Source organism: Bos taurus, chromosome 5 (assembly GCF_002263795.3).
Source record: "Bos taurus isolate L1 Dominette 01449 registration number 42190680 breed Hereford chromosome 5, ARS-UCD2.0, whole genome shotgun sequence".
Taxonomy (NCBI): Eukaryota; Metazoa; Chordata; class Mammalia; order Artiodactyla; family Bovidae; genus Bos; species Bos taurus.
Window position 1 is genome coordinate 75,391,547 of NC_037332.1, and position 60,948 is coordinate 75,452,494.

A 60,948-nucleotide genomic window follows, 5' to 3' on the forward strand; every position below is an offset into this window, starting at 1 on the left:
TTTATTATGGAGGTTCCTCCCTGTGGGTGGTGTTGGATGAGTGGCTTGTCAAGGTTTCCTGGTTAGGGAAGCTTGCATCTGTGTTCTGGTGGATGGAGCTGAATTTCTTCTCTCTGGAGTGCAATGAAGTGTCCAGTGATGAGTTTTTAGGTGTCTATGGGTTTGGTGTGACTTTGGGCAGCCTGTATATTAAAACTCAGGGCTATGTTCCTGTGTTGCTGAAGAATTTGCATGGTATGTCTAGCTCTGGAACTTGTTGCCTCTTGGGTGGAGCTTGGTTTCAGTGTAGGTATGGAGGCTTTTGGATGAGCGCCTATCGATTAGTATTCCCTGGAGTCAGGAGTTTTCTGGTGTTCTCAGGTCTTGGATTTAAGCCTCCTGCCTCAGGTTTTCAGTCTTATTCTTAGAATAGCCTCAAGACTTCTCCATCCATACAGCACCAATGATAAAACATCTAGGTTAATGGAGGAAAGATTCTCACAGTGAGGGAACCCAGAGAGGTTCACACAGTTACATAGAGAAGAGAAGGGGGATGAGAGAGATAGAGGTGACCAGGAGGAGAAGAAGGGGAATCAAAGGGAGAGAGACCAATCTAGCCAGTAATCAGTTCCCTAAGTGTTCTCCACAGCCTGGAATACTCAAAGAGATTCACAGATTTGGGTAGAGAAGAGAGTGGGGAGGGAGGAGATAGAGGTGACCTAGGGGAGAAAAAGGAGAGTCAAAAGGGGGAGAGGGCAATCAAGCCGGTAATCACACTCCTAAGTAAAAATGGGTACTGAAGATTGGATTCTTAAAGGTACAAAATTTATAACAAATACCAAAAAGCAAAGATTAAAAATCTAGAGTAGACGTTAGACTCTCAAAAATATAATATTAAAAAAATAAAACAGAATCACAAAAATTATAAAAAATATATATGAAGTTTGCTTTAAAAATAGGGTCTTTTTTTGGCAAGGTAATAGTAGGTTATAAAAATGAAAATTAAAGGAGTAATAAAGGATTTAAAATTAAAAAAAATTTTAAATGATAATAGTAAAAATATATGTAGGAATTTCTCTGGAGCTGTGTGGGCAGTGTGTGGTCAGTTCAGTTTCAGATAGTTCCTTGTTCCAGCTTATACTTGTCAAGGCCTATAGGCCCCTTCCAATGTAGTCGGTGCTAACTACAGGGTTTTAATCTGTTGCACCTGTCACTTCAAAAGCAGTTCCCTCTATTTATTTTGGCTTTTTCTGTTTCCAAGTCTCTTTAGTGTCTAATTTCTGTCCTGACACAAGGGGGTGAAGGTGGTCACTTATTTATGCTCACTTGTTCAATCGTGCTGTGGGGAGGGAGGAACACTGCAAACAAATATCACTGGCGTGTGTGGGGAGTGCTCGCAGTGTCTGGGCCACACTGGGTTTGTCCCCACTCACGGCATGTATGCTTTCCCAGTCTACACTGCTCAGGCTCCAGGTTGCTCTGCAGGGGGACTGTCTAAAGCGGGCCCTGGGTTGCATGCACTTCCCAGGTCTAAGCCGCTCAGGTTCAGGTTCTCGGGTACTCCACAAAGGTGCAGACTCGGTTGGGCCTGCGTTTTGTGCCTTTGCCAGGTCCGAGCAGCTCAGGTGACCTGGTGCTTGGCGAGCGCACACTCCCCAGGTGGGGCGGCGAGTCTTATCACCTACCCACCCCCTCCCCACCCGGTCCCAGCTGCTCAGCTTCCTGGGTGCGCAGCGGGAGCGCCATCTCAGGTGTGCCATGTGTCTCCTCTGGGTAGCTCATCTCTGCCTGCGACCCTCCTGGTGGATGTCAACCATCCAGGATCCCAGGAAAACTTGGTTAGCAACTGGGAGCCTGCTCGCAGTTTGGTAGAGGATGCCGTCTCTGGGGTTGAGATTGCCCCTTTCCGGCTCTGGCTGTAGCTCGCCTGCCTCTCTGCCTCTGGTGGGGGATGGGCCAGTCCACAGCTGGCTAGCTCTCCTCTGGTGTTTGCTCAGTCCTTTGTTCTGTGAGTGGGCTGGCAGTGCCTTAGGTTAGAGCTTTTCTCGTGAAAGTTCTCTCTCTCTCTCTCTCTTTTTTTTCCTCTCTCTCTCTCTGGCTATCCCACAGTTGGGGTTGCTATCTCACTTTAGCTCCCTCAGATTGTCCTCAGGGCATTCAGGCCCAGTCCTTACCCTAAGCAATGTAACCCTCCCTGTTCAGCCCCCGCTTGCTGGTGGCCGGTGAGAGGATTTCCTGGTGTTTGGAAACTTCTCCTCTTTCACAACTCCCTCCCCGTGACAGGTCTCCATCCTTAACTCTTTTGTCTCTCTTTTTATCTTTTATATTTTGTCCTACCTCCTTTTGAAGTCAATGGGCTGCCTTTCTGGGTGCCTGGTGTCCTCTGCTAGCATTCAGAAGTTGTTTTGTGGAATTTGCTCAGCATTCAAATGATCTTTTGATGAATTTGTGGCGGAGAAAGTGGTCTCCCCGTGCTATTCCTCCACCATCTTAGGACTGCCCCCCTCAGTAGTCTTAAAGTCTTCCTTGTCTGTTTCATTTGGCTGAGTACGATTTGCTTTAACAACAGAAGCCACAGTGGTGGGACTGTCCCTCAGAACCTGAAACCCAGGATTATGGGTTATGGAGAGATTTCTAATGTCATAGAAGCTACTGGTAGGGCCTTGAATTTATTGTACTGTTTGATTTCTTGAGTTGGCACTATCACTGCACTGTGGGAGTGAATTATTCTACTCAGTCAGATAGTCCTTTGAAACACTGTTGAATCTGACTTGCCAATACTTTATCAATGATTTTGTGTCTGCATTTAAAAGTCTGGTAAATCTATAGATCTCTTTTTGTGCTAGCTTTATCAAATTTGGGGAACATGGAGAAAAAAAAGATAAGTAAAAATAGCATTGCTTTCACATTTAGATTGAGGATAAAAAAAGCTATCAAATATCAAGTATTTTTAAATTGTTACAGTAAAAAAGAAAGGACTCTCTTAATGATGCAATCATCTGTTGAAGCTTCGTACTTTCTAAATATTGTGCTGCTTCAAGAAATTTGCTAAGCTTGCTGTTGAATCATTTATGTATACTGACATAATTTTTGAACTATCATCAATTTTCATGAATTATATAATTTAGCCTGAGCAATGTTTCAGAAGCCTTTGAAACAACTGAATTATTCAAAGAGTCTTAATATGAGCAATAAAAAGTAAATGAATATGCTCATGAGCACCAGAGGAATTTAGTTTTTTCTGGGAGGTGAGTTTGAGTTCAGATAAAGCAGGTAAAGCAATTAATTAAGCATTGGTTTTCAGGCTTTTTATTCCATTGGTAATTCTAGCTGCAAGCCTGTTCCTGATTAGCAGCTGGTCAAACGGCCACTCTAAAAAGGACCTTCATCTTCTTGATCTCAGGTTTTCTTTCTCAAAAGGGGCTTATGTGTTTTCTTCCCACAGTTTAGGAATGTGACAGCTGCACTGAACCTAATTGGGAAGTTTTCCTTCCATCTTTGCCTTTCCTCTGGGATCATGAAAATAACACAGGGATAATCTGTTGCTTAAAAGTAACTTGTCTTAAAAGAACTTAAACACTAAATGAATTTAAGCATTTGAAAGAACTTGTTAAACTGTCTGGACTCAATACACTTATAAGTGGTTAATTATTATATATGCTTTTCCTTTTGTTTCTAGTATTATTCTGTTTTTCAGTATTTTACAATACTTTTGAGGAGACTTGTTGGTTTCTAAAAAATACTCTTTCTACATGACAGCTGACATTCATCTCCCAAGGATCTATGTCAAAAGAAAAGCTCCCCCTGCCCAGTCCCGACCCTGTCAAGAGCTGTGTCTGTCTCCTGGGGCATAATATTAATTTGATATGCTTCTTGACATATTATTTTTTTAAATTTTATTGAAGTATGGTTGATTTACAATGCCAGGTTTAATTTCTGCTGTACAATGAAGTAACTCAGTTATACACATATATATGTGTGTGTATATATATATATTCTTTTCCATTATGTTTTATCACAGAATGAGCATAGTTCCCTGTGCTATATAGTAGGATCTGCTTGTTTGTCCATCCTATAGATAATAGTTTTCATCTGCTAATCCCAAATTCTCAGTTCTTCCTTTCCCCCAACCTTTTCCCCCTTGGCAATGTGACATAGTATTAAACTGAGCATCAGATTAAAACCTACATCAGAAATATACTCATGTTTTTTCTCCCTCATTAGCATTTCTACTTGTTTTTGAATTGGTTTTGGTGTGTGATATTTTACCAGATAATCGGGCATTTCAACTAGACCTTCCAAATTATGGGCACAAAGTTGCACATAATGTTTCCTTGTACTTGTCAATTTTCTCTATTTTTATGACAATATCTACTGTTCTCATTTGTATATTACACACTTTTTGCCCTCTCTTTTAAAATTAGGCCTAGGCCTGGGCAGCATTAAGTCTTCTGAAACACTCAGAATAAAATTATTGATATCATCTACATAAAAGATATAAGATCATAAATGTCTTTAGTGCCAAAAGTTTTCTAACCTGGAAGCAGAAAAAAGGCCTCGTATAACTTTTTCAGTATTAGCATTTCATCTCTGGTGGGTCATTATCAGGTTCCTTCAGGAAAATTCTTCACATGGAAGCTAAGTTTCTGTGATACCAAAGCATCAGGACTTTCTTCTTTTGGTGGGAAGAAAGAGGGGAATTACTCTTACCTCTTCATTCCCCCTCCTTCTCTCCTTTTTTTCTATCTTTCCTTCCCACTTTCCTTCCTTCCTTCCTTCTTTCTTTCCTTTCTCCTTGTTAACTGTTGCCTCCTCTTCTTCAGGAGGCTGTGCCAAGGGCTTCATGTCCCTCCAAGTAAAGCTTGCTTATCTCTAACAAGAAGGAATTACCCTACATCTACAAGTTCTTCATTCTAAGTAGCCATCTCAAAATTAAGTTTAAAAATAATTCAGATTTGTGGTTGGAATTGTACCTGCTTGCTGGCTATATATGCATGTACTTCTCTTAAAAATTAGAGAAAAGTGAGCAAGTGTATCATTATTCCAAGTGAGATAAAAGGAACATGTGATTGAACATCACACAGGTCCTGGTGGTAACTTCTCCATCTGGCTGTTGCAGGGAGTCTCTTGGCCATGGGCAAACCCCACTGGTGTCACTGCTGTCAAAAAGAGAACTGAAAAAATCAAACTCTAAGACAGCCCCAGAGATTGAAGACCCCTACCTTCAAGCAAAGGACTGGGAACAGTGCCAGGGTGCCTGGCTTACAACACCAAGTATTCTCTCACAGTCTCTGGCTCAGACCAAATGTGGCTCAGCTGGATTGCCCAGCTCACGGTCTCTGGCAAGGACACAGGCAAAGTGTCAGCTGGGGCCACAGTCATCTCAAGGTTCAACTGAGCCAGGATTTGCTGCCAAGTTCACTCAGTGATAACTGAGAGGATTGTACCTTGTGTATTCTAGGACTAGGAGTCTCAGTTCCTTTCTGACTACGGACCAGAGCCTGACACAGTCTTGTATCACACGGGCTGTTCCGTCAGGCAGTTTGCAACATGGCAGGTGAAGGGCTTAATTGCTCTGCGGCCTATGGGATCTTCCCAGACCAAGGATCAAACGCATGTCTCCTGCATTGGCAGGTGGATTCTTTACTACTGAGCCACCAGGGAAACCCTTGAGAGAGTATTTTTACTGGCATCTTCCCATTTGATGATGTATTTCAAACCAAAGATGTCTTGGGGGAATTTCTTAAAAGAAATTTCTATCAGTCAAGTGCTGGAACATAGATAAAACTGACTTAAGTTTGTGGGTCATTGATGCTTCAGGATACACTTAGTAGTTCAACAAATAATAAACTAAAGTGTACAGTTATAAAAACTAGAGAGAGACAGAGAAACTGAATAGCACCAGCACAATACTCATTTTTGCAACTGGCCATGTGGACGGAACTGGTGTTAATAACTTTTCCTTCCATCACTCATTCTGGTTTCCTTGCTCCCAACCAGCACTTCCATACTCCTGGTTCTTTACCTGTCAGAGCAACTCACATTATCCTTGAAGGTGGTTCTGCCTCATTTAGATCGCTGTAGTTCTGTTCTTATTTTTACCATTGGGCATACAATGTTATGGAGAAGGAAATAGCAACCCACTCCAGTAGTTTTGCCTGGGAAATCCCATGGACAGAGGAGCCTGGTGGGCTACAGTCTATGGAGTTGCAAAGAGTAGGTCACAACCTAGCAACTGAGCATGTAATGTTAAGAGGCATCACACAAAGGCCTGGATCCTTTCCATGGTGTAATACCAATCTTCTCCCTTGAGCATCACAACCAGTGACTCCAACAGGACCATGGCTCACTTCTTGCCTGTTGGTTTAGTGATGTGATAAGCCTCAAGTGGCCAGGTGTGGCCTCAGCTTCTGGGACAGCAGAACCTTTGTCTGATGTTCCCTGTTAGAATCATTTCTCCCTCAGTAACCTAGATTTCTAAACCAGCAAAGCCCAGTATTGCAGAGACAGGAACACAGTTTTTGCAAATGGGCCATTAGGAAAGTCTAGTCCCAGTTCTGGCCCTTGTTCCTGGACCAGTATCTTCAAAAAGTCTGAAGACTTCCCTGGCAGTCCAGTGGTTAAGCTTCCATGCTCCCACTGCAAGAAGAACTAAGATCCCACAAGCCCTGTGGAGTAGCCAGAAAAAAAAATCTAGGTCCTCCCCTTTCCCTGATGCTCAGTCCCTTTGGAGAAAGCTAGAAGAAATATTTTGGAGAAGGCAATGGCACCCACTCCAGTTCTCTTGCCTGGAAAATCCCATGGATGGAGGAGCCTGGTAGGCTGCAGTCCATGGGGTCGCTAAGAGTCGGACACGACTGAACAACTTCACTTTCACTTTTCACTTTCATGCATTGGAGAAGGAAATGGCAACCGCTCCAGTGTTCTTGCCTGGAGAATCCCAGGGTCGGGGGAGACTGGTGGGCTGCCATCTATGGGGTCGCACAGAGTTGGACATGACTAAAGCGACTTAGCAGCAGCAGCAGCAGAAGAAACATTTACCATATACATGTTGGGCAGTGTGGTCCTTCCTTGAAGGGACCCACCCTTCCCTTCATTCAAGGGGCTCTGTTCTATGAACCGGCCCAATTCTAGGAATTGAATGAGGGGGCAAAGCTCCTTAGCGTGGTGACTCAAACCACATCCCTGTCCATTAGGAGTTTTTTCATTTGTACAGATTAAAACTTTCTTAGGCTGCCCAACTACATCACTCCTAAGTACACCATGACCAATTAACTTCTGCTAAAGCCCTCTCGGGTTATACTATCCTTTCATTATTTCAGCTCTGTTTCCCAAGGTACTAACCACATCCACCTTACAACTACTTCCTCTTAGTCTCCACAACCCCTGGACTCCATGAAGCCCCTGAATTCAGGGAACCCATTGCAAAGGTAACATCTCCCACATCGTTCCTGGTCTGCGAAACACAACCAGAGACTTTGAAGGAGGTTGCACTCCTCTCACCACTGAAGCAGGGACTAATGTACTTCCAAAGGTCTCTATGAGCATGTGGTTTGCTTGATAGAAAGTGATGGACAGTGGGACTTCCCTGGTGGTCCAGTGGCTAAGACTCTACGCTTCCAACTTGGGCAGGGGGCCCAAGTTGGATCCCTGGTTAGGGAACTAGATCCCACATGCCAAAACTAAGAGTTTGCATGCCACAACTAAAGATTCCTCATGCTGCAATGAAGATGGAAGATTCTCTGTGTACCACAACTAAGACCTGGGGCAGCCAAATAAATAAGTAAAATTTTTAAGGAAAGAGAGAAAGATAGAAAGTGATGCAAAAAGACTAAAGAGAAGGGTGATGCTAATAGTCTTTCCTGTTAGCTCAACTGGTAAAGAACCTGCCTGCAATGCAGGAGGATCCCAGTTCAATTCCTGGGTCAGGAAGATGCCCTGGAGAAGGGATAGGCTACCTACTCCTGTATTCTTGGGCTTCCCCGGTGGCTCAGCTGGTAAAGAATCCACTTGCAATGCGGGAGACCTGGGTTTGATCCCTGGGTTGGGAAGATCCCCTGGAGGAGGGAACGGCTACCCACTCCAATATTCTGGCCTGGAGAATTCCATGGATTGTATAGTCCATGGGGTCCCAAAGGATCAGACACAGCTAAGCAACTTCCACTTTCACTCTTTCACACAACAGTCCTTCAGTGAAGCATCTGGTTTCTCCTATCTTCCAACAGTAAATCACACCTTCCCTTAGTGACTCCTGCAGAGATTTCAGGGAGATCACACCTGAAAGGTCCAGCTAGCTTGATCAGTTGCCAAGTGCTTGCACATTATCACAAGTTATGTCCTGCTATGAGCTTTCCTAACAACGATGTATTCTGAGCAGACGCTCTGCATGTTCATTAGATATTTTTGTCTTGTGCTGCTGAACATCTGCATTGCGCTGCAGCTCCGTGTCCCTGGATGACTGATGGGAAAGAGGCTTCCCCATCTCCAGTAGGCTTTGCCACATCTCATCAGCCCAAAGTATTTCCCCCAGTTTTATTGAGGCATGGTTGGTGAATAAAAAGTGTATGTGTTTACATGGTACTGTATGATTTCTTCACACAACATGATTTAATATACTTTTGCAGTGTGAAATGAACATCACAATCAAGTTAATTAATACATCCATCAGCTCACGTGGTAACCGTGTTTGAGACCTACTCTCTTAGCAAATTTCAAGCCAACAATAAATATGAGACAGTACAGTCACTATGTTGTAATTTACATCCCCAGAACCTATTCATCTTATAACTGAAATTTTGTACCTTTTGACTAGCATCTCCCCATTTGTCCCACCCCTAGTTCCTGGCAAACACTATTCTACTCTCTGTTTCTCTGAGTCCTGTTTTTTAGATTCCACATATAAGTGAGATGATACAACATCTGTCTTTCTGTGTCTGGCTTACTTGACTTAGCATAATGTCCTCCAGGTTCAACCATGTTATCACAAATGGCAGAATTTCTTTCTTTTTTATAGCTGAATAATATTCCACTATGTATATATACTACATTTTCTTTATCCATTCATCCATGAGAAGATCCCCTGGAGGAGGGAATGGCTACCCCCTGCAGTATTCTGGCCTGGAGAATTCCATGGACTGTATAGTCCGTGGGGTCCCACTGATGAACACTTGGGTTGTTTCTGTATCTTGGCCATTGTGAATAGAGCTACTGTGAACACGAAAGGGCAACTCTCTCTTCAAGATGCTGCTTTCATTTCCTTTGAATACATACCCAGAAGTAGACTCGCTAGATCATATGGTAGCTCTACTTTTAATTTTTGTGAGGAACCACCATACTATTTTCCATAGTGATTGCACCAATTTACATTCTCACCAACAGTGTGGTCTTCCCTGGTGGTCCAGATGGTAAAGAATCTGCTTGCAATTCAGGAGACTGGGTTCAATCCCTGGGTCAGGAAGAGCCCCTGGAGGAGGGTGTGGCAACCCACTCCAGTATTCTTGCCTGGAGAATCCCATGGACAGAGAAGGCTAGTGGGCTACAGTCCAGAGAGTCACAAAGAGTCATGACTGAAGCGACCTAGCACACACACATTCACAGAAGAAAAGGTGCTGAAGTAAAGAAAATGTCTTGGAGGAGGGGACACACTGCCACCTTCTGTTCAGTTCAGTTCAGTCGCTCAGTCGTGTCCGACTTTCTGCTACAGGCTTTTAAAAAGTGCCAAGCTATGGATGAGTGGCTCAGATGGTAAAGAATGTGCCTGCAATGTGGGAGACTCAGGTTCGATCCCTGGGTTGGGAAGATCCCCTGGAGAAGGGAAAGGCTACCCACCCCAGTATTCTTGCCTGGAGAATTCCACAGACAGAGGAGCCTGGTGGGCTACAGCCCACGGGATCTCGGAGTCAGATAATGACTGAGCAACTAACACTATCACTATCCTGTGTGATTATGACAAAATGTGTTGCATTTGTAATCTGAAAATTGTAAGAAACAAAAAAAGAAAAATATTAAAAGTAAATGAGAAAAAATGCTGCTGCTGCTAAGTCACTTGAGTCGTGTCCGACTCTGTGCGACCCCATAGACGGCAGCCCACCAGGCTCCCCCGACCCTGGGATTCTCCAGGCAAGAACACTGGATCTGGTTGCCATTTCCTTCTCCAATGCATGAAAGTGAAAAGTGAAAGTGAAGTCGCTCAGTCGTTTCCGACTCTTAGCTACCCCATGGACTGCAGCCTACCAGGCTCCTCCGTCCATGGGATTTTACCAAGGCAAGAGTACCAGAGTGGGTTGCCATTGCCTTCTCCGGAGAAAAAATGAATTGGATAAAAATATAGGCACAGAAGAATGGAATGGGTAAACCTTGAACATCTGTTGCTTTGAGAAATCTCCAAGCTTTCGGAAAACGGTAGATGCACCTACATTCTCTGCCGGCCCGGCCCTTCTTTCCTTTCCAGCCAGAGATGAGGCTTGACTCAGCTTGGTGCTGCCACCTAGAGGTCATTATCAGACATGACTCCAAATACAATCGGTAGAGACAGCCCCTTCTGCGGCAGTATGCAGTTTTCATTCTAACAAGGCTGACGGCGGAGCTTTGTGGGAACTTCCAGTGTGAAGACAAGAAGGCAGAAAAGAGTGAGACAGAATGAGACAGACAACACATGTGTGTGCATCTGTTCAAAAGTATTAAGCATTTCAAAAGCATGGCAATAGATCATTTAACTAAGTGGGGACCCCTCTGACTGTAATGCCCTGTGTGACGACATAGGTTGCACAACGAAGAAGTTGTCCTGGTTTGCACGCTTGAGTCTGGATGTGTGCATGTTTTCGATGCTTTTCTACAACTTTCATATGTGTATGTGTGTACAAACACACGTATCTGTGTGCAGGCATCTGTGAATGCACATTTGTTCAGGTAACTGTGTATGCCCATGATGGTGTGTGTGTGTGAGAGAGACAAGGCAGGTTTCTGTATTCCAGGACGTGGGAGCCTCAGGTCTGTGACTTGGGCTGTTGGGGAATGGTAAATGGGCTGGTTGGCTTCCTGGGTAACACTCGCAACGGGTGCACCTGGACCTGCCCACCGAAAACTGCAGAACTCTCGGAGGATAACTCCTTACAAACCCCCACATTAAAAGACTTGATCAGATTCTAGTCCAGCTTCTAGCAACTTAAGGCTGTGCCCCTCGGATGACACCAAGCCTCCCACTGAAAGGCCTGCCTGAGAAAACATAGCTGCTGGGAGAATTTACCATCTGTTGCAGCCAACACCCAACCATAGGTCTCTGCCCTCCCTTCCTTAGAGTGTTTGCCAGAAAGAGCTTACATGACAAGTCCCTCCTCTATGCTTTTGAAATGTTTGTGTTTCTCCTCCAACCCAGAAGTAGCTTCCTCAAGGACCTGGATGAAAGACATCCTTTTGAAACACAAAGACTGGGGAGGTCAATCCCATCTCCCAGACTCTGGGAGGGTAGAACCTCAGCCTCCACGACTGCCAGCCTCCAGCACCTGGCCTCATCACATTGATTTGACCCAAACCTCAGGCTCTGTTTACCTTTGACATCACACTGCCGCCATCTTCACTGTCCAGGGCACCCAGCCACAGGACAGAGGATGCTCTCTGGCTTTGGGAACAGAGCTCACCAAAGGCTCCAGGGACCAGGGACATGGGGCCCCTGGAGAGCCCCACACCCTGCCCCCACCCTTCAGTGGGGTAACTCTGAGGCCCAGGGTCCAGACGCTTCCCAGACTTCCTTGGGGAATCAAGTTCTTTCCAGTTGTCCACATGGTAATTTACTTCATAATGTACATTTTATTTCTCTCTCATTTCCTGAGTAAACCGTTCACAGGATCCCTGCTCCAGGGTCTGCTTCTGAGGACCCCAAACTCAGGCTGCCCTCCAAGGCTCGTACCCCCAGGGACTGCTCTAGAAGTGTTTTTGTTTTCTGAACTTCTCTTTGCTCAGTCAGCTGACCAGGGCCCAGGCAGCCTGGCAATGGGTCATGTGTTTATCTGTCTCCTGCAGGCCGAGCTGCGCTCAGACGCCAAGGAGGGGGGCCCCTGGCTCTTATTTCTCACCCTCCATCTCCCCTCTCAGCTTTTCTGCTTCCCAACTGAGTTTTTACCTTTTTTCCTCTTTCTTTGCTTGTTTGCTTTTTAATGATTTCTGGGGAGCAAGACCATGTGGAAGATAAAATGACTGCATAGCATTTATCAAGCACCTACCCTGGACCAGGACTGCTACTGACCACTACATTTAGGGAGCCGTTGACCACCCTCTGTCCATCAAGCTGCCTGAGGAGATTTGTTCTCTGACTTTCCTTTCATATGAGGACCCCAGGATTCAGAGCAGCCTTAAGGAGCCCGTCCAGGGGTTCACAGATGTTTGTTGGCTGAGTCAGGCATCCCAAGGGAGAATCCTGAGACCCAAGTCCCAGCTCTGCCTGCCAGCGTGAGCTGGGTTAGCAAAGATAAGGAGGTCACCAAGAGCTCATCACTTCACTTGATTCCTTGTGCCTCATTTTCCCCATCTGTTAATTAAGGGAATGCAAGGGTTTTCTAAAGTCCCTCCAGCCTTTGCTTTCATGCTTCTCTTTAGGGATGGAGTACGTGGTCTGCTGACCTCAGGCCACAGTCCAAGACTCCCTGCATGCCTGGTTGCCTGTAAACAATTTACCCAGGTTAATTTTCCTTGTTGACATTATCTGGCTCTCACTCAGATCAAATACTCGAAAGCTTGCCTCCTCCTTCACTCAGCTTTTAAAAGATCACTGGCATTCCACTATCAGAAAGAATTAAAAAAAAAAAAAAAAGAATTTAAGGATCAGCCAACATGAAAATCCCTGTGTGAACTTCCTCCTCTGGACTCAGATACAAACATTCGAGAAGCCTCGCCCCATGCCTACACTAATTCCTGAGGAAACCACTGTTTACATTTCTTCAGAGCAATGTAACCTGTGGTTAAGGGCAAGGACTCCAGAGTTAGACCCTCAGAATTCAAATCCCAGCTCCACCACTTACCGACTGCGTGGACCTCTCTGTGCCACCATTTCCAGATCTGTAGAATGGGACCGTTAAAGGAAACGGCTCTGAAGGAGCGTTGTGACTGAGTTGATATATGTAAAGCTCTCAGTGCTATTTTCTAAATGGACTCTGCCTGGGTTTCTAGTCCCTTAAATCCAAGGACACAGAGGCTCTCCACAGTGACTCACCTTTCCTGTGGCGGACCCTTTCGAGGAAGCTGAGGAGTGGGTCTCACCCTGGGCAACAGGGTAAACAGGTAAATAGAATGAAAGGGAAAGCAAGAGCCTAGGGAATATCTCTTAAGGATCATAGGTTAAGATCTGTGACTGAAAACTGTTGCTTGCCTACCAGCAAACAAAGAATGTTGCATCTGTCAACCACTATAGCCACTCAAATGGTGAGCCCTGAGGGGACTCAGGATGAGAAAGCACAGGATACCGGCCCTAGATATCAAAGGTGTATATCAAAGGAGTGATTTCAGTGAGCCCAGACTCTGGTATCTTCCCATACAAAGAAAAGCTAAATTCCTTAACTTGAGATACCTGGTTTTCTTTAATTAATGGTAATTTTTGATGTTCCAGCTACCTTTAGTCTTTGTTAGAAAACCCCTCTATAGCCAGGACCCCCCACTTACTTCTGGGGAGCAGTTCCTCTGTCTCCTGGGGTTGAAGTTCTCAGAAAATCCACCTAATATAGCACAACTCTCAACTTTTAGGTTGTTTCCCCTCTCCTCCCCGCCCCCCGCCCCCGCTCCACCCCCAACCCTGTGGCGACTCTTCATTGCAGTTTCTCATGGCAAAGGCTTCTCTTTTTGTGGAGCACGGGATTAGTTGCTCCAGAGCATGTGAGACCTTTCCAGATCAGGAATCGAACCAGACTGGGATATTCCTAGACCTTGCACTGCATGGTGGCTTTTCAACCACTGGGCCACCAGGGAAGCCCTTGTGATTCTTATTATAATTGCAAGGCCCACTTCAGCAATAACCATCAGGAAACACTGAGAAAATAAAGGCTTATTATTTACAGGACCTGGAAATTACACAGTACAGTGGGGCCGGAGAGCAAGGTCCTGGGGAGGAAGAGAGAGAGAACAAACTGGGTCTCTACTTTTACTGGGGTCAAAGGTGGGGGGCTAAGGTTCTGAGTGTTCATTCTTGTCAAACTACAGATTGGCACTTGCCATCCACCTCTACTAGGATTATTAAATCAGTTGCTGCTGCAGCTGCTGACTTTCAATGCCCTCGGAAAGGAGTTCAGGGCAGAGGACAGAAATGAGGCACTCTGAGCTTTGGGAAAACTGGCAGAACAGGTCTTCTGAAGACAGCAGGAGCCAATTTATGAGCCTGATTCTTGTACCTCCTCATGGAGATGTCTTGGTGACATGTATTCTCCTCGTGACTAGCAGTTCTGTACTGTACTGTGCTTAGTCCCTCAGTTGTGTCTGACTCTCTGTGACCGTATGGGCTGTAGCCCACCAGGCTCCTCTGTCCACAGGGATTCTCCAGGCAAGAATATCGGAGTGAGTTGCCATCTCCTATTCCAGGGGATCTTCCCAACCCAGGAATCGAACCAGGGTCTCCTACATTGCAGGCAGGTGTTTTTTTTTTGTTTTTTTTTTTTTTGAATTTCTGCAACATTTTTAATCTGTAAACTGAACTTTTTATCATGCACAAAAGTCTGTGACATAGGCTTTCTTAGATTAGACCCAGTTTGGCCAACTGAAAATGGAAAATCAGGATTGTTTTTTGTACAGGAAAATTTTCAATAAACCCAAGGAATGTTTTTCACAAGACACAGGCTGGACCGTAAGTTTTGCATCCAAGAGGCTAGGCTGTTGATTTGACTTAATCTTCTCGCACCAAGATTTGCAAAGGAAAGATAAAAGTCAACCAAGACAGTACATTTCAATTTGTTTCGATTGTTTATTAACCAGATTACAATAATAATCCTGGTAGATACCTTAGTTCATCCTTCTAATAAGCCTGTTGATCTGGTCTTCCCTATTGCCAGCATCTCCACCTTCTACAAAATGGGTGGTCTTTTTCTTCATTCCACCTCATGGAGAAGACAATTTAAAGGGCCACAGGAAGTTGTTTGCTTCTTTGAAACGTTTTCCAACGGTATAGATCTCGTGAATCAGATCCTCCATGCAGATGATTCCATATTTCCCAAGAGATCGAGCAATCAATGCGTTGTCTGTCAGGGCAATTCGCTTTTTGTTGATTTTGCCGTAACCACGCTTGTAAATCAATTCATTTACAGACTTCAGATTTGGGTACCCCCATGCAATGTATGGCTCCACAATTCTCAGCATGTTAATTGACGCCTTGTTGAGCTTCACAAAGGTGCCGTTGAAGATCTGCCGGAGGCGAAGGAGCTGCAGCACCTTTCGGACCTTTGGGCTCACACCATTGATACCTCTGATCCTGATGACAAACGCCAATTTGGGTTCCGCGGGTACATAGAAGTTACCGGCTTTTCGTGCCATCCTAGCCATTCGAATTTCAGTTCTGTACATCTGCCTGTATTCCTTGTGGTAATGCTTAGCTTTTTCATAGATAAGCTTCCTCCTTGCCTTTCGAAGCATCTTTTGGGCAAACTTCTTTCTCAGTCGCTTGATCTTAAGCTCTGCGAAATTCTTCCGCTTTTTCTTAAGGGTTTCTGGCACAGCAGGAACCTTCTTTTTCTTCTCTTCTGCACCCTCCATGGTTCCAGCCGGGAAAGAGCGCAGGCAGGTTCTTTACCAGCTGAGCTACCATGACTAGCAGCAACCTTCTGTAAAAAAATGTGTGCTTGATTGCCTGTATTCCCCCTTTACCAAAATCACATATATACTGACCTTCCCTTACCTCTTTGGAGCAGTTTCTCAGAGCTATCTGAGATGCTATCTCCTGGGCTATAGTCCTTATTTTGCCCCAAATAAAACTTAGCTCACAACTCTCATATTGTGCTTTTTTTTTTTTTTTAAGTTGACACTGTTTATTGGTGAATTTAAAACATAAGCAGGGAAATTTAAAGTGTGAGAACAAGTGACCCAAATAGTCAGTGATTGAAATCAACCAAGATCTCTAAAACTGAGGAGACTCAGTGGAGGGGTAGGGGTGTGGGGTGGGGGGTGGCATGGCTCTTTTCTTAGTCCTGTGGCTGCTCAATGTGCTTCTTTGTGATCTCCATCTTTCAAGTGGATGCCTCTGTGATGAAAGCTTAAATCAGGCCCTTGCATTGCCAAGAAGAAAAAAGCAAACGTCAGGGCTTACCCTCTACACTCCTTAGCATTCTGCTCATCTCTGTCTTCCATTATTTTTTTAAATATTTATTTAATTTTATTTGGCTATGTCAGGTCTTGTTACAGCATGCAGAATCTTTGTTGCATTATGCAGGATCTTTCATTGCAGTGCACAGGCTCTCAGTTGCACAGGCATGGTTGCTCCATGGCATGTGGGGTCTTATTTCCCTGACGAGGATCAAACTCACATCCCCAGCACTGCAAGGGAGAGTCTTAACCACCTGACATCAAGGAATTCCCTCTGTCCTCTGTTATTATCACCCTGTAGCCTGGGAACCCTCTGAACATAAGGACAACTCATCTCTGTCTCTTCCATTGTGCCAAATACCCAGTACATACTACGTTCTTGGTAAATGCAAGTCCACCAAAAGAGACTAGGAATGGGGGAGATCCAGGCCTGCCTTCTGGCCACTACCTGGAGCAAGTCACCCTCTAGCTTGTAGTCCAGGGAAGCCAGCAGCACAAGAATGGGAGAAGAGGCTGGGTTATCCCTCACATGGCCTAATTCACACAGGATCACCATGAAACTCACCCTCTTGTCCTAAGGACAGGCTTGTGCCTTCTCTTATTACTTAAAAACTTCCCAGATGAGATGCCTGCAGGCTCGGCCAGAGGGAGGAAGCCAGGCCCTTTGGCCTTGATACGGAGCATCCTGGTTGACACATGAGTCCATCCACCACCACTCTCCCCCTGCCAAAAAAAATCAAGGCTCTTCTCCCCCAGATGATTCCCCAAGCTTCTGAACCTGCAATTTTAATAAAATCAGTTTTATTGTCACAGCTCTTGGTGGCTTTCTGAGTGCTAGGCACAATGGAAAACAGTGAAGACTAGGCAATAATTTGCAGTGGCACAATGAATCTTTGCATATTCCAGGTCCTAGGAAATCTTGCACAAAAAGAAAATTAAATCAGCATCATCCATTTGACAATGGGACAATTCTTTACATCATACCTATTAATATGTCCCAGTGTTTCTTGAAACACAGTTGGGAAACCTAGGCCTGAAAGAAAAGAATAAGCATTTATTACATGCCTGAAAGAGGGCTATGTGCTATGCCTGATCCTGGACATGCATTTTCTCAGACAGTCCTGAGACTGGTGTTATTTCCCCTGAGATAAAGGAAAATGAGTCTCTGATAAGCAAGGTGATCTTCTCAGGGACTAGAGCCCAGCTAGAGAGTCATTTATGGCTGCAGAGTCTCTTGTTGCCTCTTGGATTTCCCCTGGACTTACTGTGTGCATGCATGCATGCATGCTCTCCCTTCAGTCGTGTCTGACTCTTTGTGACCCCACGGACTGTAGTCTGCCAGGCTCCTCTGTCCATGGGATTCTCCAGGCAAGAATACTGGAGTGGGTTGCCATTCCCTTCTCCAGGGGATTTTCCTGACCCAGGGATCAAACCTAGGTCTCCTGCAGCTCCTGCATTGCACACAGATTCTTTACTGCTGAGCCACGGGGGAAGCTGGGACTTATTACAGCTGCTGCTAGCTCCCATTTACCACAGAGACAATGATTCCTGGAGGGAGAAGGCAGAAAGCCTCTTCCAGCCACTCTGGACTGTCACTGACAGTTTGGATTTGCAAAGCTGACCATGTGTACTGTTCACTTTCAGATTAAACAGGAGTTCACTCAATTGGGCCTTAGCTTCCACAGCGATAAAATGGAGCTATGAATGAAGAGCTGGAAATACATGGTTAGAAAGGTGTAATTAAGTGGTCTCTGGGTCCCCTCCTTAGCACATACACGCTGGATTTCTAAGGTCTAAGTACTTTCCTGTAATTTAGAGACACTACCAACAGGGAGTGAGCTGGACTAGGATAACAGCCAGGTAGAGCAGGTCGCCTGAGTCCCAGGATAGAGCATTGGAAGTTGCTTTTGTAGGTTTCTCCCTCAGGTGGTACTTGAATATCACAGAAAATATGAAGACAGATATGAATCACTTTGAGTAAATGAAGTCCTGCAAGAATGGAAGGATGAATAACTTTTCCATTCTATGCACTAATGCGACTTAAGACCTGGTCCCTGTACCTCCTAGAAACTTAAGAATCACCATGTCTACCATCTAATGGGCTTCCCTCATAGCTCAGTCAGTAAAGAATCTGCCTGCAATGCAGGACACCCGGGTTCAATCCCTGAATCAGGGAGATCCCCTGGAGAAGGTAACGGCAATCCACACCAGTATTCTTGTCTGGAGAATCCCATGGACAAAGGAGCCTGGCAGGCTACAGTCCATGGGGTCGCAAGGTTGGACACAGCTTAGCGACTAAACCACCACCACCACCTAATGACCTCAGAAACACAATGAACAAGGAATGCTGTTGGAAACAGCACCAGTGAAATTAAGGTCTCATTTAAGTTTTAAAAGCTGTGCATGTTTTATTTTGCCCAGATTGCAGCTTCTCTCTCTCTCCAGAATATTCAATGTTTAATTAAAAAGGGCTTCTCTTAATGTCCGGAGATAAAATCTTTAACTGAAGCAAAGGCATAAAATGTCTTTGTTCATTTGTTCATTTTGTTCAAATTGAAATTGCTTGTTTAACTTAAAATCACCTTCCCCACATTCTCTTACTCAGGCTCTTCCTGAGCATCTGAGCTCTCTCAGAGGGCATCTTGCCAGCTCTCGCCAGCAGTTACAGGAAACAAAGCAGTTACAGAAACAAAACAAATGTAATGTGAATCTGAATTTCTGCAGTATCCTTTCAATCCACCTTCCATACTGTGAAGGTGGAAAATTGCTCAACTCTGACGAGCAATGAAGCTGTTGGGTGTGTGCTTTTTGAAGGTTACATAAATGGCACATTTCATACTGTAAGGCTCATTCTGCAGACTGTCATTTCCACCCACTATGATATATCACGAGATCTTTCCATGCTGGTGTATGTAGATGTGGTTCAGCCCTTTCCACTGTCATAAATTACCCGCCTTGTCCATTCTCTGCCTAACAGATCTGTGTGTTGTCTTGCTGTTACAAACAATGCTGCAATGAATAACTTTGCATGAGGTTCCTTGTGTGCATTTTTCAGAGTCTCTCTAAGCTGTGCAGAAATTGAAGTGCTAGGTTGTAAAATTTAATTTCAACCTTGCTAAATTCTTCCTTGCTGTTCTGGATTCATGATTCATGGAGTGTATGTGACTTCTCATTTCTCTCCTCACCTATACTTGCATTTTAATGTTTGCCAACTCTATGAATTTATTGTTTTAATTTGCATAATGGTCTAATTATTGGAGGTATTGAGCATCTTTTCAACTTGGCTATGTGGTTGCTTCTGTCATTATCAGCCCTTTGTGTTCCAGCCAGACTCTAAGCTCCTGGAGGGAGGATTGGATCTCACATCCAAAACCCTCACAAGGCACAGTCCCATCTAAGTATATATTCTCTTTCTGTGAACCTTTCCCCCTTGACCTTTGTGCCCCACCTTGGAGTCCTACCCTCCAAGATTAACAAATAAGCAGCTCCCCAAATAAGCATGCTAGGTTTGTGCTCACACAATATCTTCAGTCTGGAATGCTGTAACTCTTCCAGGCCATCTGAACCTACCTACTCATGTCCCAAGGTTCACCTCAAGATCTTCCTCTTCTATGAGGTCATCTATGAGCCCCCAGCCCTCTCTCCCACCCCAGGTTCATCTCTGTGCTTCCATTGGCCCCATATGACCTTCTCATGGCATGTGTAAAACTTATGAGCGTCTTTGATTGATTCGTCTCTCCACCAAACTCTGGACTCCTTGAGGACAGGCGCCATGTTTTATTCATCTCTGAACTTCTGGTTTATTGTTCAGTACCGGACAGAGGGTAGATGCATAGTATGTGTTTGTCAGATGGATGGATGAGCCTCAAGGCCAGCTCCTTCCACATCAATTCTCTGCAGACTGTGATGTCCTTAAGGACGGAACTGTATTAATTCATACCATTGTGCCCTACGGTGGCTAACAGAGCCAAGTGATTATGGCCCTCAGTATCTATGATTGCCTGGTAGATCAAAAAACAACTTTGGACAGAATTTCCTGAATTTTCCACCCCAGCTTCCTGCTGGAGAATTTCCTTGGTCTCTCCAAGCCTCAGTTTCCTCATCTTCATAAAGAGGATGATAATAGCATTGAGGATGGCATAAGGATGAAATAAGGCTGTGTGTATGTAAAGCACCTGGCACACAACCACAAACATCTGGCATATTATAATTTCTACATCAGAACAGAATGGGGTCTACTTTAGCTACAATTCTCTAGATGGCTCATTTTTTTTTTTTTTTTCAGTTGCCATATGTAATGAGCAGATAGTTCAGTTCAGTTCAGTTCAGTTCAGTCGCTCAGTCCTGTCTGACTCTTTGCAACTCCATGGACTGCAACACTCCAGGCTTCTCTGTCCATCACCAATTCCTGGAGCTTGCTCAAACTCATGGCCACCAAATCAGTGATGCCATCCAACTATCTCATCCTCTGTCGTCCCCTTCTCCTCCTGATTTCAATGCTTCCCAGCACCAGGGTTTTTTCCATTGCGTCAGTTCTTCACATCAGGTGGCCAAAGTCATAGCTCAATCAGTAAAGAATCTGCCTACAATTCAAGAGGCACGAGTTCAATTCCTGGGTTGGGAAGATCCCTTGGATAAGGAAATGGCAACCCACTCTAGTATTCTTGCCTGGAGAATCCCAAGGACGAAGGAGCCTAGCAGGCCACAGTCCACGGGCTCGTAAGAGTCGGACATGACTTAGCAACTAAACCACCACCAGACTTAATTGATAAAACAGTGGCAGGCTCTGAGAAGACAGAGCAGATAGTAGCTACTCAATAGCTACTATTGAATCCAGATGTTCAAGCTGGATTTAGAAAAGGCAGAGGAACCAGAGATCAAATTGCCAACATCTGTTGGATCATCGAAAAAGCAAGAGAGTTCCAGAAAAACATCTACATCTGCTTTATTGACTACACCAAAGCCTTTGACTATGTGGATCACAACAAACTGTGGAAAATTTTTCAAGAGATGGGAATCCCAGATCACCTGACCTGCCTCCTGAAAAATCTGTATGCAGGTCAAGAAGCAACAGTTAGAACTGGACATGGAATAACAGATTGGTTCCAAATCAGGAAAGGAGTATGTCAAGGCTGTATACTGTCACCTTGCTTATTTAACTTCTATGCAGAGTACATCACACAAAATGCCAGGCTGAATGAAGTACAAGCTGGAATCAAGATTGCCAGGAGAAATATCAATAACCTCAGATATGCAGATGACACCACCGTTATGGCAGAAAACGAAGAATTAAAAAGCCTCATGATAAAAGTGAAGAGGAGAGTGGAAAAATTGGCTTAAAACTCAACATTCAGAAAACTAAGATCATGGCATCTGGTCCCATAACTTCATGGCAAATAGATGGGGAAACAATGGAAACAGTGAGAGACTTTATATTTTGGGGCTCCAAAATCACTGCAGATGGTGACTGCAGCCTTGAAATTAAAAGACACTTGCTCCTTAGAAGTAAAGTTATGACCAACCTAGACAGCATATTAAAAAGCAGAGACATTACTTTGTGAATAAAGGTCCATCTGGCCAAAGCTATGATTTTTCCAGTAGTCACGTATGGGTGTGAGAGTTGGACTATAAAGAAACCTGAACACAGAAGAATTGATGCTTTTGAACTGTGGTGTTGGAGAAGACTTTTGAGAGTCCCTTGGACTGCAAGGAGATCCAACCAGTCCATCCTGAAGGAAATCAGTCCTGAACATTCATTGGAAGGACTGATGCTGAAGCTGAAACTCCAGTACTTTGGCCACCTGATGTGAAGAACTGACTCCTTGGAAAAAACCCTGATGCTGGGAAAGATTGAAAGTGGGAGGAGAAGGGGACAACAGAGGATGAGATGGTTGGATGGCATCACCGATTCGATGGACATGAGTTTGAGCAAGCTCCTGGAGTTGTTGAAGGACAGGGAAGCCTGGTGTGCTGTAGTCCATGGGGTCACAAAGAGTCGGACATGAGTGAGTGACTGAACTGCTCTGAACTGAAAGATGAAATCTAGTTTTTCTCACAGAAGAACAGTGTCTTGCAGAAATTAGGTACCTAATATTAGAAAGCTGAGCTGAACTCAATGTTTTACACAGTAAGGTACCCAGTAAATATTAAATCAAGCCAAATTCACTTCCCTGTACTACATCCAATCCTACCTTAAAGATGTCATTCCTTTTTGTGGAAAAAGGGGCCCGCTCCCTTTTTCTGCCAGAGATACACTTTTGATTTTTCCAGAGGATGATGGTCACTGTGGTAGACAGTTATTGTGGTGAGTCTCCAGTGAACTGTTTCTGCTGATAGGAATGCTCTTGTTTAGCCACCTCCCACTAGAAGTTTGACTTGACCGTATTTGTCTCTGATCACAGGGACATTAACAAGCCAGTGTTAAGACATGATAAGTTCTAACACATTGAGTCTTGTCTCCTTGAGAGACTACTTGGAACACAGTCACCATGCCAGGGAGAAGCCCAAACTGCCGCAAGGAGAGGCGGAGCTCCAACAAAGAAAAAGTGATGCCCAACCAGCCTCCAGCTGAGACACAGGGTATGTGAGAGAAGCAGCCATTTTCACAGCAGATGCCCCATGGAGCAGAAATGAGCCATACCTTCTAACCCTGCTCAAAGTGCACAATCTAAGTAAATAAATGATTGTGGTCATTTTAAGCTCCTAGGTTTAGGGTTGGTTTAGTGCGAATCAGTGATCTGGGCGTTGGGGAATGCTATGTCTTGGAGACCCACCAGGTTAATAAGCTTCGGGATCAGATGGCAAGCATGACTGTCTAACCTGGAACCCCTTCTCTGGGGATTCTTCCTTGGTGCCCCAATTCTGAGGTCCCTCCTCTCTTGTTATCAGGGGCCCTTATTGGTTCAAGATAAGTTTGACTTAGACAGTGAGAAGATGCCCAGGTGCACATTATAAGAAGTTCAGAGGGAGTAGGCGGTGGGTATTGGTTGGGGGCGGGGGGGACTTCTGGCCAGGAGGATGGCGTTCCATGAGGTCATGGGGGACCAGATTGTGCTGCAGTGTCTGCAGTTCCTTTAGTCATAGGGTATCTGCCAAAAGCTGTCTGCTCTGCACGTTTCTCTCACCACAAGAGGAGCAAGGAAGGCTCCCAAGCTTTCCAAGTAGAGAAAAGAATTTCCCAGAATGCTCCACACACCCACACCTTTTCTTGCATCTCATTGGCCCAAGTTGAATCACATGCCCCTTTCTGAACCAATCACTTTGTGTGTAGAAGGAAGGGTTAGAATTTCTGAAGACCAATCAAAATTACCCCTGGATTGGAGGAGGCGTGGCCAGTTCCTCTGAAGTCCATTGGATCTTGGGGAAGGAACCGATGTTTGTAAATAATTGGGGTTGTGCTATGGAGGCCGTGCAGTAAGATCCAGCAGGGGTCCCCTATAGGAGCCCTTCGCCCCGGGCGAGGCACCCCGGGCTTGAGCAGAGTTCCATTCTGCTCTCACATCCTTTCCTGGAATTATGAGGGAAACGTGTGTGTGTGTGTGTGTGTGTGTGTGTGTCCCCAGGAGGAAAGGCTGGGGTTGGGTGAGGAGGGAACGGTAGTTTGGACTGTTAGGGCTTCTGTCCTTTCTCAGTAGGTTTCTCCAGCACTATACATTGCCCTCTCCCGCAACCTGAAGAGAGGAGCCAAGCAGAGACAAAGGTTCGGATGTGTGCCTTTCTTTATTAGCACTTTCTCTGAGCGGAGGGCACCTCTCCTGGGTTGCATCTACTTTGAGTTCTTGTTTTTGCTCTTTTCTTTCTCATCCAGTGCTTTCTGCAAGTTCATGTTCATCGCATTTTTCTGGTGCCACCGTCCTGCAGAGCGGAGAGAAGGAGCCAGCACAAATCACCAAGAGGACCTCTGGAGTGTGCAGGTACCAATGGCAACCCATATGTCTTCCAGGCCCACCCCAGGGCTCTAGCTGCTGTTGTGGTTTCTTTCAGGACCTTAGGCCAACACACCCTACCCAGGGAGTTCCCTCCTCCCCCAACCCCAGCTTCCCACCTACCCAGATCATCCGTCTTCCTGCCATGCCAGTGCTCTAAGTCCCTCACCGATTTCTCAATCACCTCGGGAGTGTAGGAAGCCTTCATGAGGCTTTTCGTCTCCTGTGGGGCCCCTATGGAACCCCATGAAGAAAAGAAGCCCCAAGTCAACAGAGGTCAAGTACTGCAGGGTTCATATTTGGGTGTCAGTTTCCCCTGTGGATCATGGGTTGTGGAAGGGCAGAGGTTAGGAAGGGTTAGGCAGAGGAAGGCTGGCCTGGACTCAAACCCGAGGTCCATCATTTATGGACAGTATGGCCTCAGATAAGATTTTAATCTCTCAGAGCTTTGACCTCTTGATCTGTTCAAAAGAACAAAATGTTCTCACAATATTGGGAAGATTACATTCCTTGGAGCAGCTGGCATGTGGCAGTTGGTACCTATATTTTCATTTAGGTCTGTGTGTTAAGTTAAAACACACACAAGGAAATAGTTACCATGATCAAAAGTCAGAAAAATCATCAGAGGACCAAATTCCAAAAGACACAAAGATTTGAATGATCAGTTACAGAATATAAAATTATTGTCATTCAGTGTGTAAAGTTGTGAAAAAGAGAATAAAAACATAAGCAAAGAATAAAAAACTACCCATAAAGAACAGACAGGTTAGTAAAAGAAGCAAATGGAATTTCAGAAATAAAATATAATAGTTGAAAGGTAATGGGTTCAATCCCTAGGTCAGGAAGATCCCCTGAAGGAGGGCATGGCAACCCACTCCAGTATTCTTGCCTGAAGAATCCAACTGGACAGAGAAGCCTGGTGGGCTACAGTTCCTAGGGTCGCAAAGAGTCAGACACAACTGAAGAGACTGAGCATGCACACACAATGGATGGAAAATAAAATAAAAAGAAAGGTGATGATGGATGGTAAGAGGCCTGGGATTTGCTTCAGAATTATCTGGGGTGGGAATGAATGGGTGGGTGAGGAAAATGATGAAACAAGATTAGTTGTGTATTGATAATTAGTGAAGCTGGATGGTAAGTGCAATATCTGCTTATTAAACTCTTCTCTACTTTTCTTTAAGTTTGAAAATTGACATCATAACTTTTAAAAACAAATTCAATGGACAGGTAAAAGAGCTAATTAGATACAGATGAGAAAAAATGGTAACCTAGTAGATAATATCTAAAGAAATTAAGTAGAATGCAGCATAGAGGGGGGGAAATAAAGATGTGGAAAATAAAAAACTGTTAAATAAAGAGTAAATGAGAAGGCCTAACATATGTCTAATTGTAGTTCTAAAGGAGAGAGTGGAGAAAACAGGGAGAGACAATATTTGGAAAGATAGTGGCTGGAATTTTTTCAGAATTTATGAAATACATGAATCCTTAGATTCAAGAATCACAATTCCCCAGTCAGTTTAAGCAAAAAGAATTCCTTACCTAGGTACAATCAAGTAAAATTTAGAATACCAGAGACAAAGAAATCTTAGAAATAGCCACAGAGAAAAGACAGATTATGAGAATAATAATGAGTTTAAATAACCATCCAAGTGAGGAGGAAATAAATTAGCATCATCAAAGTGCTGACAAAAAGAAATCAACAATTTCGAACTGTTTACAATAACTCTTCCAAGAATAGGATGAAATAAAAATCTTTCTGAGCTTAAAATTTACCAACAACAGGGATTTCCTGGCCAGTCCAGTGGTTAAGACTCTGTGCTCCCAATTCAGGGGACACAGGTTTGATCCCTACTTGGGGAACTGAGATCCCATAGGCCACACAGCTTAGCAAAAAAAAAAAAAAAAAACCAACGACAGAATCTCACCCCAAAAATCTTCTAAACAACATAATTCAGAAAGAAAAAATAATCCCAGAAGGAAAAAATCTGAGGTAAAAGAAGGGATGGTAGGCAAAGATATTGGAAATCTTGAATAAATCTAAATACACATCAATTATAACAACAGTACCAATGTTGAATATGTGGAGCAAAATAATGATTGTGACAGGTAAGTATTTTTGAAGATTTAGCAGGTGCTAAGCACAGACAGTTTGATTCAAAGCTTTACAGAACTTCCTCACTGAATTTTCCCAACAACGCTAAGAAGTGTGGTTATTACCCCCATTTTGCTGTTGAAGTCACTGAAGCACAGAAAGGTTAAGTCACTTGTTTAAAGTCATGCAGCTGGGAAGTGAAAGATGGAGGACTCAAACGCGGACCCTGTGGCTCCAAAATCCACAGCTTAAACTACTTTGCTTATATAGAGTAAAAAACCTGTAAAATAATCACACATTAGCTGATATTGGAGGGGTGGCAAGAATAAAGGTGAAGCATTCTCACACCTTTATATTGTTCAGAAAAGCTGAAATACCTTGATTAACTTTAGAATTTGCTAACTATGCATGTAAAAATGTCAAAGATAGGAAATTCACTGGAGGTCCAGTGGTTAGGACTGAGCTTCCACGGTAAGGGAACTAAGATCCTGCAAGCCACACAGTTCGGCCAGAAAGAAGAAAACTCAAGGATAAGCACTGAGAGAATAGGAAGAATAAGGACAAAATTTAGATTGGGCGAAAAAAAGAAAGCTCACTCAAATCCAAAACAAGGGAAAGAGAAAAAAAGCAGCATAGAAAAATTAGGTCAAACAGAAAGTACAAAATAAGACCATAAAAATAAATCCAAGTCTATCAGTAATTAAAATAAATATAAATGGAGTAGACCAGCTGTTTAAAAAACAGATGATCAGGCTATAGATGTTTTAAGATATTTATTATTTTAAGCACATTTAAAGCAAAAGGACACAAAGAGAAAATAAACACGGAAATACAGAAAAGGATTAATAATCACAAAATCACAAAGCAATCTAGTCACATGACATTAATATTGGATAAAATAGACTGTAAAGCAAAAGCACTATAAGAGATAAAAGTAACTGCAGTTCATTCCGGTGACATAATAATTCTAAACTAGCTGCCCTGGAATAATCACGAAATTGGTAAAGCAAATCTGACAGAACTACAAAGAGCAATTGACAAGGCTGCTATCATAGGGGAAGACTTGAAGGTACATCTTTTAGTAATTAATAGATATAGAATCCTGAATTCAAACTATTTTCAAATATATATTGATTATCTATAAAAATTGACCATCTGCTGGATTATAAAGCTCCGCATTTGAAAGGACTGCAATCATTACAGGTCGTGTTCTCTAATGATGATGCTATTGAGAAAGAAATCCACTTTTTTAAAAAGTGATTTTTATGGTGTTTAGTATTTATCGATTTAAATGTTTACAGAACACAATGTTAAGTCAGAGACTTGGACTGAAGCCCTAAGGCTAGTAGAGATCAGATAACAGACTGAGCTGTGAAATAACTCCTGGGGTCACTTGGGGAGCTTGACACATTGCCTGAAAGTTTGGGGTGCACCAAGGCTTGGAACAAGAGGCATTGGCCCCAGATAAGAATGCACCAGGCATAATAACTCAAGTGCAAGGATGTACATGCATGTGTTTCTGTGAACCAGATGTGAGCTAGTGGAGAGAGGACCAGCCTGGAGCCATTTTCAATCCTGCCTCTAATCTGGTCCTCCTCACTGATTCTTCTGCTTCTAGTCCTGCCCTTCTGGGTTCTGTCCTGTAACACTACAGCCAGATGGATCCTTGGAAACAGAAGTCACTCCTTAGTACAAAATCCTACAGTGGTTCCCAGTAAAAGGGCCAGAAAGAGTCTATGTCCTTAGCATGGCCCCTGTGCCTGACTGCTCTTCCCCTGCAATCCACAGGCTGAGCCCCACTCCTTCTGGTCTGTACTCAAATGTCTCCTGCCCAAGAGGTCTGACACTATAGAGAAAAGCAAAGGGATTGTTAACAAGAGTCAAACAGGGACTTCCTGCCGGTCAAGTGATTAGGACTCAGCACTTTCACAGCCATGAGCCAAAAACATCAAAAAAATGGGTCAAACAAAAGTGAGATGAGGCAGCTGGGAGAAATACAGGAGAGGCTTCCAAGGGCCCTGTAAAGCCACCCACTGACCCAGGAGGTGGCACACAACTAGTTATTATTATTCTTTATATTCTACACAAAGACTTTATACACTCTTCTACATGACAGCCTTTACAATAAAAAAAAAATAATGCATCTATTGTTTTATCGCTATGTCTAACTCTTTTGTGATCCACGTGGACTATAGCCCGCCAGCCTCCTCTGTCCTTGGGATTTCCCAGGCAAGGAGTGGGTAGCCATGCCCTTCTCCAAGGGATCTTCCTAACCCAGGGATTGAACCCTCGACTCCTGTGTTGGCAGGTGGATTCTTTACCCCTGAGCCACCCAGGAAGCCTGATAATGCATCTATACTAATTTAAATGTAGGTATACAAGTTTGGTTTAATATTTAAAAATCAGTTACTATAATTTACCACATCAACAGATCAAAGGAAAAAATCATATGATCATCTAAGTAACAGCTGTATGACTTCCCTGGTGGTCCAGAGGTGAAGATTCTGTGCTCCCACTGTGGGGGTCATGGGTTCCAACCCTGGTCGGGGAACTAAGATGTTGTGAGATGCAGCCAAAAATAGAAAAACTTTATGGGGCTTCCCTGGTGGTTCAGTGGTTAGGACTCCACCCTGCCGAGGGTCTGGGTGGGGAACTCATCCATGCAAGCTGAGCAGTACAGTCAAAAAAACTAAACAAAAACAGCTGTAGAAATAGTTAATACAACTCAGCACTCATGCACGACTTTTTAAAAAATTAAAGTGCTAGCTAACTAGGAATAAATGGAGCCCTCAATCTGATAAAAGGTACCTTCAAATTCCTTTTAAAATATTGGATTTAATAGTAAAATGTTAGACTCAAGAAGCAGAGAGGGATACCTGCTTATTTGCACCATTGTCCCAGATAAACCAGCTGGGACAGATGGTACAAAGATGGAATAGAGCCTCATGGGTAATAATGTGAACTCTGGTCCCAGGCTGCCAGAGTTTAACCCCAACTCTGACTGTTCCTAGATGTGTGGCCTTAAGCAAGTTATTTAAGCAAGTGGCCTTAAGCAAGTCATTTTTTCTGTCTTAAAAAGGTGGCAGGGGCAGATTATAGCAATACTGCCTAAGGTTCTTATGAAAATTAAAATGTATATAAAGTACTTAGAGCAGTGCCTGGCTCATGTTACATGCTACACATGAATAGAGCCATTGTTATTATTAAAAATAAGAAGCCCCAAAGAATCTACAAACAAATTATTGGAATAGGTGAATTGAGTAAGCCCTCTGGATATAAGATTAATGTACAAAAATTAAAATTGCTTCTGTGTATATAAGCAGCAAAGTTAGAAAAAAAAATCACATTTTTAAAAAGATACTATTTGCAATAAGCAGCAAAAAGTAGATAAATAAAAGATTTTTCAAAGCAAGTCTAACAAAAAGTTGTGTAATCTTTGTAGAAAAAAAATTTTTTAAGTGTTACTGACACATTTTGAAGGTAGATTTAAATTAATGGGATTGTAGACCATACTCATGGATTGGAAAATTCATTGTCAGAAAACTGACAACTGCCCCTAAATTGAGCTGTAGATTCAGTGTATCAATACTTTCAATCAAAATGCCAACAGGATTTTTCATGGATATTGACAAGCTGATTTAGAATTTATATGAAGAGCAAAGAGCCTAGAATAAGCTATGACATTAGCTATTCCTGCTGGTGGTGGTGAAGGAGTGGGGAGTGAAGACAGCCCAACCAGATATCAGGCCACTTATAATACCCTGATAATTAAAAGTGTAATATTTGACCAGTGGACAGAATAGAGAGCCTGGAAACTGATCCATGCACATAAGGAAACTTGATGGAGACCAGTTGTACCACTGCAGGTCACTGGGGGCCAAAGATGAGATAATTCAGTAAAAGGTACTGAGAAAATAGGATTTTCACACCAAGGAGAAATTAACAATGAATCCTTGCTTCACACTGAAAACAGAAATCAACTCCACATGGATTAAAGACTTAGGTGTGAAAACCAAAACTATATAAAAGATTATCTTTATGACTCAGCATGGCATAGGATTTCTTCAAGCCACTCCTCCTGGACCCTTCTCTATCTCAGTAAATAACAATCTCATCCTTTAAGTTGTTCAGGTCAAAAACCATGACATCAACCTTTATTCCCTCTCATGCACCCAAATCCATTGGTTAGTATATTGTGTTTGCCCTGCCTTACACAAATCGCCAGGCTCCTCCTGCATCAGATCACCTTCACCACTACCTCCCTGTGCCGCCATATTGCACGATGTGTGTGTGTGCTCAGTCGTGTCCGACTCTTTGTGATCCCATGGACTGAAGCCCATCAGGCTGCTCTGTCTATGGGATTTCCCAGGCAAGAATACTGGAGTGGGTTGCCATTTCCTCCTCCAGGGGGTCTTCCCACCCCAGATATCAAACCGGCATCTCCTAAATCTCCTGTGTTGGTAGGCAGGTTCTTTACCACTTGAGCCACCTGGGAAACCCATTCTTGCACAATGGTACCTATCAGAGTCATAAAATGCAGCAGCCCTGCTCTCTAGACCAAGCCCCCATCATTTACCCCACCTGGATTTTTGCAGGCACCTCCTCGCTGGTCTCCCTGTTTCTATCCCAGCTCCCTGTGTTCTCAACACAGCAACTGGAATGATCCTTTAATCTAAGTCAATGCCATTCTCTGCTTAAGACCCTCCCTTGGCTCCTCATCTCACTAAGAGAAAAGACCCTCCTTCGGCCTTCCCCACCTAGCCTGCTTCTTCCCTCCCACTCCTGTCCAGCCACAGGTGCCTCCTCAGCCTGGAGCAGCAAATGCCAAGACCAACCTGGGCGGATGGAGGGGGATGGATGGGTGAGGCATGCTGCCCTTCTGCTTTCTGCTGGGTGCAGAAAGCAACGCCCTAATTTGTAAGCCCTTGCCAGTTTCTGGAGTTGACCCTTGAACAGTATGGGTTTGAAATACACAGGTCCACCTATATGTGTTTTTTTTTTTTCAATAAATATAGTACCTGCATTTTCCTTCTATAGATCTTTGAAAATTAACTAGGTGTAGGGGAAGTTTGTGTTTGGTTATGGGTCACCATACATGGAAACAAAAGAACTAGGATTTGAGTCCTGATTCTGTTTCAACTATCTCAGCATCCTCCCTTGGGTGAGTCATTTATCAATTCCTTTGTTTTGGGGGCAGAGATAGTAGTACTTGGATTGTTGACTGTGTGCTGGGGGTACTGGTAGAGCAGTGGTTGACACCCTGACTCTTCTGTGTTCAAAGGTCAATTGTAGGACTATGGCCAATTGTAAGATAGCTTATGATACCAACAATTTGGTAAAATTTAACCATCACCTTTTAGAAGCTGATGCAAGCTAGTTTGCACTGGCTCCATGGGTTTGTTTGCTCCCTCAGCGCAATTGTGTTTCTCAGACTGGCTGAAGTGTGCATGTGCATGTTAGTCGCTCAGTCATGTCCGACTCTTTGTGGTCCCATGGACTGAAGTTGGCCAGGCTCCTCTGTTCATGGAACTTTCCAGACAAAAATACTGTAGTAGGTTGTCATTCATTCCCTTCTCCAAGGGCTCTTCCCAACCCAGGGTTCTCCTGCATTGCAGGCAGATTCCTTTCCGTGTGACCACCAGGGAAGCCCTGGGTAAAGTATACACAGATGCTTTTTATATCATTCTTTTAAAGGTATGTAGAGAGACTTCCCTGGTGGCTCAGACTGTAAAGCATCTGCCTGCAATGCGGGAGACCTGGGTTTGATCCCTGGGTCGGGAAGATCTCCTGGAGAAGGAAATAGCAACCCACTCCAGTATTCTTGCTTGGAAAATCCCATGGACAGAGGAGCCTGGTAGGCTACAGTCCATGGGGTCGCAAAGAGTCAGATACGACTGCGTGACTTCACTTCACTTCAGACATCACCATACATAAAATTATTGAGCGATAATTGTAATGGAAGGCCGACTCCCAAGACTCAGAAAGGGACAATCTGAGGCTGTATTCTCTCTTCTCTCCCCAAGCACTACCCTTTCTTCAGGCTCAAAGGAAAACTCAGAACGTTTTCCAGTGGTTGTCTGGTTCCTTGGGTGATGAGGATCTGAGCCAGGTAGGGGGTTGCCAGGCCCTGAGGACACTGAGAAGGCATAGAGGAAGGAGGGAGGAAAGAAGGGGGCCAGAAAGACTTGATATTTTGCAATGAGGCCAAACTGGAATGTGGGGACAGAGAGACGCTGCTCCTTGCTCACTGAGGACCCCCATCCGAGCAATCAGTTAGACCCCTGGGAACAGGGTCATATTTTGGGAGGTGACCAAGTACTGGGGAAAGACTCTGGGGCTTTGCAGGTGGAAGAAAAACCTGGATTTGAGTTTCAGATCCACCTTGTATGACCAAGAAGCCCTGGGGAAATTGTTTCCCATCAGCCTGTGAGACGGATCTAGGGGTACTCCTCTGACAAATAGGACCTCAGAGGCCCACAGGACTTGCTGCAGATGTCTTGGCCTCCGACCCACACTTTGCCCCGGAGGTGCCCCTGCTGGGATCTGGGAAAGAAAAATACTGGCCTGTCAGATAGTAAGCTGGTTCCTCATAAAATCCTGTTATGTTATAAGCCCCATTGTACCAAGAAAGTACATAAAGAAGGACCGTAAAAAAGGCTGAGTGATGAAGAATTGATGCTTTCAAATTGTGGTGCTGGAGAAGACTCTTAAAGAGTCTCTTGAACTGCAAGATGATCAAATCAGTCAGTCCTAAAGGAAATCAACCCTGGATAGTCATTGGCAAGATTATTGGTGAAGCTGAATCTCCAATACTTTGGCCACCTAACGGAAAGAACCGATTCATTGGAAAAGACTGTGATTCTGGGAAAGATTGAAGGCAAAAGGAGAAGGGGGAGGCAGAGGATGAGATGAGTAGATAGCATCACTGATGCAATGGATATGAATTTGAGCAAACTCTGAGAGACAGTGGAGGACAGAGGAGTTTGGCATGCTGCAGTCCATGGGGTCGCAAAGAGTTGAACATGACTTAGCAACTGAACAACACCAACCAAGAAAGTTGGCTGAGGCTCAGAGAGTTAAGGATCCTGCCTGAGGCCATACCCATTGGCTAAGCTGAACTTTGAACCCAGGAAGGCTGATACTGTCCCTGTAATCAAAGTAGGCCAGACCAGAGATGCACTGGCCTCCTCTTGGCAGATTAGGACACCAGAGGTACAGGGTGGAGGTAGGGCTGACTGCCAACTGGGAGGGACCATCTGCTCTGTGAGGACAGACTTGCCAGGGGACTGGACATTCCCAGCACTTGGCACAAAGCCTGGCATACAGAGGGCCCTTGGTGGCTGTGAAATGAGAGTCCCTGGGGATGTATCCTGGGGTCTTAGATTCCTCTGGGGATCCAGGTCCTTCCTGGCCCAATAACTTGAAGGCTGTGGGTTTTCCTAGCCCATACCCTTGTCTTTCGGCCTGACCTTGAAACAAGTTTGACCGCATGTTGTAGCCCAGATCATAGTAGTCTGAAAAGATGGAGGTAATTTCCGTGGGGCTCTGGATCCTGCTGGGCCATGAGCTTGTCCTCTTCTGGCCCTCCAAGGCTTCCCCGATGGCCTTTCGAGCCTAAGTAGGAAGGGAAGGAGGGAGAGAGAAGACAAAAGGTAGGGAGGCAAAGTGAATCCCACATCTCCCCTCTAATTTCTCCTCCCTTGGAGCCTGCCCTCACCACTCCTCTCCACCCTAAGCCTGCAGCCTTCAACCAACCACAGTCCTGGGAGCTGGCGTAGCTGAACGCCCTCACCCTCCCATACCACCTCAGCTTTCACATGGGCCTCAGGCATCAAGGAAGAAAATGATCATGAAAACTTCTCCCTACACTGAACGTGTGAATGTGTCAGTTGCTCAGTCTTGTCCAACTCTTTGCGATCCCATGGACTATAGCCCACCAGGCTCCACTGTTCATGGGATTTTCCAGGCAAGAATACTGGAGTGGGTTGCCATTCCCTTCTCCAAGGGATCTTTCTGACCCAGGAATCGAACCCAGGTCTCCTGCATTGCAGGAGGATTCTTTACCGTGTGAGCTACCAGGGAAGCCCTATGGAACAGCAGCAGGGGACATCTTTATAAGGTGGTATTATTTCCACTATTTATAAAGAAGGAAACTGGACCTCAGGGCAGGGACTCAATCCAGCATACAGCTAGAGAAGGAAGCCTCCTACAGTGGTAGGAGTGGTTGAGCCCAGGCCTAAGAGCCAGGAACTGGGTTTGGGTCCCAACTCTGCCATATACCAGCTGCTAATTTGGGCAAGTTTTTGCTCCCTTCTGGGCCTCAGTTCCCCTACTCTTAAAATGAGGGTGGGGGCAGAACTGGGTGGTCTTTGAAGTAACTTCCAGTTCTGATATTTGCTGGCCTGATGACACTTGTGATCTGGGTCACAGCTGGATTCAAAACAAAACAAAACACACATCTCTTGGTTTAAGCCCAAGACAACGATGGCCAAAGAGAGAAATGGCACGTTCCCTAGGCTAAGAAGGGCAGAGAGAGATAGAGACCATACTGCCAACCTCAAGGTGGGGGCCAGATCCTCCAAGTGGAGTGGGGGGTTTAGGATTTTGACCTCCCAGACTAACAGGAGCAAGGGTCCCCCACCTTAAGATGATAAAGTAGAAAGGGACCCACCCATAGCCTTTCTGACCCTAGCTCTTCTACTTGTTCTGTGTGACCCCAGGCAGATCACTTCACCTCTCTGAGCTCCAGATTTATCATCTGTTAAAAAAGATGGTGAAGGACAGTGGAGCCTGGTGTGCTGCAGTCCATGGGGTCTAAAAGAGTTGGACATGACTTAGCCACTGAACAATAGCAAAAAAAAGAAACAATGACTAGTGCCTGGCCTGCTGTACAATGTGTCCGTTATGAGGGTTGAGAAGGTGACTTTGAAAATATGTTTCAAAATGCCTCAAAATATCTCTGTTTGACTAGAAGTGGCAGGTAGGCAGGTGAGCTTTCTCTCAACTTTCAATTGATCAGCACTGAGTTCCTGCAATGATGTATCAAGTGGGGGGAAAGGGCCAGCATCGATTGGTGATGTCTGCCGTGAATTCAGGCTCTGTTATTTGCCAGCCTGATCTAGTCAGCCTCACTTGACAGATGTAGAGACTGGGTTCAGAGAGGAAAAGTAGCTATACAAAGTCTCCCAGGATTCAGGGGCAGAACCAGGATTCAAACTTAAATCTTCTGATTCCCAGTCAATCCTGTCCCCTTGAGGAGACTTAAGTTAAAAGCATCTAATTCTAACATAAATCTTGTAAGTGCAAAATCATTACAGACCAGGGCTTCAGAATCTGCCAGACAGTTTGGATCCCGTTTAACTTGGGTTCATTTACTTAAGCCTGCTAAAGCTTGGGCTTCTAATCTGTAAAATGAGGATTATTATAGTACCTCCCTCACTGGGAAAATTGAACAGTTAGATGTGAATACTAAACAGTGCACAGTGCCTGGCCCATAGCAAGTGTGCAGTAAACACTACTCTCTGTTGATATTATTACAGGGACTCTGTACTCAAGAGCAACTTCCTTAGGGGTCCTCATTGCCCATCTCCATGCTTGACCCTCCTGCCACCCTTAGCTTCCTGTGCCCCGTTCTGACACCTGCTCTTCGGAGACCAGCTGGTCCACCACGTTGCTCCCAAACTTGTGACGAATGTTGTTGGGAATGCTGCTGCCGCTCTGGCCCTGGGCCCCAGCGTTGGGGTCTTCCTTCGGCGCCTGGCACGGCTGAGCCCCTTCTCGTAAGGAAGCCCTGCTCTCCCTCGAGGAGGGTCTGAAGCTCCCTTTCTTCAGGGATTCCGGGTCTGAGTCCCTCCAGAGGGATCCCCGGCTGACAGCTGAAGGGGGTGGAGGCGGGATCTCCTCCAGGGAGGCCCGCCCCAGGGAGCTGCTTCGGGGGCTGTCTCCTCGGTACAGGGATGGCTTCACGGAGACCGGGGCCTGGTACTTGAGCTTGGAGGTATCCAAAGGGCTATGGGCAGCTCTCCAGGGGTCCGTGTCCTGCTGGCCTTCCTTGTTGTTGTTCGGATGGGCCCTGGTCAGAGTGGTTGTACCTGAAAAGGGAAGAGACAGGAAAGGAAGGAGAGGAGACAGACAGATGCAGAAAGTGGAGGGTAGGAAAACGATGATGGGAATGGGGAGGGGGAATAGACAGACAACCCAGAGTAGAAAAAAAAGATGGTATGGGGTGTTGTGGGGGGGCGCGGGTAGGACGGAAAGAAGTCCCGGGAGACAGAAGTATGGGTGAGAAATCAGGAGAGAGACCAAGAGAGCGGGTAGTAGCCTGAAAAGTGTCACACTGGACAAGGCAGCCCTCACTGTTTTTGACCACAGGGGTTGCAGCCCCAGCCTGACCAGCCTTGAGGCTAGCTGTGTGACCTTCAGAAAAGGAGGTGACCTCTCTGTGCTTAGTGAACTGACTCCATTTGGTTAGTTCCTTACTGCACCTTGAACCTCTTCCATCCACTACCCCCGACCCCCAACAATCCAGTGAGCAACTGTGAAAGCTGGCAGAGGGTGTCTTTCGGCTTGGCCAAATCACACAGCTAGAAAGTACTAGAGCTGGGTTGGCCAGCTTTTGTCCCCAGTTAGAGCTGCTTCCCAACCCCACTTCTCTCCCCTGTTCTCCAGCTCATGGAATAGTGTCATCCCAGCCACTTCCGGGCTCTCACACCCCATCTCTCCCCTTCCCTGTCCCCATCCCCACTCCTGCCCTGACTTCCAGTTCCCGGGAATTTCCTGCCCCAAGCCCACAGGTCTGCTCATTCTCTTCCCTGATCCCTGGCTCCAGCCAAACTGCCACTCCTTCCCCACCACACCTCATGATGTCCAACCTCCCAGCCTTTGCTCAGACTGGTTCTGCTACCTGGAAGTCCAGCTCCTCCTTTCTCCTGAGTCAAAATCCTCCAGGTTCTTCCCAACTCAGCCCCACCAGGACACTGACACCCACCCCAAGCTGGTGGAGCCAGTGCCTCCTTTTTAACTCCACAACTCTGTTCCCAGCACGCTCCATGCATCTCTCTGGGTTTTCCCCTCTGACCATCCTTATAAGATTCAAACCCTGTTATTTTCTCTCCCTGATCGGGGAGGGGAGTCATGGTAGTGGGTCCACAGGTGAGTCGGTCCTGGGCCTCCCCTCAGCACCCACCAGAACCCTGTGCATCAGAGATTGCTGGTGGCTCCCATCGGTGAGGGAGTGAATGAGTAGATGGCTGCAGGGGAGTCAGACCCAGGTCACCCTGCAGCTCATCAATTCTGAAATGTCCTTTCTTCTCACGTTAGCATCCTTGACATCTGGCTGCATCTGACGATCAATGCGCTCTGGTCTAACCAGCAATATTTTCTTTCTTAATGACCAGTAACTAAGTAACAGTTCATCTTACAACCCCCTGAACAGTGACTTACAACACATTTTATATAGCATTTTACACGTGGTATATAATAAACACCTTCATCCTGGGCAAAATACAGAAGGCAGGTCTGTCTCTGCCCCCTCCCCACATACAGCCACCCCCATAATCTTCAGTCTCAGGTGGTAGCTGTCCCTCCACAATGTTTTGGATGAATCCTCTAGTACTCCTGAAAGAAACACAGCCCTGTGGGCTCAGGAGGAGCCCTGCCCTGAGCTGGGCTTCCATCTCCCCACAAGCACAAGGCAGGGCCATGGTTGATCAGGCCGGTGCTGAGTGCTCTTACTGCTGTCTGCCTGCATTTTCTTGAGAAGGTTCACTGTCCCCATCCTGGAAGCCTTGTCCCCAGAGGCGCCCCTTTCTTGGCTGCCTGTTTGTTGGCCAAAACCACAAGACAGGAGGGAGGGAAGGCAGTTTGGTCTGGGGGAACAGGTTTCTCCTCTTTTGTGAAGACAACAAAAGGGCAAGAACAGGATACTCTGACTTCAGCTCCATGGGGGTAATGATGGTAGGGAGGAGAATAGTGAGAAGGAAGAGGGCAAGTCTCCAGGATCCATACTCCTGTTTCTCCCAGGCTGTGCTACTGCCTGCCTCCTCTAACACAGTTTATCTTAACTGCCTGCTCACCCTCCACGTGCCCTTTAGGGTTAGGAGAGCTGCAATGGCTGGGAACATATCTCCTGCCCCTGGCTCAGAAAGCCAATGTGTGTGTGTGTGCTCAGTCACTTCAGTCATGTCTGACCCTATGGACAGTAGCCCACCAGGCTCCTTTGTCCATGGGATTCTCCAGGCAAGAATACTGGAGTGGATTGCCATGCCCTCCTCCAGGGGACCTTCCAGAGCCAGGGATTGAACTCACATCTCTTGCGTCTCCTGCATTGCAGATGGATTCTTTATGCACAGAGTCACCTGGGAAGCCCAGCCAAATAAATGAATAAAAAAAAAAATATTGCAAATAATTCCCTGGCACTCCAGTGGTTAGGACTCCAAACTCTCACTGCCGAGGGTGCAGGTTCGATTTCTGGTCGGGGAACTAAGACCCCCACAAGTTGTGTGGTGGAGCCAGGAAAAAAAAAAAAAGGAACAATAATGTAGTGATTAAAGCAGGATCCTAGTTCCTCCTCAAGGGATATCTTTGAGTTTTTCTGCAGGAAATAAGGTCTCCACCCTGGTGGAGGATGAAAACTTCAGAATGGAGCACAAGATTCCTAGAGCACCACTCTGTTACCTCACTACTACCCAATCAGAAAGAAGTCACACACCTTACAGCCTTCACCCCAAAGCCTATAAAATCTTCTGCCTGAAAACCATTGAGGAGTTCAGGGGTTTTGAGCGTGAGCCACCCATTTTCCTTGCTTGGCCCTGTAAGGAACTTTTTTCTGCTCCAAACTCTGATGTTTTAGTTTATATGGCCTCACTGTGCCATGGGCACATGAACTTGTGTTTGGTTACAAGAGGGGACACTAAGGTGGGGTCATAATCCCCAAGACCAGGCAGATGGGAGGGGATCAGCAATCCTCTGTGCCCTTCCTCTTCCTTCTGTCTTCAGATAGAAGCCTCAAGGAAGTCGGGGCCACACAGCAGGTCTAGAGGCCAAAGCAAGACTAAGAGGGGGAGAGGTTGGTCCTTGCTGTCCTCAGGGGATCCCTCCAGAGGCACTGCATGTGCATTCAGCATGTCCCTGCTTGCCCATCCTACCTGGTCGGTGGCCCAGCTCCATCGGCTCTTGCTGTGGAACAGGTAATTCCAAGCTTAGTCCTGCAGGCAAAGAAACACACAGGGTCATCTCAAATGACAAGACTCTGTAAACAAAGATGAATGGAGGGCTGAACAGGGAGGCCTGTGGCCGTCTGCCCAGCCCCTGACCGGAGGGCTCTCTGTGCTGCCTCCATGGCTCTCTGGCACCAAGGAGCCCCCTGCTCCATCCACCCATCACCCCTGGCACTGGACCTGCTTCCTGGACCCTGGCAGGCTGGATCACCGCATCTCCAGTGCCTCTTTCTCAAGGAACCTGGGGTTCCTCTTCCTCCTTTGCAATCTTTTTCTTCTATTTCCTCCCCCATCTGTACCACCCAACCCTCTCTAGGGGCCCCCAGCAGGCCCCTAGCTGGGAGGCGCATTGCTCCAAGCCCTCCATCCTGGATACTACTTGCCTTCTGCAAATAGGATTTTGTCTATTTTCACTAACTGGTCATTCAAAGAGAGGAACCAGCTTGGCCAACATGGAGGAGAGCCAAGAGCAGGAATCGACTCTGGGATAATCTCTGTCTTTCTTCCAAAGAACAGGCCTTTGGGTCAAATTTGAGGGCCAGCACTGGCATCTTAAAAGCCTCTGCAGCTTTCAGGTTTATATTCCTTTCTTCTAAGTGAATTTTTTTCTTTATTCATATTCTCTTATTCTTTTGCATGTGTTTTTAAAGGACTTTTGTGAAATTTGTAATATGAATAGGATAAAATGATTTAGGATAAATGGTATCTAAGTGGTAAGTATCTTTTAATAAGGAAAACATAGAAGCATTAAGTCAGAGCTGGAAAGGGTCTTTGAGATTAGTTAATCCAATCCCTTTATTTTACTGATAAATAAACTGAGACTCAGAGGGTGTGAATTTGTCAGGTCACCCAGCGAATTGGTCTCTGCCAATAAACTCAGAGAGGTTAAGAACCAGATGAATTGTATTCTCTTGAAAAATCACCCCAAACAAAACACCCTATTAATTTTGACTTAATTGTTTGGTGATTGTGCAGCTTCTGGTATGACTCTTTAACAATCCTTAGCCCCCTGGTATTCATACACTGTGTTTCCCCTCAACTCTTGAGTCTGGGCTGGACCTAGTGACTTGCTTCCTTTAAAAAAAAAAATTATTTCTTTTTTGGCTGTGTCGGGTCTCATGGCATCATGCGAAATCTTGCGTTGTAGCAAATGGACTCTAGTTGTGGCTCGCAGGCTTAGTTGCTCTAAGGCATGTGGTATCTTAGTTCCCCAACCAGGGATTGAGGTTATGTCCCCTGTGCTGCAAGGCAGATTCTTAACCACTGAACCACCAGAGAAGTCCTGGAAAGGATGCTTGTCATCAGAAGCTAGACGGTGGGCTGAGGTGGACTGTGACTTCTGTCTTGTTCACAATCTCTCTGACTCTTCCTGGCTCTTCTTGTGCTGATGGAAGCAGCTTCTGTGTTATGAGCTGCCTTCTGGAGAGGCCCCCATGGCAAAGAACTGAGGGCCTGTGGCCACCAGCTCAAGAAGACCTGTGACTCTCAGTTCAACAATCTGACATGATGAGTCTTACCTTGGGCATGGTCACAGAAAGAGGTCCTTCACTAACTGTCCTTTGAGATGAGACAGAAGCCCTGGCCGATACTTTGATCACCGTCTGTGAGAGATCCTGAGACAGATGGCCCACTGAAGCTAATCTGTATTCCTGACCCACAGAAACTATGAGGTAATAAATGTTGTCTTAAGTCACTCAGTTTGGGGGTGATTTGTCATACAGCAGGAGATGACAAATGCATCTCATGTGTTAAGCATTCCTCCATCTAGGTGACTAGCCTCTTTTCACGAGGACTCAGTGAGGTGTTTGAAGAAAGTGTTAACTCACCCTCTTTCACAATTGGAGAAACTGAGGCTCAGAAAAGAAATAGGACCTCTCGCAGGTGGTGCTGAAACCAAGCCCCACTTCTGTCTCCTCTGAGTTCTCTTTCTGCTCCTGTCCCTGTTCCCCATCTCCAGCTACCCCCCGCCCCTGATATGCCCACTGGAACTCCCCATCAGCTCCAGTGACACCCCCAGTCCAGAGTGGCCTGGACTGGTTTTAACAGAAGTATAGGCTCACTGCCAGTTTCTGACCTGGAGAGAAAGATCCCAAGAGACGTTGGTCAAGGAGGGAGGGAAAGTAGATCCCTTGCAGTCTGGGAGCTCCACTCACAAGCAGCTCTGCATAGAGAGAAAGAAGATGAAGCCCCGTGTCCTGGCAGACTCCTGGCCCACTTCAGGGTCCCTTCCTCACCTGTCCACTCTCTCTCATAACGTCAGAAAACATGTGAACTGCCCTGGTGTGTGCCGAGGCCCAAGAGTGCAGATCTGTGCTGCACAACTGCTGCTGGAGACCAGTGGATAGTTGCTGGGGAGCAGCCCACCCCCGTCCATTGGAGTTGCCATGGTGATCACTATACACAGGGCTCTGTTACCTCAGAGGGCTGATAAGCCCACCCTGGGGAACAGAGGCCAAGGAGAGCCAGTACAGAGAGGGCAGCAGGGGCTTTCAGACGTTGCTCACTCTCTCATTCACTCAAAATGTCCCAAGTATTCACCCTGGGTTTGGTTGCATGCTAGGCACAGAGGGCTCAGATGCCATAGAGTATGAAAGACATTCTTGGGATTACAAATTTGTTAAGAGAGGGTAATTAGTTTTATCTAGGGAAAAAGAGGTGGGGCTCACAGAAGGGCCATTTGAGCTGGGTCTTGACGTATGCGTAGGAGTTTAACAGAAGAGACTAGACTATTAAAGGCCCAGGTGTGATTTTGAGCATAAATTAGGTTAAGGGGAGTGGGGAGGGAAAGGAAAGATGTACCTGGAGCTGTCTGAGCTGGTTTCAAAGGGATGAGGGATCAGAGCAAAATGAGAGCAGGGGTGGAACTGCAAGGATCTACTCTCTTCCCCTTAAACCCCAAGGTTACTTCCTTCTCTTGCAGCTTTCTTATTTCCCACTGCCAGAGTTCTGAGACCTTCTCCCAGGGACTGAATCTGTTTCTCTGGTCCCTCCCCTCAATCATGCCTCTAAAGGTCTTATTCTGAGCCAGGAAAGACACCCAAGGTACAGACCACCTTCCTTTGGCCCACCTACTTTTTTAAAATTTTTCTTTATAATACGATATAATTTATCATGTGGTGTTAGTTTCAGGTGTACTGCAAAGTGATTCAGTTATACATATATTTATTCTTTTTTCCGATTCCTTTCCCATATAGGTTATTAAAGAATATTGAGTAGAGTTCCCTGTGCTTACAAGTCCTTGTTAATTACCTATTTTATATTAAGAAGTCAGTATATGTTAATTCCAAACTCCTAATTTGTTCCTCCCTCCCTCACCCCCAACCTTTCCCCTTTGGTAACCATAAATTTGTTTTCAAAGACTGTGAGTCTGTTTTTGTTTTATAAGCAAGTTCACTTGTATTATCTTTTCAGATTCCACATGTAAGTGATATCATGCGATGTTTATCTTTCTCTGACTTACCTCACTTAGTATGATAATCTCTAGGCCCTCCATGTTGCTACAAATGGCATTATTTCATTCTTTTTTATGGCTGAGTAATATTCCATTGGATATATAATATGTACCACATCTTTTGTATCCATTCATCTATTGATGGACATTTAGGTTACTTCAATGTCTTGCTTATTGTAAAGCATGCTGCAGTGAACATTGGGTTCATTGAGCATCATCTGATCATCACCATTTCTGAAAGGCCCCAGGACCTGTGGGACACCTCTCTGAACACTCATTTCAAGTGGAAGACCAGTTGTCTTCTCTTCTACCCTCTCTGAACACTCATTTCAAGTGGAGGACCAGTTGTCTTCTCTTCTACCCTCTCCTCCCAGAGGGCTGGACCCACAGCACGAAGGGGTGGCCCCAGAAAGCCTGGGTCTCACCCTCTTTCTGGCTTACTGATGCCCTTTCCAGGTAAGGGCCTGGTGTGCTCCATCTGACAGGCATCAACAGGCAACTTCTTTTGCCAAAACTAAATAATAAAGTGGTATCCCCAATGTGGGAGCTGCTGTGAAGTTTCCTTCCTTGGTAGGTTCTAAGGAATTTGAAAGAGAAGGAAGTACAGGGCAAGGACGGAACCAAGGAGAAAGAGGCAGACACAGATACTTGAAAAGGCCAAGTTTATTCCAGTGTTGTTGGGGAAAGGAGCACTCTACACATTAATTCTAAAAACTTGTCCATTTCCTTGGCTGAGGAGGCAAAGATTAGCTGCAGGCCATGCTGGATCACTCTACCAGCAGGAGTAGTGGGCAAGGGGAGAAGAGGCCACCACTCAGGCCTTCCCACCCTTCCCCTGGGACACCCAGGTCTCCGGGGGGGCCCGGTGGAACCACTCAAACCAGGAGCCATCGTAGATGGCCACATCGGGCTTGCCACAGAGGTAAGCAGCCAGGGCAATGTGGCAGGCGGTGACACCCTTCCGGCATGTGGCGATGAGGGGCTTTGTGAGGTCCACCTTCTTGGCCTCGAACATGGCACGGAGCTCCTCTGGGCTCTTTTCAAAGCCATCCTCCGTTAGGAAGTTCATGAAAGGCATGTTGACCGAGCCTCGGATGTGGCCCGAGTCCAGTCCTGGGCAAAGGCAGAGGACAGGACAGGGTTAGGAGCAGCACAGGGGGTGGGGCGAGTGGACCTGGAGGTCAGAATCAACCATGGTTATGAGGACAGAGAGCTTTGCAAACAAACAATAACGTCCTTGCCTTTCTCGGAGCTCAGTTTATTCCAGCCCTGGCTACATCCAGTGCTCACGACCACCACCCCCACCCCCCATCAAATCTACCTGATATGTTCTACCTGCTTGAGAGGACAGGCTCTACCATCTACTAACCTTTACCTTAGGCAAATTGCTTCACCTCTCTGAGCCTCAGTTTTCTCATATGTCAAATGGGCTCAGTGTTACATTCCTATATTATAGGGCTGTGGAGAAGAGTAAATGGGACGAGGAATGCAAATGCTATGGGGAGTACTAATTGCTAAGAACACTGGGTGAAGGGGAGACACAGACCATGCTCTCAGGGAGATTACAGTCTAGCAAGGAAAATAGAGGTTAAATACATAACCAGGATTCACTAAATATAACGTCGCTCTATTTTACAGATGAGTACACTGAGGCTTGACAAAGTGAAAAGACTAGCCTGAGGCAACACAGCAAGGTAAAGGCAGAGCCAGGATTGTGCCGAGTCCCCTGGTTTTCTTGTTAAGCCCACAATGTGTAAAGAGCCTGTGATCCGTTATTAGACGGAAGTTCAAATCCCAGCTCTGCCACTTACCCAGGGGTGACCTTAAGCAGAGGAGAGGCCCCACCTCTGTGAGCCTCAGTGTCCCCATGGGTAATGTGGGAAGGACTGCTGTAAAGGGTAAAGCACCGACTACCTCAATCGGCCCACCACCCTCAGGTGCTGCGGCTTCTCCATCACTTCCCCACCTACCCTGGGGGGCACGTGAGAGTGAGGGCCCTGTGGTTCCTGGAGGACCTTCCTAGCAACCCTGAGAGGCTTTGACAGAAGCAGAATGGGGTTTTAGGCTAGCTCCAGGGTCTATTCCAGAAACTTCTCTACATCTTGTTAGGCCCCTCGGCCAAGTCTGGGCTTCAGAATAGCCATCATGTGGGGCAAGTGGAACCGGGCCATGGCTGAGCTGGTGCCATGTGCAAGGCCAAGGCCAAGGCCAAGGTCCAGCCTCCAGCATGGCCCTGGTCACTCCTCTTCCTCAAGTGCCCCACACCGTGGCAGACTGGAGTGCCCACTGGGAGTGGGGCCTCCTTGTGTCCCACAGTCCCTGCTTAACCCAGACTGTGGGGCAGGACCAGGTGGGCAGCAGTGTGAGAGAGAGATCTGATCAGGGTAACCAGGGCACATCCTGGGGCAGTGTGAAGGCAGCTGTGCCCTGTATGTCTGAGCCTCAGTTTTCCACCTGGGAAATGGGGAGATAACCACACCTATCTCACAGGCTTGTGGGGAAGTCAGCTTCAGCAGATAAAAGCCCTTAACAACCTGGGCACCCAGGAGGTGGGCAATCATGCCAACAGTGTCCCATTCTCCTCACCTCAAGGCCAAAGAGAATTTGAAATTCGTTGGCCCAGTCAAGAGTTCCTTTGATTGACTATAGAGGTCCTGACTTATTATAGTGATTTATGGGTTGAGTATTCTTGCCTGGGAAATTCCAAGGACAGAGGAGCCTGGAGGGCTACAGTAAATGGGGTTGCAAAGAGTCACGACTGAGCGACTAACACTTTATTCCTGTTGTGATTTCATCCTTTTGTCTGGAAATTTTGATCTGAGATCTGATGTGAACTGACCCTACCGATGAGGAACAATTGGTCTGTTGGCTTCAAGGGTGTTCTTTTCCGAGAAACCAACTTAAAATGTCTCAGAGAGCTCCCTGGTAGCCTAGTGGTTAGGATTCTGGGCTTTAATTGCTGGGGCCCTGGTCAGGGAACTGAAATCCCATGCAGACACAAAAGAAAAAAGGTTCAGTACCCAGGCGGTGGGCTGGATGAAGTGCATTAAAAAACACCAGCATTTATTGAGTCCTGAACGCTGTTTTGTTTCTTTCCACCCATCCCTGATGAAACAGCTTTATTGTTTTTTTCTAATTACAGAAAAGGCACCTCTTCTGAGTGAAAAAGTGGTGGTAGTAGGGGTGGAGGGGGTGTTCTGTAGACTCTGACCCCCCACCCTGGGCAAGCCTCAGGAGTTGGAGGCCCTCCCTTTCGGCCAGCCAGTGCTCAGGGCCTGTCCGAGGAATTTAAATGAGCAGAAACTGGCCGCCTGCGTAGGGGGAGGGCTGGGATGAACTTGGCCGGAGAACCTGGGAGACCAGCCAACTAGGGAAAAGGCACCTTGCACCCAGGGGCAAGGACTCCTGCTGTTCCTCCAAGCCCAGCATCAGCTGCAGGCTTGTGGCTGTCCTCTCCCCAGCCACCATGCCAAACCTCTGGCATTAGGCACCCCGATGGCTTACCTGAAGAACTTTTCCTCTGTCCACACATTACCATACAGATGGGTCTCCTGGCACTAACGGGGGGCCCAGGCTCAGAGAGGTGAGGTAACTTGCCCCATGACACACAGCACAGGTGTGATGTGCACTCAGGTGTGTCCAACCTCAAAGCCTGTGTATTCTGACTACCCTGAGCCTTCCTAAAAGAGCGGCCGAGGCAGGCTGAGATGACCTCTCGTGATGACCAGTTCAGAGGTCTGGGATTTGGTTTTCCAACTTTGGCCAAGAAGATGGTGGTCGAGTTGGCAAGTTAGCATCCCACAGGTCACTGATAGGTGTGGGCTTTCAAGGCCAAGAAAACCTGAGTAGCTCTTTCTTGCTTTCCTCCTAAAGATACCAAGGAACCCAGTGCAGGCAGCCCCCAGCCCTGCCTGCTGGGAGTCAACTTGGCACCTCCTACCCCTTCCTACCCCAGTCTGCAGCCCTGGGAAGACACACAGGCAGAAATCACATGACCCCATGAAGCAATATGAAGCAATGCTTGGGAGCTGTGACCACCCCATGCTTGTTGACACAGCAGTGGCCTTGGGAAATAACCCCACTTTGATCCTGTGACTGGGATCGAGTTTTGGCCTCAGTGTCTCACTGCAGAAGTTTCTGCTTCCTCTCCCTACCTGCAAAGTGGGACCACTTGGAACCCCCATCTGCCTCCCCTGCTTGGCTGCTGTAGTTGCCCAGGGGAGAATGTATATAAAGGGTCCTGGAAATAACAGTAAGCATTAAGGGGTCAATATTCTCCCTCTTGACCCTCATGGACCCCACTTCCAAGCAGACGGGAGGAAAAGAGAATAAGGTTTATAAAGATACGGAGCTGGATCAACTCCCACCTCCCACCTTTCCCTAAGGCTCCTCCTATAAGGTGAGCGATGGTGTTCAATATGAGGGTTCAGAGGTGAAGGGAGAGGCCTGAGGCCACACCTAGGTCCCACACAAGGATGTAAACTCAGGTCTGTCTGACTCACTTTTCTCCTCTTACAAACAGGACCAAAGGCACTGGGAGCACATAACTGAGGCCAGGTGGGAGGTTGCTTGCCTGAAATGGGCAGAAAGTGGCTATGGGGTTTCTAAGGCCCTGCTTCCAGCTCCTCTTGGGGATCAGTCCTTCCAGGGACACCCAGGGCCTGCCACCCATACTCCCCTGGGTATTATATCTGGGTGGCTGAGCCCACGGGGTGCCTTCCTGATCCCATGAGCTCAGCAGAGCCTCCTGTGCCTAATGTCTTGTATAGGAAGCCAGCAAACCCTCTTAGGCTTTACAGACAGCTCCAGGCTTTGTACTGTTCTTCATCCTTCTCAAAGTAGCTTTCTAGCCATTGCTGTGTTTAATAAATACATAGCCAGGGGGGTAGGGCTGGCATTACTCTTTTCATTTTATAAGGGAACTCAGAGAGGCTGAGCAATGAACTGATTGAGGTCCCAGTATAAAGGAGGATCAGGATTCAAACTGGGGCCTGTGCTCCCTGGTCTCCAGATGGGAACTGGAGGGGAGAAGCTGGCTACAAGAGAGGAGCCAGGGACTTTAGAATCAGGGGCTTGCAGGAGGTCCTACCTGCAGCAGCTGGCTTTTCCCCCCTCTCTGCGACTTAATTTCCTCATTTCTAAAATGGGAGAACAGAGGCCGAATCTGGCATCTCTACGACCTCTGCTCATTTATTCTGTTTGCTTCAGGGCAAGCTGGGGGATAGCTAGAGAAACAATTTCACCTCTCCTCCCTGCAGTGGCATCTCAAGTGCCAAGGAGTGGAAGGTGACTTGAACCAAGGCCAGGAGGGAGCTGCAGGAGCTGGTGCCAGGAGCTAAACAAACTTGAATCTTCAACTTCAGACCTTCATAGAGCAAGCCAGTCAGGAAAAACACAGTCCTGGAGAAAGCCATGGCGGGGAGGGCAGAGTCCTGTGCCTTCCTAGTTCTGCTTCCAACTACCCAAGTGGCCTTGACCCACCCCTTCCTCTGTGTACCACAGCCTCCCCTCTGACTGGAGAGGTGACCTTTCATACCCTCCAGTTCTAAGAGTGTTGGAATGGCTTTCACAATGCTCTCCACAGAGGCACAGAAAGGAAGAGACTTTTCAACAAGTTAGTCCAAATGTTGCACAGGAGGTGGATTCCACAGAGGTTTCCTGAGGACAGTGCTGCAGCCCCCCCCGGGGCCATCCCGTATCCTGAGAGCAGTGAGGTCCGAGCCACCAGAGGTGTCCAGGAGAGGTGATGGCAAGACCTCTGTGGTCCTGTTAGGAGGTTCTAGAATGCAGTTCTGAGATTCTCCCCACCCCAACTTCCACCAGTGTAGAACCCTCCCTCTTTGTCTGCAGAAGGGGACTCATGAGCCATATACGTGGAGATGCCTAGCAAAGGGGCTCCCTGCTGGCCCCAGGAGGTGAGGGTGGAGCAGGATGGTGGTGCACCCTGGTTTGAAACTAGGCAGCACTGGGTTCAAATCTGGACTCTGCCACTGAGCTGAGCAAGCAACCTAAGGAAAGTCAGGGGGTCTAGGAGAGCTGCAGGAGGGAGGGGGTGCTGGGGAATAGCACTGTTCATGTTGCTAAGAATTTCTGAAGAACTTGAGGGGTCCTGAGGAGACTTCTGTACAGTGATGCTTGTGTGGCTCATGGACGCTATTGAACATGTTGGGGAGCTAGTGAGTGGGCTTGGATGTGCGTGGATATGTTGTCAGTTACCTACTGATGCCACTCCACACAGATGCTCGGTTGTACCTTAAGTATGTGGCTACGGGAAAGCATGTGTATGTTCCCCTGCATCATAGCTGGAAAAACCTTTAGGTTGGGCTCTCCCCTTTCATTTTACAGATGGAAAGACTGAGGCCCTCCTGGGGGCTGCTGAGGGCAAAACCTGGAGAGGGTCCCAGACATCCTACTCCCCATCTCTCCATAAGCATTGCTCCCCAGGGACCATCCCCCCACGGGGACACCTACCTACTGCATCTGGCTCCGGCTGTGTGCCCAGGTACCGCCCCTGGGCCCGTGAATCCACCAGCTGAAACCTCTTTGATTCGAGGTTCTCCAGCACCTGCTCGTAGGTCTTGAGCAGGGAGCGGTTCAGCGTGGCTTTGAAGATGGCTGGCTCTGGGCGTGAGGGCTCAGATGTCACCGGGTGGCCCTCCTTCAGCCAGTTCCGGAAGCCACCATTGAGCACGGACACGGTGCGGTGGCCAAACACACGGAACATCCACCAGACCCGCGGCGCATAGAAGCTGCCCAGGTCGTCACCATCGTACACCACCACATGCGTGTCGTTGCTGATGCCCAGGCTGCCCACGTAGTCGGCGAAGCCCGCCTCGCTGGGCAGCATCACCTCGTAAGGCGAGGCCTTGTCCCGACACTCCTCTATGTCAAAAAAGGAGGCGCCGGGCACATGGCGCTCCAGGTATTCCTTGCGGGCCTCGCGGGTGCCCGGCGAGTACCAGGACGCATCCAGCACCCGAAGGCCAGGGCCCACCTTACCAGCCCGGACGGACTCCGCCAGCCACTTGGTGGAGACCAGCGCCCGGTAGAGCACCTGATGAACCATGGTGTCAGCTCTCCGTGTCACCTGGCGCGGGTGGGAACCAGGAAAGAGATCGGCGTGAGGACTGTTCGTGCAGTGGGCTGCGGCCTGGAAGGAGGAGCTTTTCCCCACTGCACTTCCCCAGGGGTGTCGTGTTTATGGCAACCCGGCAGGGTTGAGGTGTGCAGTGGGTTTGGTTTGCAGATTCCCTAGGGAAAGCCTGCTTCCGCCGCTCCCTGCGGCCCCCGCCCGCGCAGAAGTGGGTGGAGCGAGAGGGCTGGGGATAGCGGAGCTGGCTGAGAGCGTGTCCGGCCCTAGAAGCTATTATACTCTCCCTCAGGATCCTCCTGGAGTAGCGAAAAGATGTCCAAGATGGGAGGAGAATGCATCTTGGGCTTAGAGACCCCTTCCTGGGAGCGTAGGGGAGTGGGCACATGGAAAACTGTCCGCTGGAGGCCCGCAGCCGCCCTCACCCGCGTCTCTCGCCTTGCAAACCTTCCTGCAGTCTCTCAGCAACCTGGGGTCGCCCGCCTCCTAAATGCCCGCGTCCGGCCCAGCCTGGTGTCCTCTGCCCGAGTTGGGTCCAGGGTTCCCGGGGCACCCCCGCCCCGCTCTCGCCACCGGGACCCTCCCCAGGGTCGCAGGTGGTTTGGCCGGCGGCCCAATCCCGAGCGGCCCGGGCGCATACCGCAGCCCCACCCCGCCGCACTCACTCGCCCTCGCCGCCGCCCTGGCGCTTGCCACTGCCAGCTGGAGGAGTTGGCAGGTTCAAACCCGGAGCCCGCAACTTCCCGGCCGGCCCACACCATCGCGCGGCCTCCCGCGGGGGGGATCACGCGCCGCCGGCCACTCCATGCGCTCCGGCCCCGCACCGCGCCCGCCCCGGGCCAGTCCCCGAGCTTTCGGCGCCTCTCGAACCCGCGGGGACCCGGTGAGGAAACCGGACGGCAGGCGGGGCTGCGCGGGGCGGGGCTCGGTGGCGCGGGCTTCCCCCCAAGGCCCGGCCAGTGGAAGGTGCCGGCAGCCGAGGCTCCCAGTGGCCCAGGTGGTGGGCTGTGCCGGAGTCTCCTCCCTTTGGCCCGAAGCAGGTTGGCGATGGGAGGAGGGAGGGTACTGCTGAGGGCTCGGGGAGGGGGCTCTCTGCGCGAGGTCATGGCCGAACCCGGAAGCCCCGAGACTCCGGTAACTGCTGCTGTGTGGTTCTTGCCTTTCTTTAGGGGGAGGCCGATCGTCGGGGTGCGCAGAGTGGGGCTCCCCCGAGAGGCCTGAGCAGAGCAAGGGGCCGTAGTCTAGGAGGGAAGAAGCACCCCTTCCGTAGTCTAGGAGGGAAGGACGGCTGTCCGCGGCTGCTGGGGGGCGGCCCCCTGGGCGGGGGCGGGGTAAGGGCAGGGGGAGGGGGTTGTCACCTGGTGACAGGGAGGAGGACTAATAAATCCTGACCAAGAGGCCAGGAAGAGGAGGCCAACTGACCCACAGGCTCCAGGAGGACGAACTGGCAAAGGACTTGCTGGAGTGAAACGAAACTAACATTTGTCAAGGCCTGCTTGGGGAGGCACTTTACTGGGGACTCCTATGGCTGTCGCTTAACTTCCCATAACAACCCTGGGAGTAGGCCAGAAACTTCTTTAAAGACTTGGAAAAGAGTTGCCCAGGGGCTCGCGGTGACATTGAGGCCAGGCCATTTGTTAATCCTGGGTCTGAAGCCCACATGGCAGAGGCTGCTTTTGTTTACTTGCTCATCCCTGAAGTCACATATTTTTTTTTAAAAACTGCCTTTGTCCTTAACCTATTTCATTATAAGTGTATATAATTTAATGTTTAATAATGGCTGTGTTTAACAACCAGTTGGCTTAATTCCTGAAAATCTAACAACTGCTTTTTGCAAGCTATTGGGACATCCCTACCCAGCCCTACTCAGTTTTTGTATATTCTATTATGTATGCTTGGAGTGCTTTTTTCATCCCCCTTGGAAAAAAATTCTTTTTATGCTGAAACAATGATAGTATCACAGAAAGTTGTAAAAATTCGTACTTTGATAAGCATTTACCCAGGGAATTCTCTGAGCTTTGTGCTTTGCAGTCAAGGGAGAGAGGGGGCCAGGAAGTACAAGACCAGGGAAGCCCTTGTAGAAGGTTGAGTCTGACTGGACCCTGCTATTCCAGGGCCCATCCCAGACGGCAGCCTGGTGCTTACACCTCCCCTAGCACAGAGTGCACCTGGGAGACGGGCCTGGGGCTGTCCTGTTTGTCTGGGGTCCTTGACTCCCGGAGCAGCCCCACCTACAGCCATCCAGGCCTGCCCAAGCACATTGGAACCTGGTCCACACCCTTCAGTGCACACATGGCCTGCTCTCCCAAAACCTCCTCTACCTCCTATAGTCCTTAATGGGAACTGCCAATCCAGCATAGGGAGTGTGTGTGTGTGTGTGTGTGTGGCAGGATGACCTCAGACCTCTGAAGTCCCGATTCTAGACTTGCTGACAATGGATCAGAGGCCACCCATGGGAGTAACTTTGAAGAAATAATGGGATTTTTATGAGCTGTCTTTAATGATTATTAAAACCAGCCATATGCAGGGCATTATGGTGGCGCTTTGATGTTCACTGGGGCTTCCCTGCTGGCTCAGTCAGTAAAGAATCTGCCTGCAATGCGGGAGACCAGGTTTGATCCCTGGATCAGGAAGATCCCCTGGAGAAGGAAATGGCAACCCACTCCATTATTCTTGCATGGAGAATTCCATGGACAGAGGAGCCTGATGGCTAAAGTCCTTCGGTCCACAAAGAGTCGGACATGACTAACACTTGATGTTCATTATTTAATTTTCACCATTAAGAGGTGAAGATTGGAAGCTCAATTATAAGAAATGGAAATGGTTCTGGGCCCCTCACATGCCCGCTCAGCACATACCTGGTTAAGAGGGGCATGGGACTGGCACTGACTTTGGAGGGACTCTGGCTCCCAAGTCAGCATTCTTTCCACTCTAAATAGATCCCTGTGGAAAAAACCAAGGAGCCTCAAGAATGAGGAGTGGGGAGGGGCTGCTGTGGTTCACAATGGGGTCTTCAGGTAGTTCAGTTCAGTTCATTTCAGTTGCTCAGTCGTATCCGACTCTTTGCAACCCCATGAACCCCAGCATGCCAGGCCTCCCTGTCCATCACCAACTCCCGGAGTTTACCCAAACTCATGTCCATTGAGTCGGTGATGCCATCTAACCATCTCATCCTCTCTTTTCCCCTTCTCTTCCTGCCTTCAATCTTTCCGAACATCAGGGTCTTTTCAAATGAGTCAGCCCTTCACATCAGGTGGCCAAAATATTGGAGTTTCAGCTTCAACATCAGTCCTTCCACTGAATACCCAGGACTGATTTCCTTTAGGATGGACTGGTTGGATCTCCTTGCAGTCCAAGGAACTCTCAAGAGTCTTCAACACCAGGTAGAGGCCTGCTGAATCCCTCAACATAACCTAGTGCCATGTAACCCACAGGCACTGTGATCACTCCTTAGCCAAAGCCTCTGGCAGCCTCACCCCGAACATGTCAAATCAGCTTGGATTTTCCCTTCCCCCCACCTTCACACCTCAGGCTGAGCTAGTGTGCCCCCTCCGCTCCCACTGAACTCCAGACTTTGTGCAATTATGTTGTGTCTCTTTTCTTTCTTTTTGGCAGCACTGGGTCTTCATTGCTGCACCCAGGTTTTCTCCAGTTGCAGCAAGCAGGGGCTGTTCTTTGTTGTGCTCAGGCTTCTCACTGTGTTGACTTCTGTGGCGAGTACCATCTCTGGGGCATGCAGGCCTCAGCGGATGCAGCACTCAGGCTCAGGACTGTGGCTCATGGGCTCTAGAGCACAGGCTCAGTAGTTGCGGTGTACTGGCTTAGTTGCCCCGCAGCATGAGCATGTGGGATTTCTCTAGACAAGGGATTGAACCCGTGTCCCCTGCATCAGCAGGCAGAGTCTTAACCACGGGACTACCAGGGAAGTCCTGCAATTACATTCTCTTGAGCAGGCCTGTGGCCGCTAACTCCCAGGGCCTGGTCACATGGGTAGCATGGTTCCTAAAAGCCCGGCTGCACCGAGACTGAGGGAGGGACTGGGTACCAGATATCACACTGTGGACACAAGAGGCCCTGGTCATCATTGACCTTCAGGCTGGGAAACTTTGGCCTCAGAAGTTACAACCCGATTGTACATCTTGAGGCTGCCCCTGACCAGCTCTGTGACTATGCTATGCTAAGTCACTTCAGTCGTGTCCGACTCTGTGCGACCTCATAGACGGCAGCCCACCAGGCTCCCCCGTCCCTGGGATTTTCCAGGCAAGAGTACTGGAGTGGGGTGCCATTGCCTTCTCTGAGCTCTGTGACTAGGGCAAGGCATTTTTATCGCTAACCACCAGTGGTCTCATTCAGAAACAGGCAGCCCCACCTAGTGACTGCTGAAGGCTGTGTTGCTTAGTACGTGGCCTGCAGGGGCACTCCACAAAATGCTCTATTCTCTACCCACCTCCTTCCCCTTGGTGGCAGGGCTGCTTGGCATGGGTGCAAGGTTGCACCCTGCACTGGAGGGTACACAGCCAAGGTGGTGGGTGGAGCTGACCTGTAGCTCGAACTCCACTCACGCAGCCACGTGCTCTGGTGGAGACTGTGCCTCTGCCTGGCAGAAGGGGCACCTTTCTCTAACCTGCCCAAAGGCACCTAGGGTATCCACGCGTTTGGAGCCTGGCCCTGGAAGGCTGTGAGCTGACTGTCAGCTGTGCTGACAGTCATGGTGGGCTGGTAAACTGCTATACTCAGAACTGCTGGCCTGCAAGGGAGAGAAGAGGGTGAGGAGTGAGGCCCTAATCGCTGTTTCCAGAGAGGAAGAAAGTTAGCCGCTCAGTTGTGTCCAATTCTTTGTGATCCCATGGACTGTAGCCCACCAGACTCCTCTGTCTGTGGAATTCTCCAGACAAACATATTGGAGTGGGTTGACATTTCCTTCTCCAGAGGATCTTCCCCAGGAGATTGAACCCCAGTCTCCTGCATTGCAGGCCAGGAAAGCCCCAAGAGAGGAGTCTCAAAGAGTGAAATCAGACTTTACTGAACTGCCTGGCAGTTGCTGTGAAGCCTGGCACCACCACCACTTCTTAGCTGTTGACCCTTGGTCTTTTTTTTTTTTTTTTAAGTGAAGTCGCTCAGTCGTGTCGGACTCTTTTCGACCCCATGGACTGTAGCCTACCAGGCTCCTCCGTCCATGGGGTTCTCCAGGCAAGAATACTGGAGTGACCCTTGGTCTTTAGTGCACTTCTGTGAACTTCAGTGTCCCCTCCAGGAAACAAGGAGAATACAAACCTTCTTGTGGTTACTCATATAACAAATAATTGAGAGCCTACTCTGTGTCCTGTAGTGTTCTAAGGTGTTGTGAAGATTAAAGCACACATAGGGATGAGATGGTTGGATGGCATCACCAACTCAATGGACATGAGTTTGAGCAAGCTCTGAGAGTTGGTGATGGACAGGGAAGCCTGGTGTGCTGCAGTCCATGGGGTCGCAAAGAGTCAGACAAGACTGAGTGAGCTGAACTGAAGGAGGATTAATTGACTAATTCCAGTTGCTAGTCCTCTGAGGCTGTTTAAATAAATATTTGATGAATGGGTGAATTTCACCAGGGATCTTGGTTGATTGTAAGCAAAGCTGAGCTGCACCTTAGGGAGGGGCTAAGAATTTGCCCCTACTTGCCTTAAAGTGCCAGGAGCTTGCGTTCTAAGTCACTTCAGTCCTGTCCGACTCTACGACCCTATGTATGGACTGTAGTCCACCAGGCTTCTCTGTCCATGGGATTCTGCAGGCAAGAGTCCTGGAATGGGTTGCCATGCTCTTCTCCAGGGGATCTTGCCAAACCAGGGATAGAACTCAAGTCTGTTATGTCTCCTGCATTGGCAGGTGGGTTCTTTACCACTAGGGCCACCTGGGAAGCCTGCAGGGCCTTCTCCTAATTGGGCTCTCTCCTTATCCACCCCACCTCAAACAGTGGTGAGAGCCATCACCTTGCCCCCTCTAAGGGGTCATGGTCATTCTGGTGATTGCTCTGTATATATATCTCAGGCTTAGCAGGGCAAGGGAGGGGAGGCTCCTGGTGATCTAAGTCTGTATCTTGGGTTTACCACCACTGGTTTTCCGTGTTCCCTGGACTCTGCCCTCCCTAGGCTCCACTGCTCCCTCGGGCCCTGGACCCGGCCCTCGCCCCAGGGGCACAGGCGTTTCCTGCCCCTGGGCCACTGGCCTCTTCCTTAATACCCTCCTGACCTCCTCCTTGTCGCGCAGGCCTGCAGCCCCAGTGTCACCGCCGCCATGGCTTCGAAGCAGCTCTTCCGCGCGCTTGTGTCAGCGCAGTGGGTGGCTGAGGCGCTCCGGGCCCCACAGGCTGGGCAGCCCCTGCGGCTGCTCGATGCCTCATGGTACCTGGCCAAGCTGGGCCGCGACGCGCGCCGCGAGTTCGAGGAGCGCCACATCCCGGGCGCCGCCTTCTTTGACATCGACCAGTGCAGCGACCGCACGTCGCCCTATGACCACATGCTGCCCAGCGCGGCACACTTCTCAGAGTACGCAGGCCGCCTGGGCGTGGGCGCCGCCACCCACGTGGTGGTCTACGACGCCAGTGATCAGGGCCTCTACGCGGCGCCGCGCGTCTGGTGGATGTTCCGCGTCTTCGGCCACCGCACGGTATCTCTGCTCGACGGTGGCCTCCGCAACTGGCTGCGCCAGGGCCTCCCGCTGAGCTCAGGCAAGAGCCGTCCCCAGCCCGCCGAATTCCACGCGGTGCTGGACCCCGCCTACATCAAGACGTACGAGGACATCAAGGAGAACCTTGAATCCCGGCGCTTCCAAGTGGTGGACGCCCGTGCCGCCGGCCGCTTCCGGGGCACAGAACCCGAGCCCCGAGACGGTAACCAATGAGTGAAGTGCCCAGGAAGTCCCTGCCTGAGCACTGCCCTCGCCTCACTCTTGCCTTAAAGGGTGGGGTGGTGGGGTGTCAGCAGAGATTCACCCCACAGCATGGGGGTGCCGGCTGAGATCTAGTTTCTAGTCGTCTCACTGGGCTTTATTCTAAGTGAAGGCGATAATATTTGCCCTGCCTCCACCCCCAAACTAGTTGGAAACCCAGAATGCCCTGTATAAGTGTGAGAATCCAAACAGTCCCCTCCCAGTACTATGGATGGGGGTCACTGCCAAATGGGAGGACGGGACAGGCCCAGTTGGGGGAAAGCCCCACATAGATGGTGCTTGATCAGGTCTACCACCATCTCTGAGGGTGATGGAGCCAGGAAAGAGGAGAGAGAAAGTGGAGAATGAAAGTCGTCAGAGGGGCCAAAGGCTAGCAGAGAGCAGGACAGAGGAGCCTCAAGTACGTGCTGCTCCAGATTGGAGCAGAAACTGAATAGAGGGTGGTTGCTGGCCTCGGCTGGGGTAGGGCCTCTCCCACATGGGCTGGGATCCCCATGGAGTTCAACATCTGGCTGCTTCCTGAGATCTGGGGAGAGGTGGCCATTCTAAGGCTTCACACTCCGTTCTGTAAGGAGCAGGGTTGGGAAGGGGTCCCCACAAAGCAGGTGGATCAGTAACCACTTTGGTGTGAGCTTTTTAATGATCTCACAAGAGGACTTCCCTGGTGGTTGTTTTTTAGCCGGGGAGTCGTGTCTGACTCTCTTGTGACCCCATGGACTGTAGCCCACCAGGCTCCTCTGTCCCTGGGATCCTTCAGGCAAGAATATTGGAGGGGGTTTGCCGTTTCCTTCTTTCCCTGGTGATCCAGTGGTTAAAAATCTGCCTTCCAATGCAGGGCACATGGGTTCGATCTCTGATCGGGGAACTAAGATCCCACATGCTGCAGTGCAACTAAGCCTGAACCACAACTAGAGAGCCTGTTCTCTTGCAACAAGAGAAGCCTGTGTGCTGCATCGAACACCCAGCACAGCCAAAAAAAGAAAAAGATCCCACAAGACGGGTGCTCTTCTCATACAGAAGGGGACATGGAGCCTTAGAAGGGCCACCTTTTCCCAGATCTCAGGAGGCAGCCAGGTGTTGAACTCCAGTGCACTACCTTTAACTGCACTGAACAACCAGTAATCCCCCAGTCATTTCTCTCCTGTGTGCTTTGAGGAGGGCGCAGGGAACTTGCCTCTTCCTCTGGGAAGTTCTCCCTGAATGGATCCCTCTACCCCTGAATCAGGGCTGGCTGGAGCTTCTTTTTCTAGAGCAGCTTGGGCTCACCCTGTCCTAGCACTGTTAGGGTGATCTGAGGGCAAGGACCATCCATGCTCCCAGTGCATCCTGAAGACTAACCCAGCAGCTGGATGGTGTCCAGAGAGGTTTTGTGAATTCACAAGGTCCCGACACAGGGAACCCTGCAGAGCTGTGTAGACATGACTGTGGGAAACTGCTGATGGCCAAGCTTTTTTGAACCTAAGTTAGTGGCAGTTTGAGATGGTCCAGCCTAATAGGGATGCCACCTTGAACCTGTGGGACCCTTCAGCTTAGCCCCTGGGTGGGGGTGGGGGTGATGAAGCAATGTAGGGCAGCGAGCCAGAGCCAGACCTGGGTTCAGAGCTCTCCCCAGGTTGCACTAGCTGTGTGACACCTGGCAGGTCACCTAGCCTCTGAACTGCAGCTTCTGCCTGGGTCAAGTCAGAGCAGAACATGGAGCTTAAAGGATGCTTGAGGGTTAAATGAGAGCAAGTGTGTTAAGCACTTAGCTCTGTGTTTGCACATACAGGGTGCACTTGAGAAACGGGAAGTGGGATAATTAACGTGTGCTTCCCTGGCTGCGGGTCTTTACAGGGGTGCTTAATGCTTACCTCCATTGTGCTTGCTCATTCGTAAAATGGAAGATAAGGGTAAATGTCCAGCCGGCCTGTCGTCAAGGTGAACGAGCTGATGAGTATACAGGCTCCAGCTAAATCAGCGGAGAATATCAGCGTCCCCATTGTCCCCCCTCCACAGCCTGAGACCTGGCCTGCTTGATGCCCTCTGCCTGAGATGCTCTCAACTTCTACCACCCAGTCCCTTCAACCTGGTTAAATCTTATTCAGCCTTCAGGGCTTAATCAGAGAAGCTTTCCTGCCCCTCCCCCTCCCAGGCAGTGGGTCCTGCTTGGCAGCACAGGCTCTGGGCCTCTCTACTCCTACTAGCTTGGGCCAATCTGTTCCATGTGCCTCTATCTCCTCGTCTGTACAAAAAGGAGAATAGTAATTGCTTTCCCATAGTATTAGAGCAAGGATTAAAGGGAGAAATACAACTGAGGGGCTCCTAGCACAAAGTAAACCCTCAGTAAGGTCAGCTACAGTGATTCCTGTTACTGTGTATTACTGTTATTTACGATATGCATTATATCCCCATGCTACCCAAGAGGGCCTTTTAGTAACACCCATCATCCCTGGAGAAGGAAATGGCAACCCACTCCAGTATTCTTGCCTGGAGAATCCTATGGACAGAGGAGCCTGGTGGGCTACAGTCCATGAGGTTGCAGAGAGTTGGACGTGACTGAAGCTACTGAGCATGCACACACGCAAAATAATGAGTATGCCAGCTTGCATTTACCTAGAACTTCCTCTAACTGTCAGCACAGTCAGTCTTCAGGAAACCTGGGGCAGAGTGTGGCTTCTGTGGAGTCTGAGTCCTGGGTTCAGAGCCCAGGCAGCAATTCACTAGATGCATGACACTGGACAGTAGCGAACCTCAGCATCTCCTGTAAAACAGATTCCTGTACGTGGCTGCCTGGGTTTCCTGCTTGTGCGGACTACCTGAGATGATGCTTAGAGGGTAGCGCCGTGGCTGCATGGGAAGTTCTCAGTCCCGCAGGGGCCATTCCTACTGCCCTTGTGCAAACGTTTGTTCCCTGCCTCCTGCTCTCCTTTTGCAGGCATCGAGCCCGGCCACATCCCCGGCACCATCAACATCCCGTTCACGGACTTCCTGACCGAGGACGGACTGGAGAAGAGCCCCGAGGAGATCCGCCGCCTCTTCCAGGACAAGAAGGTGGACCTGTCCCTGCCCCTGGTGGCCACCTGCGGCTCCGGCGTCACAGCCTGCCACGTGGCCCTGGGCGCCTACCTCTGCGGCAAGCCGGATGTACCTATCTATGATGGCTCCTGGGTGGAGTGGTACATGCGTGCCCAACCCGAGGACATCATCTCTGAGGGCCGGGGGAAGATCCACTGAGGCATGGCGGGACACAGGAAACTTGGGTGACACCCAGCCAGCAGTACCCAGCCCAGTGGTTCCGACTCTGCTCTGACCAGGATAGTGTTTCTTCCTCCAACTCAGGTGGTACATGGGGCGACACCCCAGAGGCCAGGAACTCTGGACTTATGGGCTCCCAGTGGAGGCAGCAGAGAAGGAGGCAGCGGGCACGGGGGGAGGGGAGTTGCCCTTGTGGTGCTGAACTGGAGCCCCACTTCCCTTCTGTTGAAGAAATAAAACAGTCAAGTGCTAAACCCTTCTGACTGCGGGGCTGCCTCAGCTCTCCTCCACTCCTGGGCTGACGGCTCCAGCATGCCCAGCTCGGGAGCTCCATGGAGCCAGAGTGTCTTGAGAACCGTGTCCCTTCTGCTTTCTGAGCGGTGCTGGGGCCCCAGAGGCCTTCCAGTCCCGAGACCGAATGTCTCCCTGACAGCTGTCTTCTACTTCTTTTGCTGCATGAAAGAATGAATATGTTAGGCACTCAGCAGTGTCTGACTCTCTGCAACCTCATGGACTGTAGCCTGCCAGGCTCCTCTATCCATGGAATTCCCCAGGCAAGAATACTGGAGTGGGTAGCCATTCACCTCTCCAGGGAATCTTTGCTGGGGTCTTCCTTCTGGCTTCTGGGTTATTTAAGGTGAATCTTTTGTGGTATGTCTGGAGTCCCACCCAAAGCTGGCCCCTCCCCATGGGTAAGTAATACATCTCATTTCAAGACAGATGGTTCCAGAACTTAATAGGAGGTTGTACCACACCGAGGA

The 60,948-nt window shown here is 48.0% G+C and overlaps 4 protein-coding genes across 10 annotated transcripts; 1 reads left to right on the forward strand and 3 right to left on the reverse strand.

Moving 5' to 3' along the window:
• Window positions 1–14,893: 14,893 nt before the first annotated feature.
• LOC788541 (large ribosomal subunit protein uL30-like) lies at window positions 14,894–15,735 on the reverse strand. The gene has a single exon (XM_059886997.1). The coding sequence runs from the start codon at window positions 15,700–15,702 to the stop codon at window positions 15,052–15,054; it is 651 nt and encodes a 216-aa protein (XP_059742980.1). The 5' UTR covers window positions 15,703–15,735; the 3' UTR covers window positions 14,894–15,051.
• An 8,213-nt stretch (window positions 15,736–23,948) lies between these two features.
• Window positions 23,949–41,832, reverse strand: TEX33 (testis expressed 33). Of its 2 annotated transcripts, NM_001077033.2 has the most exons (7): window positions 41,720–41,832; window positions 41,560–41,646; window positions 39,414–39,473; window positions 35,908–36,359; window positions 33,738–33,882; window positions 24,297–24,407; window positions 23,970–24,102 (listed from the first exon to the last, which is right to left on the reverse strand). In NM_001077033.2, exons 3-7 carry the CDS (start codon window positions 39,433–39,435, stop codon window positions 24,014–24,016), a joined length of 819 nt encoding a protein of 272 aa, NP_001070501.1. In that variant the 5' UTR covers window positions 39,436–39,473; window positions 41,560–41,646; window positions 41,720–41,832; the 3' UTR covers window positions 23,970–24,013. The 2 variants fall into 2 exon arrangements, with proteins under 2 accessions (XP_024848033.1, NP_001070501.1); XM_024992265.2 differs by lacking the exons at window positions 41,560–41,646; window positions 41,720–41,832 and adding an exon at window positions 41,003–41,138 and having other exon boundaries at window positions 23,949–24,102.
• Window positions 41,833–43,581: 1,749 nt separating this feature from the next.
• TST (thiosulfate sulfurtransferase) lies at window positions 43,582–50,739 on the reverse strand. 2 transcript variants are annotated; one of them, XM_010805323.4, is made up of 3 exons: window positions 50,692–50,739; window positions 49,408–50,023; window positions 43,582–44,049 (listed from the first exon to the last, which is right to left on the reverse strand). In XM_010805323.4, exons 2-3 carry the CDS (start codon window positions 50,000–50,002, stop codon window positions 43,751–43,753), a joined length of 894 nt encoding a protein of 297 aa, XP_010803625.3. In that variant the 5' UTR covers window positions 50,003–50,023; window positions 50,692–50,739; the 3' UTR covers window positions 43,582–43,750.
• MPST (mercaptopyruvate sulfurtransferase) lies at window positions 49,956–60,441 on the forward strand. Of its 5 annotated transcripts, none has more exons than XM_059886215.1 (4): window positions 51,001–51,066; window positions 53,247–53,409; window positions 56,273–56,894; window positions 59,868–60,441. In XM_059886215.1, the coding sequence occupies exons 2-4, from the start codon at window positions 53,353–53,355 to the stop codon at window positions 60,164–60,166; spliced, it is 978 nt and encodes a 325-aa protein (XP_059742198.1). In that variant the 5' UTR covers window positions 51,001–51,066; window positions 53,247–53,352; the 3' UTR covers window positions 60,167–60,441. The 5 variants fall into 5 exon arrangements, with proteins under 5 accessions (XP_005206867.3, NP_001231253.1, XP_059742198.1 ...); XM_059886214.1 differs by having other exon boundaries at window positions 51,055–51,160; XM_005206810.5 differs by lacking the exons at window positions 51,001–51,066; window positions 53,247–53,409 and adding an exon at window positions 49,956–50,909.
• Window positions 60,442–60,948: the final 507 nt, after the last annotated feature.

What these genes read in the sequence shown, in the direction of transcription:
- LOC788541 (XM_059886997.1), bottom strand. Translation starts at nt 15,702, where the DNA reads ATGGAGGGTGCAGAAGAGAAGAAAAAGAAGGTTCCTGCTGTGCCAGAA.
- TEX33 (XM_024992265.2), bottom strand. Translation starts at nt 39,435, where the DNA reads ATGGAGCTGGGCCACCGACCAG. An exon ending in AGCTGGTCTCCGAAGAGCAG is followed by an intron (nt 33,883 to 35,907) that starts GTGTCAGAACGG and finishes CTTCCTACTTAG; the next exon opens with GCTCGAAAGGCCATCGGGGA. An exon ending in GCGGTCAAACTTGTTTCAAG is followed by an intron (nt 24,408 to 33,737) that starts GTCAGGCCGAAA and finishes GGGGTTCCATAG; the next exon opens with GGGCCCCACAGGAGACGAAA.
- TST (XM_010805323.4), bottom strand. Translation starts at nt 50,002, where the DNA reads ATGGTTCATCAGGTGCTCTACCGGGCGCTGGTCTCCACCAAGTGGCTG. An exon ending in GCCGGAGCCAGATGCAGTAG is followed by an intron (nt 44,050 to 49,407) that starts GTAGGTGTCCCC and finishes GCCTTTGCCCAG; the next exon opens with GACTGGACTCGGGCCACATC.
- MPST (XM_005206810.5), top strand. Translation starts at nt 50,517, where the DNA reads ATGCCCGCGTCCGGCCCAGCCTGGTGTCCTCTGCCCGAGTTGGGTCCA. An exon ending in CTCGAACCCGCGGGGACCCG is followed by an intron (nt 50,910 to 56,272) that starts GTGAGGAAACCG and finishes CTTGTCGCGCAG; the next exon opens with GCCTGCAGCCCCAGTGTCAC. An exon ending in AGAACCCGAGCCCCGAGACG is followed by an intron (nt 56,895 to 59,867) that starts GTAACCAATGAG and finishes CTCCTTTTGCAG; the next exon opens with GCATCGAGCCCGGCCACATC.